The 72,089-nt window shown below is 33.2% G+C and overlaps 6 protein-coding genes and 1 pseudogene across 7 annotated transcripts; 5 read left to right on the forward strand and 2 right to left on the reverse strand.

The window, feature by feature from the left end:
• Positions 1 to 14,673: 14,673 nt before the first annotated feature.
• On the reverse strand, positions 14,674 to 16,454 carry LOC132936453 (uncharacterized). The gene is made up of 4 exons (XM_061003185.1): positions 15,568 to 16,454; positions 15,206 to 15,328; positions 14,952 to 15,148; positions 14,674 to 14,845 (listed from the first exon to the last, which is right to left on the reverse strand). The coding sequence occupies exons 1-4, from the start codon at positions 15,601 to 15,603 to the stop codon at positions 14,689 to 14,691; spliced, it is 513 nt and encodes a 170-aa protein (XP_060859168.1). The 5' UTR covers positions 15,604 to 16,454; the 3' UTR covers positions 14,674 to 14,688.
• LOC132936452 (uncharacterized) lies at positions 16,397 to 23,402 on the forward strand. 2 transcript variants are annotated; one of them, XM_061003183.1, is made up of 2 exons: positions 16,397 to 16,528; positions 18,785 to 23,402. In XM_061003183.1, exon 2 carries the CDS (start codon positions 19,829 to 19,831, stop codon positions 23,393 to 23,395), a length of 3,567 nt encoding a protein of 1,188 aa, XP_060859166.1. In that variant the 5' UTR covers positions 16,397 to 16,528; positions 18,785 to 19,828; the 3' UTR covers positions 23,396 to 23,402. The 2 variants fall into 2 exon arrangements, with proteins under 2 accessions (XP_060859166.1, XP_060859167.1); XM_061003184.1 differs by lacking the exon at positions 16,397 to 16,528 and adding an exon at positions 18,081 to 18,669.
• Positions 23,403 to 27,397: 3,995 nt separating this feature from the next.
• On the forward strand, positions 27,398 to 29,191 carry LOC132935983 (uncharacterized). Its single transcript, XM_061002631.1, has one exon. The coding sequence runs from the start codon at positions 27,407 to 27,409 to the stop codon at positions 28,145 to 28,147; it is 741 nt and encodes a 246-aa protein (XP_060858614.1). The 5' UTR covers positions 27,398 to 27,406; the 3' UTR covers positions 28,148 to 29,191.
• A 6,907-nt stretch (positions 29,192 to 36,098) lies between these two features.
• LOC132937476 (zinc finger BED domain-containing protein 5-like) lies at positions 36,099 to 37,623 on the forward strand (annotated as a pseudogene).
• A 9,252-nt stretch (positions 37,624 to 46,875) lies between these two features.
• LOC132933294 (activity-regulated cytoskeleton-associated protein-like) lies at positions 46,876 to 48,132 on the reverse strand. The gene has a single exon (XM_060999602.1). The coding sequence runs from the start codon at positions 48,130 to 48,132 to the stop codon at positions 46,876 to 46,878; it is 1,257 nt and encodes a 418-aa protein (XP_060855585.1).
• Positions 48,133 to 61,766: 13,634 nt separating this feature from the next.
• On the forward strand, positions 61,767 to 62,360 carry LOC132933295 (uncharacterized). Its single transcript, XM_060999603.1, has one exon. It carries the CDS (start codon positions 61,767 to 61,769, stop codon positions 62,358 to 62,360), a length of 594 nt encoding a protein of 197 aa, XP_060855586.1.
• A 1,563-nt stretch (positions 62,361 to 63,923) lies between these two features.
• On the forward strand, positions 63,924 to 64,703 carry LOC132933851 (E3 ubiquitin-protein ligase MARCHF2-like). The gene is made up of 4 exons (XM_061000124.1): positions 63,924 to 63,957; positions 64,022 to 64,135; positions 64,204 to 64,393; positions 64,505 to 64,703. The coding sequence occupies exons 1-4, from the start codon at positions 63,924 to 63,926 to the stop codon at positions 64,701 to 64,703; spliced, it is 537 nt and encodes a 178-aa protein (XP_060856107.1).
• Positions 64,704 to 72,089: the final 7,386 nt, after the last annotated feature.

Below are 72,089 nucleotides of genomic sequence, written 5' to 3' on the forward strand. Positions count from 1 at the left end.
TTGCAGATATTTTTTACTTGAGGCACATATAGTATCTTTAGTTAATTGTTTATTTGATATTAAAATATGACCATCGTATTGACTCAAAGCTACATTAAAAATAGCTTTGAGTATTTTATTGGCTTCTTCAATTGAATTACAGTATATTAATAGTGCCATGGATCTAACAAACAGTGGTTTTGTTCGAGCAAACTTAACATTTTTCAAAGGAGTCCATTTGGTTATTAAATGAATAAAATGGTTGACATCATTTCTAATATATCATGTGGATACAGAGCAAGTTCTATCATTTGGATTAAAAATTAATTTGTAACATGATTCTAAGTATGCCTGTAGTGACTTGTATTGTGTGAATGATTGAACGATGGCTGACATTAGAGCTAATGATTGATCACAAACAATCATTTTTGGTGGTTTAATGCCACATCTAAGCCAACGGTCCAACCAAGAGTATATGGATAATGTATCATGTTGTTCTGAAATCATTGATAGTGCAGTAAATGTTTTACCTTCTATTTCCATAACACCTTCATACAAAAACAGATGACTACTTTGATCGCCATTCGACCTCTTAATTTTCTTACAACATCCACCTGTTGCATCAAACGACATAGTTGGTATTTTGACTCTAGAATAGCATTCTTTGTATATCTGTAATTGCAGGTTGCTCCAAAAATGAACAAAAAACCCATCATATCCAACATTTCGAATAATTGAGCAATAAGTTTCACAATGTTTCATAATATTTACAGCAACTATTGGATTGGAATGATACCGTTCGGCATTTATTGCTCTACTCTTAGCTGTTCTTAGAGTTTGATTGTTTGGTATTTGAGCTGGGGTAAAATCTCCTAAAAATATATTTTATTTATTGTTTATTAAATGTATAACATTATATTATTATAATGGTTCATAATACTATAAAGTAACTATGAGAAAATATTTTTATTGAAATGCAAATATTTTTATTCAAAGCAGCTATGAATTGCACAGTAGAAATATTCTTTTCAAAATGTTGAAGAATAAAAACTTATCTAAGGGTACTGAAATTATTTCTTAATCTTGTTTTGAAAATATTGTATTTTATGAATGTAAATGGACAAGGTTTTAAAGAAATTACAATGTGTGCAATAATTAGAACAATTAACCCAAAATAATTATAACAAAAGTAATTAATAAATAAAAGATTATGTGACTTGATTAAAGCATTGGCGTAGCAAGGGGGATGTTGTAAGGGTATAATATTGCCCACCTTAACCATGTTAATTTATTCTTCATATTAGAAGTATAAGCATCGTTTAAAACCAAACACTTCAACAAAATTAAAATTTTTTTTTACTTCAAGCATTATTTTATCAATACAATCGGTAGCCTAAAATATTGGGGGGGAAATGTGATATCATTTTAATTACCCTCTTTCATCAAACGTTTTGCTTCCTTGCGGTTGAAAACTGAAGGATCAATATGTTTATCAAGCATTGCTGATACAGCACGGATTTTTTGAGTGCCCATTAACTTGCGTTTTTTGGAATGTGAGATATTATAGGAACCAGAATATCTACATTCCATTATTACTCTGTAAAAAAAATAACAAATTAATGTGTTTAATATTTAAATTACATTAGTACCACAATGGTCAATCTAATAGATTATTTATCAATGGCACACTCCAGAATGGTATTAAGTAGGGGTAAGTACAAAACATGTATATGCCTCCCTATATTTTTTTATAATATATTTTTCATAAGTTAACTTATACTTGTTTTTAAACTTTTATCAGCTCGCACCATTGATATCAAATTATTGAATATACAAACATAATATTGTATATTATCTTACCTAGAATCATTGTCAGGAATTTGCTTTATAGATCCTTCAAAAACTGAACCACAATCAGAACAACGACCACGTACTGATATGTATGTCCCATAATTTACATTAATGTAAGACTTTTTAAACACTAGACAACATGGAAGTCTTGTGTGCATAAAGAAATGTTCTTGTACGATATTAGTCCATTCATATGGAGACATTATTTGATACGTTCTTGGACCTTGTTTTTCCTCATATATTTTAGTTTTAGGCTTAATAGCTTGACATTCGTTATCAGAAAATGTAATAGAAAATTCAAGATCATTAAATACAACCGTCTCATCATCATCTGTGCAAGGAGAACAAACTAAAAACCAATATAACATAATAATTTAATAAATATTTACCTAAATGAAGACATTATGAAACTTAGGAAGTCTGATAACTAAGTGTAATTAACTAGGGGTAGGTACTCTAGAGTTAATTATTTATGAAAACAATTTTATCAAATTAACATTTACCTGTACTAAAATCATCTTTATTTTCCTTTGATGATATCAGTCCCAATTTGTTTTTAATTCCACCACGATTTAGAGCAACTCGAACTCTAAGAGCTGCAGGGGTGATGTTCTCATTATATTTACTACTGATATTGAATGAAATGTCTTTCCATACATCAGATTTTATACCAACTATTTCTATTGAAAAATAAAATGTTGTGAAGTAATAAAACCACTAATAAATGAATTAAATTTAAATATTTGTAATGTGTATACAAATACATTTAATTATGCAAAGGAACCATTCTACAGCTGTACTCTTTTTTAAGAATTTGTAAAACAATTAGAACATGTTTTTGGACCACATAACTAATTTTATTTCATATTTCAGATGTTTAAGTGTACAACTATTTATTAGTTATGAATGTGTTCTATTATTACTCAATATGATAAGTACTTACAAATTACTAAAAACATTGTAAGAATCATAATTTTTTTGGCACTTATTCTGCAAACTATGTCTTATTCTTTGGAAGGTTATAACAAAGTTATCTAGTTTAATAAGAAAATAATTTATCACATTAACAATACAAGGTAAACTATTGATTAAACATTATTCTCATCTATTGGATAGGTTTTAATTCAATCACATAATATATTAATTTATTATTTTTATCAATAAAGTTATTTTTGACAATAGGTACCTACTACTATAATAATAATTGTCGTTGATAAATGATTTTCCATGTACTATGGTGGTAAGTAGTTAATAGTTTGTAATATTATTTTATTTAAATGTAATTAAACATTTTTTCAGGTAGGTATATTATAAATATTATATAGGTTTGAAGTGATAGGTACCTATATAGTATATACTATATAGTTGAGATGTTATGTGAAGATAAATATTATTTACTCACTTTACTCTTAGGTGTTTAATTAACAATAATATTATTGATAAAATTTGGGAAAAAATAAATCTAAAATCTAAAATCAAAAATCTAAAATAAACATATTATATTTTTTGGGAATTACAAATTATACCTAATAAAAGGTAATACTATCATAGATACCTACAACGGCTACAACTATATACTAGATATAACTATATATATTTAATTTTATATTGTTATTTTCTACAAGTCATTTATTGACTATTTTTTAATCAATAGAATAAATCTTTTCCTTGTGTACATAAAATTAATATAATTAATTTAATTGTAGTACCTATTATAGGTAATTGATAAGTTTAAAATGTAGAGCCTACACATTTAAAATGGTTGAATAGGTAATTGAATGTACCTATTAAAGCTGTATGTATGTTGAATCATACATTGCATTGTTTATATTATTTAGATACCTATACTAATACAATAATACTTACTATAGCCATCAAAAATAATTTGATCTTTCAAATTGAAAATTTCATCATCAATATTTTTAATTAAATTATTTGGTTTTCTTCCTCTATTATTGTTTGCCATCACTTATTACTTATTAGAGTAATATACAAACGTTCTAACTTCTACTTATATTTTAATATAAAACAAAATAAATTCAAGTAAATAATTATACCTAATACACGTCACACGACATAAATGTAACTTACTTACACAATGATCACAATTTTGAAAAACAGAAATAGGTACATAAAGACATTTATAACTATTTTTAGATAAACAATATTATATTTTTAACAATAACAATCTCGTTATCGCGACCGCGGCCCGTAGCCGTTATCACACGTCGTTTTTTTTTCAAAACATTTTAATAAAAATCGGTTTTTTTCTCACTTTTTCCAATTTTCTTTGGTTTTTTTACGCTTTTTCGACCCCGTTCTGGTACCGGACGCTCGGGAAGAGGCATACGCTTCCGGTTTTCGTTTGCGTTCAGTTCTCGGTGGTCCGCGTCTCGCCCGATTCGATGGCAAATAGTGCCGCCTCGAGTCGTTTCGTCGCTATTATTTCTCTCTTTTTACCGTCGTTCTCGATCCGTTCCGTCTTTTTAATCGCCGTCTGTGTACTATTCGCTCGGCAGACGTCTTTTCAAAGCCACCGGTATGCGGTTCGTACGCCAATTCGGTCCGTAACCTATGCGTTCGCGTTTACAAAATTACAAACCGAGGTAGCACAAATGTAAACATATTATATACGTATTATAATATATTTTTTTTTATTCATTCAAAATAAATTATATTTACCTATTATAAGTTCAGAGTTTTTTTTCTCCACCTAATATTTTTAAACTCAGGTCAAAGTTGCGGTAACGTTTAAAAGTTTGATATAAAAAGGGTGTATGAGTCGAGTTTGTTCCGCAGCACCCGTAAGATGAATTTGGATTTTGGGGGTATTTGAGTGTTGTACAAACTTGTACAAAATAAAGTACATAATACTGCGTGATTGAAATTCATGATTTTTAAAGTACGGGTGCTGGGGTAACGCACCTTGATTTTTCGTATCCTTGGTGATATGACAACTTCTAAAATATTCTCAATCTGCTTGAGTAGCGTACATAAGCCTTTTTTATGGGTGGGGGGTTACAAAAATATTTTCATATCTACATTATATGGGATTTGACCATGTTATAAATAGTATAGTTAATACCTACATCACTTTCACGAACTTCATGCCTGTGTATTATTTGGCTGTAATAATATTATATACTAATTAGTGACATAAAGCAAATAAACGTGTTGTGTTATTTTACCACCTCAATCCAAACTAACACTACGACCGGACCATGATCAACCAGTTCAATCATCGTGTATGCATCCCACTCTGTAGTCTGTGTTTTTTTTGATTAATGTCTTCTGGTATCATCACATATCGTGGTTACTGCTAATAAGATGAACACGACAAATGTAAATCTATTAACGGACTAAGATATTAATATTAAACAGGATTATGGAACACAAATAATATTTGTTGGGGACTTCAGCACTTCACCACTAGTTTGGATTGAGGTGGTAAAATAACACAACACGTTTACTCATACTCATACTCACTCATACACGTATCTATTTTATAAAACACTAACAATTACACCTAATAAGTAATAACTAATATCGTATATGAGTATATGAGTTTTATTATGGATACTATCGTAATTCATAATCTAAAAATAATAATATAAAAGAGTAATGCAAAAAAAATAATTAATAATTTGCTATTATTTCGCTAACTATTATAAAATCGGCCAAAAATAGAATTTTGATTTGCTAACTTCAAAAATTGATTTGCTATTATTTGCTAACGGTTTGCTAACTAACGGCGTTTGTTTGGAGACGATCAGACAAAGTGGGTGGGCTGGAATTTTTTTTTCTAAAATCTGCCAAAAATAGAATTTTGATTTGCTAACTTCAAAAATTGATTTGCTATTATTTGCTAACTGTTTGCTAACTAACGGCGTTTGTTTGGAGACGATCGGACAAAGTGGGGGGGCTGGAATTTTTTTTTCTAAAATCGGCCAAAAATAGAATCTTGATTTGCTAACTTCAAAAAATGATTTGCTATTATTTGCTAACTGTTTGCTAACTACCGGCGTTTGTTTGGAGACGATCGGACAAAGTGGGTGGGCTGGAATTTTTTTTCTAAAATCGGCCAAAAATAGAATTTTGATTTGCTAACTTCAAAAATTGATTTACTATTATTTGCTAACTGTTTGCTAACTACCGGCGTTTGTTTGGAGACGATCGGACAAAGTGGGTGGGTTACCTGAACTTGGCCCACCCAAATAAATAATGCTTATAACTACCTCAATAATGATTTGCTAACTTCTATAGTAAATTTGCTATTATTTGCTAACTATTTGCTAACTTTTGGTATTGGTTTGGGTCTTATCATAGAATGTGGGTGGGTCAAATTCATGGACATTTTATCATAGGTACCCGTCAAAATACGATTATTAGTGTTTTTAGATTAAGTAAAATAAGAATTTGGGAAAAGTGATCCTCTTAATATTAGTATTGGTATATGTTTAGATACTAGATAGGTAAGGTAGGTAATACATTCGGCATTAACATCAATATTTTTAATAATTTTAACAGTTACAATAAATATATTAGTATAAAAATGAAATAATGCCTATATTGTGATATTATCTTACAACCAGCAGTTACTATTAGACATTTTTAAAATTAAATAAATTTGTATTATTTATTAATATTATATAATATATGTAATTATTGTGTATTGAATTTATTATCAATTTGATCTTTTGGATTCTGAGCAAATCGATGTATGTATTGACAATGATGTATGTGTTTTTATTTTCTGGGTCTGTCACCTGTGTGTGTACACTAAGGTATTTTTTAAAAACCTGAAGATAGATTTTTTTTAAAAAATAGGTATATTTTATTTTCAAATTTGGACATAATTATATATTTAATCAAAGAATGTTTTTTTATTTTTTTCGTTAAATATTATTCGTGGGTACTGGGTGCTTATTTGAAACATCTAAAGTACCTTTATCGGCTATATCAAATTTAATGTATTCGCCAAAAATGAATTCAACCTATAGTATATACTGTTTTACTAATAGTAAAATAAATTAATATAGTAAAATATATACTTTAATAGGTGCCTACTAAGTAATATAGGCTGACAAGCTTTCGCTCAAAATTTGTTTTTCGTATATATAAAAATATGAAATGATTTATCATCGAATTAAAAATTAACATGTGTAATTTTTTTCTGGTTAGGGTACAGGTTATATAGATATATCATTTTTTCAATGTGTAGGAGTAGGAACTAACATACGCAATAATTTTTTTACCGTCTAAAAACTTGCATGTTGGGTATAGCATTTTTTCCACAATCTAAGAACTATCATTTTTTTTTACCTTCTGTTATAGAAAAATATTATATTATAGGGGGGGGGGGGGGGCAACCTGGCTATATATATATATATGAATACATGAATACAATTAATTAATAGGAATAGTGAGGCATAGGAATTGTCTAATTATTAGTAGACATTAGTTGTGTACAGAAATCAGTCATACTGGTGATTATGATGGAACTTACTGTTTTATAATACACTTACTTTTAATTTTAATTTTTAACTAGCTAGGTACCTAATGTACTTACATACATTTAAATATATAAAACATTCAGTATATATGAAAAAAGTTTATTTTATATATTTATACAAATGAATAAAATGTTTTAAATGTTTTAAAATATTTCGTCAATATCATTTGGATTGTTTATTGAATTATTACTTTTTTTGAAGTAAGATAGTAATGAAGAGCCGGAAGAACTCGATTTTCTTTTTTCACTCATTATTAATTTCTAGAAAAAAAAAAATTTTTAAAACAGTGGTCGTGGTGGAAAATTACGCACTATTTCGATCGATATTCCATATGTACTTCGATAAAGATGCATTTGTGATTTGCACTGATAATTATAAATTATTTATTTAAAAAAAAATTAAAACCTAATATTACGAACAAAAACGTATTTTAAAAGAGATTTTTATTACTTACAGCAATAAAATTCCAGACCGTACTAACCCGAAGGCAGGACAACTACAACCGCCGAACTAGCCCGCCGGCGGCCAGAGGGTGTAGGGCTACCAGGGGCAGCCCCCCTAATAACCTATACTAACATGAACACAAAACCAAACAAACTTGATGATACTGGTACAGAGGCGTCGGAAACCTCAGACCCGGCAGGTGTGGGTGAGCTCGCCACATCGGTCGTTATCATTAGCTCGGATAATGCGCACTTGAAATGGAAACGGAAACATATGGATTATGAAGACACGGCCTATAACGGAAACTGCTACACTGTCCCCCTTAGACTGAGGGGCGGGGGTGATAATGACGACGATAAAGACGACGTCGAAATGACAGACAATCCTGGTACGAGTGGTGACATGGGCACTGCTAGCCACAGCCAAAAGCGCGGCCCACCCTCTCCGGGTTCGCCAAGCGGCTTGGAGGCAAAGCTGGTTAAGACGACCGCCAGGCATCCGGAAGAACTCGACGAGGTCATCGGATGGCTTGAGCACACAATTATACTAGAGAAAGACAAGAAAAAGCTTGGCGTTTTGACCGCAGAAACAATGTTGAATAAGCTCAGTCGGCTTAGAGCCATCACACGGGCCATCACCCACGAAAATAGCAGGCTTGAGGGCGAAATTAAGGGTAAGGAGGAAGCCCAGAGAGAAAGCCTCACAGTGTTCATCAATAAACTTGATTCCAAAAATTTGGAAGTAAATCACCTAACAAATGAGCTCAAGACTCTTAAGAACGCTGATGTGGTACCTAGGCCAGTTCCAGCACCGATTCCAACCTATGCCGCAAAAACGGCAGCTGCCCCGCCCAAAGCGGCTAATAAGCCTAAAAAGATAAATGACAAGGATCAGCTTACTAAAAGTAGGAAGGTCAAAGCCTCGTCACGGTTTATAATTGAGATACCGCAAGACATGTCAGTAACCCGGGCCAAGGCCAGCATATGGGATGCAGTCAAGACAAAAACGAAACTTCCGAAGGCGAAAACTATCGTCAGCGGTAAGTCGTTGTTAATCATCCCTGATGATGATAACACGTTGGAGGTGATGAGAGGCATGAAAGAAGCAATAGAGATAGGTCCTAGGAGACCACGTGTGATTCTATATGATGTAGATGTCAACATCGACAAGGCAGAGTTGATTGAATGTCTCTCAATGCAAAACAGTGGGCTCGGCCTAACGCAAGATGAAATCACGTGCATAAAGCCACTCCATAAGTTAGGCCCCAAGGATGGGGACGTGGTTCATTGGGTGCTTGAAACGTCACCGGAAGTCATCTCTAAGATCGAGAATAAGGCAATTTACATTGGCATGACGCGGTGTAGATGCAAAGTGCATAGTTCCCTCCCGCAGTGTTTCAACTGCCAACAGTACGGCCATACTGCTACCAGATGCGAGCAGAGGACTCCGACTTGTAAAAACTGCGCAGGGGCGCATGATTCGCGCACCTGCAAGGAGGCCACGATTAAATGCGTTAACTGTAAGGGTCCGCATAAGGCGTCCAGTGTGACCTGTAAGGCCAAGAGGCAGGCGACTCGAAACCTCCTCAGGCGGATGGACTTTGGTACCCAATGACCAGGTCCCTGAATATAGTACAGCATAACGTCAATAGACAACAAGCTGCTAGCCTCCAGCTTAGGGACTACTGCGACAGGACGAAGGCTGACATAGTCCTGATCCAGGAGCCTATCACCAAGAACGGCCGCACCTTTGCCTTTGAAAACTGCAGGCAAACGGGCTTCAGTGAAAACCCAGGCGCAGTTATAGTGGTGTTAGCTCCCTGGTTAAAGGTCATTGAGCTCACAGCCCTCTCCAGTCAGTATATAACAGCGGTTAAAATCACAGAAGGCCAAACATCAAACGTAACGATAGTGTCGGCATATTTTAAGTACAATATGCCGACAACAACCTTCACGGAAAAAATCAGGTCAATTCTTGACCGTGAAACACGCACCATCATTGGCGCAGATGTAAACGGCCACTCCACGCTATGGCATTGTCCCACGGGTAATAATAGAGGCCGCTTTGTGGAGGAACTGATCGAGGATTTCGACCTCATTGTAGAAAACAGACCGACTGCATTATACACATACGACCGAGAGGGAATGGGTAGATCAAATATTGACGTTACCATATCAACACCTGCAATGGAGACCTTAGTCAGCAACTGGACGGTCAGCGATATAACCGACAGCGACCATAATGTCCTGAGTTATAAGTTAAGCCTACAAGGCACTGGAACGACCAGCTTAGAACCCCAACGTTTTAACGTTAGAAAGGCCAACTGGGACAAATTCACACGGAGCCTTCTCGCACGGAAAAGCGAAATTGACCACACGTCAATAAGTACGAGAGCCAGTACTATAATAACGGCATTACAGAAAGCGGCGAAAGACTCTATGCCCTCCAAGACACGATACCGCCGTGCAGGAAATCAACCATGGTGGACACAAGAATTGACGGACAAAAGAAAGGAGCTTGCCAGAGCAAAGAGATCGGGAATTAACCGTACGAATAGGATAGTGTACAATGAAATAAGGAACAACTACCTTGCGGAAATCAGACGCGCCAAGGCTAATGCATGGCGAAGTTTCGCGAACGACATTAATATAAATTAATGGGGCAAGGCCTTCAGGTTGGCTAAAAACGGCCGCAAAACGCGATCAATGCCCTCTACCTTACAAAAAGAAAATGGCGCTCACACGGAAAATTTAGATGAGACAGCAGATTTGCTGCTTGGCACGTTCTTCCCTAGAGACAATTCGAATAACGACTATAGTCCAGAAGGACCAACAACCTTGTACGGAAAACTTGACTCAGAAAGGGTGAAGTCGGTCATCTGGAGGATGAGTCCGACCAAAGCCCCAGGTGCTGACGGTATTACAGCGGGGATGCTGAGGAAGGCCTGGCCGATCATGGGCGATGAGATTACGGACCTCTTTGATGGGTGTCTAGAGGAGGCCACTTTCCCGCAACCGTGGAAACAGGCCGAACTAGTGGTAATACCGAAAACAGGTAAAAAAGACACGTCAAGCCCCAAATCATATAGACCGATCAGCCTCTTGCCAACGCTGGCTAAGGCCCTGGAAACCTTGGTTATCCAGGACCTCGAACAGGAAACACGTCTCAACGAACATGAACAGCAACACGGTTTCGTCCCCGGACGATCAACAGTCACAGCCATGAGAGCTATGTACGACTGGACATCAAACAGCAGGTCGAGACATGTAATTGGGGCTATTTCTGGACATTACTGGGGCTTTTGACCACGTCAGATGGTCTCCGGTGTTGTCCAAACTAAATACGCTCGGGGCCTCGCTAAGGTCAATTAAAATGATAAAGAGCTACCTCGACCACAGGACAGTAAGCCTCACACTGGAAGGTAAACAATACCAAAAACAAATTGAAAGAGGATGTCCCCATGGGTCGCAGTTGGGCCCTACGTTATGGAAAGTCGCGATGACAGGTATTGGCGACATTCATCTCGACAACCAATCGAGAACAATATGGTACGCGGATGACATAGCCCTATTGGTCGGTGCTGCCAGACCGGATATGGCATTTAAAAATATCGAGAAGCACTTGGATCAACTAATAGCGTGGGCACAAGTATACGGACTAAATTTCTCACCAGCAAAAAGTCAAATGATGTCGGTTAAGGGCGGATTAAAACCTAATTATAAAGTTAACTTCGGGACTAGTCAAGATGCAGCAAGCATAGAGGCAACCAGCACGACTAAGTATCTGGGCGTAGTACTGGACCCCAGAATGAGTTTCTGGGATCACATCAAGTCACTCAGTAATAAATCAAAAGACCTCTACACCAGGCTCAGAAGGATGACCTCGGCAAACTGGGGCATGGGTCGGAGTGCGGCCAGAACAATATACCGGGCAGTCTTCCTCCCACGCATCACGTATGCGTCAGAGATCTGGGAAAAGGCTTGCCTCATGAAAAAAGCTATCAAAACGCTGGGAAGCATCCAGAGAGACCCACTCCTAGCCATAACGAGCGGCTACAAAACGGCATCGACCAACTGCCTGTCTGCCGTGGCGGGCGTCCTCCCGCTTGATCTCGAGGTTAGAAGGGCAGCGCTAACCCGTAGACTCAAGGCAAATGAAATCCAAGAAAAAGAACACAACGATAGAGTAAACGAACTCATGCACGAATGGCAAGCCCGGTACGACGCCGCCGACAAAGGCGAGTGGACGAAGTACATGATACCAAACTTGACACAGAGATGCGCCCTCCCATTAGAGTTGGATCATTACACCACTCAGTTCCTGACAGGCCACGGGGACTTCAAAAGCAAACTATTCAGCTTCAAACTGGTCGATAGCCCAAACTGCGAGTGCGGCAATGGTGCTGAGACGGTGCGACACGTATTGCTGGCGTGCAAAAGGAATAAAAATCACCGTGAAACCCTAAAGAGGATCATGGTCGAAGAGGGCGAAGCATGGCCACCTGGAAGCGGAGCGTTCCTGTCAACAAGGAAAACATATGAAGCCTTACGCATGTTCAGCAAAAACAGCCTACGCAATAGGAGTGATAGGTAAGACCTATTGAGGTCAGGACGCAGCCACACCAGGCGGTGTAAGTGCAAAAGACTCGGGGCGGCCCGGGTGAGCACGCACGGTGTAAGCGGCACAAGCGTCGGGCCACGCTCGAGCGCGTCCTGACCAGGGGCGTGCTCACGCGTCAGGGACGTGGTGTTACGGCCCTGTTGCTGGGGCCGGTCAGAATTCAGCGACAGTATTCCCTGCTTAGTAGTATATATTTGTATGTTCACAGCCAGCTTTTCCACGGTAAAAATTTTTTTTCAAGGGGGAATGTCCCCCTTGGAGCACTCAGATTTACCGTGTAACACATTTCACACTGATTGTTAGTAAATTTTACCTCAAAAAAATGTACTGTATTTCATTTTTACTCATGTTGGTTACACTGATTTTTTTAATAATGATAAAAACATTATTTATTATTTACAATAATTTTAAGCTGATTGCTGATTATTTTTTTCATATTCAGTTACTAATGATCCATCGTTCACTCAAGTCGTGTCTCATTTTTCTTTATTTTCTCAAAGTTTTATTAAATTGTATAAGTTATTTAATTTCTTCAAAAATGAATTTTCAAAAATGCGCAAACGATGTCCAGTCATTGGTCGATCAAATACGATTCAATTCAACGCCAGCGTATCCAGAATTCTCTGCATTTGTATCTAGGTTACGATCTTTTAAAAGTTTTCCTCCAAATACCGGTCAGAATAAGTACAAGCTCTCGGAATGCGGATTTTACTATATCAATCTCGATGACGCAGTTCAATGTCATTGGTGTGGAGTAATTCTACATAGTTTTGAAATCGATGATAATTGTTTTATAGAACATACCCGATTCTCACCAAAATGTTTATATGTATTATTAATGAAAGGTAATCAGTTTGTTCAAAAAGTCTTAAGTAAATATTGTAAAACCGAAGTTATTTGTAATTGTGAAACCGGTTCGTACGACACCATTTGTTAAATCATGTTTTTTTTATATAATATACTGTTTATAATATTTGCTCTATTGAATAAAAAAAAAAAATAAAAAAAAAATTGAATGTTTTATCTTAAATGTTTTATTATTCGATTTAATATCTTGTGGACGTATAGCCTAGCGGGTTAGTGCGTATATAATAATTTAAAATGTTTTTCAGGTATCAGGTTAGTAAGTATATGTAAATTCCCTCTCTAGTATGCACTAATTCGCTAACTGTACGTTCACATTTTTTGCATTTTTTTTTTATCTGAGTTTTTAGTATATAATATGACTGCAAAGGAAAAAACTAACAGTCCAATGTATAACTCCTAACAGTTATATCCTACTTTTTATTGTGTACTTTTTTAGCAAAAAAAAACTTCATTATGAGTCCGCCAATAATTGTCTGTAAGTCTACATTCGACATCCGAGCTTTTAACAAGAAAAGTATTACAGTTGGATTACTAATTAATAAGCAGATTTCAATTATTTTATTATTAGAATGTAAACTTTCAAAGAAAATTATTACATTAAGTTTAGAAGAATGGTTCACACTGATGTCTGAATCTAATTACAATTCAATTATTAATAACCTAAATACCAGGGTGAGGCGTGTAAAGATTACCGATTCCTTTTCATATTCAATTAATGTTAAACAGAGTTCAATTACCCTACATCTAAACGAGGAATATATTACCTTGACACACGTAGATTTGTACCGGCTTCGTCAATTACAGAATTTGATTGATTTGTATGTGGTAGACAAGCAAAAACGTTTAGCAAATTATCAAATTACTTTCAACACTGCATATGACCTAATTAAAAATGATGTCCGTGGTCTGCCATCCACTTGCCAAAGGAACGAATTTACCAACCAATATATTCAAAACTATGATTTTAATTATTATAATCATTTACAGAACGATGACACATCATTTTTATATGAAATATTACAATTTCATTTTAACACATTGTCCGATATGATTTTACAAGATCTAATAATATAAAATATATAAATATGTTTAATAATTATTTATTTAAAAAATAAAAACTTTTTTATTCAATAATAAACTTGCTTTTTTTTCTTAAATTATATGTCACCTTTAATCATAAAGAATAGTTTTAATGCGTTTTAGTTTCAAATTTTATGTTTTCAGTAAATAAGTAGATTAAATTTTGATAGTACAGAATTGATAGCAATGTTTCAATTAGAAATTTTTTTCTCAGACATACTATATAGTTTATAGGTTTATGTTTTCCAAGACCTTTGAGTATTGAACAAATAAAAACATACATGTATAATAATATTTTGTTTTATTAAATGAAACTCATTTTTCCGTATAATAATCAAACAACCGTCTTGCTTTTAATAGTTTGACGCTTTGGATCAGTTAGTAATTTATCAAATATAATTTGCATTGTCTCATTAAGACCAGTATGAAGTGTTTGATCTTTTGATTCGTCGGTCGTGTACAATCTAACAGTAGCTTCACTGAACTTCCATCTATTACAACAAATTATTTTATTTAAAAACAAAAGAAGTAAATAAAATCAGTAAAAAAAAAAAACAGATTCAGCAATAGTTATTAAATTTAAACCAATGTATTTACCTGTCCTTTACTGGTACATTCTCGATGTTAGTAACCTTATAATGACTTAGCACCCAAAGATCCTTTCCTTTTTCTTCAAAAGGCGTCTTTATTGTCACAACGCCATCTCCTTGTCTGAATGTTAGCGAATTAAATACTTCAACATCAAAATCTTCTGATCTCAAGCGTTCGCTGATATTATCTCTGTATGATGCATTCTATAAAAAAAATAAATTATTTATGCTATCATTAGGAAAAAATATTATTTTTATTACCATTTTATTCTGCTTCTTTTTCATAGGTTTTTTAACACTTGTTTTTTCTGCAGAACGTTTTAATCCAGGTTTTGTTTTTGAAAAAGACGGTCTTATATCAATTGATTCGCTAAAATGTTCATTCTGTGAAACATAAAACATAGTATATTATTTTTTACTGTTTTTTTTTCCATTATATATTTTTTCTATGTCCCAAGAATTATACCCAAAGCGTTGAGTAATGTTACGACGCACTTCCAATATACTATGTTATAATCAGTCATTTAATATTATTTTAAGAATTATAACCATAGCGTTGAGTGGTGTTACGACCGGCCTCCAATTTTCTATGGTTATAAGATATTTACTAAGTAGTTACTAACCTCTGAATCAGTTGAAGCAATTGTACGGTACGACATTTTATTTTGGTAGTATTTCTGTTGAACTGAGCTTCTTGTCCTGGGATGAAATCTTGAAGACTGGTGAATATTAGAGAATTCCCTCTGTCTTTTATACACAGATTTTTACCACTACTTCAATAATTAAGTATACAAATGGTCATAGCCTTACATTATAGAAACCTGCTAAAACATGAACATACAGGTACAACAGCAAAATCACATTACATGACTTTAAATTGACGCTAACATAACCTATCCCAGCCAAATGTTTATGACATTCACCTTTTACCATGGTCAATACCCTCCTTGAATAAATTTCTACAATAACCTTACCTTAGATGGGTGCTGAAACATGTTCATATACAACAGCAAATTACATTACATGAATTTAAATTATTACAAACAGGATTTAAAATAAATTAGAATGTATACATTCATTCTCAAAAACCAATTACATTATATGAATTTTAATTGTTGCTAACATAACCTGTCCAGCCAAATGTTTTCACATTTACTAAATGTCAATGCTTAGAATGTATACATTCATTCTCAAAAACCAATTATATTATATGAATCTAAATTGCTGCTAATATAACCTGCTCAGTCAAATGTTTTCACATTTACTTAATGTCAATGCCATTATAATATTAAAACAGGATGTAAAATAAGTTGAAATGTTTAAATCCATCACAAAAAATTCTAATGAGAGAAGAGAGGGTTATTTTCGGGTATAAAACCCAGAATTTCTTAGCTTATCGTCATCAGTTCAAGCAACAGCAGTTCCAAGAGCAGCCAGCAGCAGAACAGTCTTCTTCGCCAAAACAACAGCCAGCCAGCAGTTTACCAAACATCTTCAACGGGCAGTCAAAAGATTGCCAAAACAACTCTAACAAATAGACCAGCCATCATACTTCGAAAAAGTACCTCAATTTCTACAAGCTATGTAAGTACTATTTTTTTTTTTTATTGTTATTATTTAATTTAACATCATACTTCTTTTTTTTTAAAAAATAAAATAGAATAATAACAATTTATTGTTGTAATGATAATACAGTTTTATAATATTACTATGGGTATTGAGTGTTTAGACTTAAAGATTTTTTTTCATAGATTATTTAAAATAAAAACATTAAAATAGAAGTAGTTGAAAGACGGTTTCTCAACTCTCACTTTTAGTCACTACTATAATATAAGCTGTTTTCTTTTTTTTTTGTTAAGTTATGATCAAGTAACAATAATACGTTATAATTACACCATAGAGTAATAATACTAAAATGAATTACACCACGTACACAGTATAGAAGATGACTGATGTACCATACTATCATAGATTTACATAGATAAGATAGAACATCGGGCTTATTATTCATCAATAATATTGATAATTATTACCTAACCTCAAAAATCTTTAATAGTCAATCTCTTTCATGATAATTACTATAGATACCGTTATCTAGTAGTTGTTGCACGATACCTTGTTTTTATCAATGTTAAAATACTATAGCTGATTATAAATATTTTTTATAGATAACGTGATTGTTGTATTACACGTGTAATATTATCTTACGTAAAATGTTTTAATATAAAAAATTTTTTTTATTATATTAAAATATTCAATAATGTTTAATGACTGTATAAAATATATCCTAAAACGTATATTATACACATATATAAATTTAAATTATTTTTTCTATAATGTTTTTTTTATTGCTTTTACGTTAAGATTATTCGAAAGCTGCTGTCGCACGTTGATAGTAAACACGTAGTTGCTTTCGTGACAACGTAATGTTACCGTACGAACTCTACGATAGTTACAATCGCCCTATCTACTATTAACTAACATATAAACTATCACGTTTTTTTCTATTATCGTGTGACGTAGCTTCACTAGCAACTAAAATTTTATTTTTTATGATATAAATGCTATATTGTCTAATTTTTAAAGGTTTTTTATTTAGCTTTGAATAATATAATTAGTTATTATTATATATACGTATATACGTACATTCGTTGTTTTATAAATAATCGCTTTAAATAATTAGATTTATATAATATTTTATATTTTATACTAATGTATTTAGTCAAAAATTACAGATAATGAATTTTTGGTATTCATATGATTTTTGTAATGAACAAATTCAATATTATGGACAACAAATTGTAACCTTAACGAAGATGATTGATGAAAATAAGATTAAAGAAAGATATGAATATAAAGATCTCAAAAAAAAAATTAAAAACCTGAAATTCATTATTTATTTAAGTAGAACAAACTCTAACCCAAATTTTTCTTATATAAAAGATTTAAACGCAAAATTAGTTTTATTAAGAGAAGAAAAAATGGATATATGTAAAAAATATAGTGATTTATATGTTACAAATTTTCGTAAGCGAGAACACTGTTTCGGTAAAAGGTTAGATTTTATTACAACAGCAGAATCTAAGCGCGAAAGATTTAGATCAGGTTAAAATTTTTTTTTTAAATTTGTTATGAATAATTAGTAATAATATTATAAGTTTATATTTATGTATATAGGTATTCAATGTAATTTTCTTTTTTATAGTTTATAATATAGTATTGTTTTTTTCATTTACGTTATTATTAAATTATTCGTTAGTTTCTGCAAACTAAATATAATCATTGAAAACTATAATTTATACACGATCTACCATCATAGTTAATTTTTATTTTGATATAAATGCTTATATTATACTTGGTTTCATAAAATAATATAAGCATTTATATGTGAACTAACCTAATAAAGAAACATTTATATAAATATATATATATATATATATAGGTCAGTCAGAGTGATTAATCATTACGCCAGAAAAATCGTAAGAGCTGATGAGGCCTGTGACAACGAACAAATATATGAATGTGTATACAAACTTTCGAAACTACCGATGACTATAGAACTTTTAGAAGCCACTGGAATTGGTCTAGTGGTCAACAAATTAAGAAGTAGAGGCGGAGTCGTAGGGAAATTAGCAGAAAGAGTAGTCCTTACTTGGAAATATGTTGTAAAAACAGAAATATTATTATTTTCCCAAGGAGAACCATAGCTTTTAAGTGTTAAACATGTTAGTAAATTATGATTAACACAATTTTTTCTTATATAAAAGAGTTAAATATAAAATAAAATAATAAATTATTATTATTATTGTACATTATTTTATTTCTATTCAATTTTTCTAGAATAAAAAAAACAAAAAAACAAAAAAAAAAAAATGGAGTCGTCACTTATCTTAGAAAAAATCAACTCCATATTACAACAACGTGACGAAAACAACCTCGGCATGGATGAAATTAAAGTCACTTTCAGAAAAAACTTGAGAGAAATAAATATAAAGATTCTGAAAGCGAGATTGAAAACGACACGAGCAATATTAGAAGAAGAAAAACAAACGATGATAAATAATTATAAAAATTCAAATTATATAGCGTTTCTTTGTGAAAAAAATATACAGAAAGGTCTTAGTGAGTTGTATGAACAATTAGACAAATATTGATAATATTCAGTTTTTCCAAAAAATAAAATTTGTTTTTACAAATAAATTATTTTGTTATTATTTATTATTTTATATTATAAAAATATATCGAATGATATTGTCATAAATTATAAAATATATCATCCCTGTGTATATAATATCTGTTGAAGAATAATAAATGTTTTATATCATCAATTCTGGATAAGTTTGATAATCGTTCAAATAAAACTAATGCAATAAAAATGTTAGGAAAAGTGGTTTAGATTTAAAAAAACGTATCAATTAACAGTTAGTTTTGAAATTCTATGTAATTTTCAGAATCATGAACTCAGAAATAAACGTAGTTAAAAGCAGAATTCTAGAAGTAGAACAGCAGGTGCGTGACAATAAACGCTATTGTATCGAGAAACGGAAAGCATTTCAAAAAGTATTTACAAAAATTAATGATTGTATTAAGAAAAAAACAGTTTTTAAAAATAAATTGATAAATGAACATAATAGTTTCGAAAAATATTCAAGTGAATGTAAAGCAGATCTTCAGTGCCGGTTAACAGAACTAAACAATCGGTTAAGAGAATTAGAATCTGAGTAATTTCTTATTATATTAACCAATTCTTTTTTTCTTTGTAATAATTTAGAATTAATACTTTTATTATATTTTGAAAACAATATTCTGAATTGCTTGCATAAGAATTAAAAAAAAAGAAGTTGATGTTATAATAAATTTACAATATTATGATTGCTTTTACCTATGTTTTTTTTTTATTTAATCTATTTTTTCAGTTTCATAATGAAAAGAAAAACGGTTACAAAACACGAGCGGATGTCATCTTCTGACGAAGGTTTATTTGAAATCGAGAGATTTAAGAAATGTTCAAAAACATTTTTGATTAAGAATACTTTAAATTTTATAGATTACACGCTTTTTTTTAACTATGTTAGAGATAAATTAATTTTAAAGTTAAAAGAATCATGTTTACAATCATCTATAAAATTTAATTTACATGTGGATAGCGTATACGAAAGAATACTCACTCAAGAAGTTCGGGACATAGCTTTCAAAACTTCTAATACACTTGCATGTAATTCATCCAATTTCAATAAATTACTAAATGGAATGTTCAATAAATTATTATCTGAACAAGACCAGTTTTTAGCGAAAGGATCTGGGTGGTCCCTTAAAACTATAGATGTATTACAATTGAGAATTAATACAGTGAATCCTCTCAGAGGAGGAACGTATCTAGATCTACCTGAATATATAAAAGATAAAAGAGCAATTATAAATGTAAAAAATAACGATGCTAAATGTTTTAAATATTCAATACTATCTAAGTTTGATAATCGATCGAATAAAACTTATTTGAATAAGAAATATTTTAAAATGTTAGAAACAAAAAGTGGTTTAGATTTTAAATGTATTGATTTTCCAACACCAATCAGTCAGATGAAAAAATTTGAACGTACAAACGATGTATCAATTAATATTTATAGTTTAAATGATAAAAAACATATTTTTCCTTTGTATATTTGTAATACTGAAAGAAAAAAACATTTCGATCTTTTTCTGTTCAATAATGATGAAACATCACATTACTGTTATATAAAAAATTTTTCAAGATTCGTTAGAAGTCAGAAAACTAAAAATTGTACTAAGCTAATTATATGTAAAAGATGTTTTACTACTTTTGGGAACAAACCGTGTAAAAGCAAACTTTGGGGTATGAAAGGATTGATTGAACATCAACATAATTGTAGAAAGAACCAATTAGGGAAACCTATAATGTTTGAAGAGGGAGATGATGATTTTATTTATTTTAAAAGTTATAAAAAAACTCAAAGGATACCAATTGTTATTTATGCAGACTTCGAATGTATTTTAACTCCTAAAAAACCTGATGAATTCATTCAGAGTTGTAAAAAAAAAAAAACATATATTACACATTTACATGAAATTATGAGTTATGGGTTTTATGTAAAAGTCGACTATGATATTATACCAAAAGAGTTAGTAAAACAGTTGAAGATTCCTAGAAAGGTGGTTATTTATAGAGGTGAAAATGCAGCAAAAAAATTTATGGAAAATATGATTGATATCGGAAATAATATCAAAACAATTTACGAAACTGCTACACCAATGGGTAAATTAACTGAAAAAGAAGAAAAACGTTTTCAAAGAATTAAAAGATGTGAAAAATGTTCAAAACATTTTAAAAAAAATAATTTAATTAAAGTTCGAGATCACTGTCATTTTACTGGTAAATATAGACAATGTCTTTGTCTCGAATGTAATTTTCAAATAACTAATCCATCATTCATTCCAATTTTCTTTCATAATTTATCGTACGATAGCCATTTCATAATTCGAGAGCTCGGTTGCGATGATCAAAATATTCACGTTATTCCTAATTCATCAGAAAAATATATATCCTTCAGCAAGGAAATCGCACCTAAATTTAGTATAAAATTTGTTGATACATTCCGTTTTATGAGCGAGTCATTAAGTAAACTTGCGGAAAATTTATCTGAAGATAAGTCGAGATTTAGAGAAACTCTTAAAATATTTTCTGCGGAAGCACTAGATTTAGTTACACGAAAAGGAGTCTTCCCTTATGAATATGTCGATAATTGGAGTAAATTAGATGATACTTTTCTACCATCAAAGCTAGAATTTTATAACTCTTTAACAGACGAGAAAATTAGTGATGAAGATTATATACATGCTAAAAATGTATGGCATACATTTGATATAAAGACTTTAGGTGAATATAGCGATCTTTATTTAAAAACTGATGTTAGCATACTAGCCGATGTGTTCGAAAATTTTAGAGACTTATGTTTATCTACGCTCGAACTAGATCCTGCTCATTATATGACTGCTCCCGGGTTTGCTTTTGACTGTATGCTGAAGTATACCAAGGTCAAATTATCAAGGTTAAAGGAGTATAACATGTTGCTTTTCTTCGAAAAATCGATTAGAGGCGGGATATGCCAATCAACCAAAAGATATGTTAAGGCAAACATACCAAATATCGAAGGATTGGACTATAATGCAAATGAACCGATCACATGGATTACATATCTCGATTGTGTGAATTTGTATGGGAAGTCTATGTTAACAGAATTACCTTTTAAAGATTTTGAATGGGTTGACGATCTCAACATAGATGTAACTAAAATCGCTGATGATTCAGAAGTCGGATATATATTAGAAGTTGATATTGAGTATCCTAAACATCTACATAAATATCATAATGATTTCCCATTTTTACCGTTTAACGAATGTCCACCAAATTCGAAAGTTGAGAAATTGTTAACTACTTTATCACCGAAAAAAAACTATATTGTACATTACAAAAATTTAAAACAAGCAATTTCTCACGGTCTTAAAGTAGTAAAAATTCATCGAGCTATCCGTTTTTCCCAAAGTAAATGGATGGCATCATACATAAAATTATGTACATCTATGAGAGTACAAGCTAAAAACGAGTTTGAGAAGGATTTCTGGAAGTTGCTAATTAATAGCGTTTTTGGTAAATGTATGGAGAATGTTCGAGCAAGAACTTCTATAAAACTGGTTTCTTCAGAACAAAAAGCAAGGAAATTAATGGCGAAAACTAGTTTTAAAGACAGAACTATATATTCTAAGAATCTCATGGCCATTCATCAGCATAAGGAAACAATTAAATTCGACAAGGCAATTTATGTAGGATTTGCAATTTTAGACGTTTCGAAAACATTTATGTATGACTTCCATTATAATGTAATGAAGAAAAGGTATGGTACTAAAATTAGTTCTTTATATTCGGATACTGATTCCCTGATATATGCTATCCAAACAACAAATTTTTTTGACGATTTAAAAAATAGTTTATTACCATATTTTGACACATCTAATTATCCTAAAGACCATTGTTGTTTTAGTGAAATTCATAAAAATCAACCAGGGTTCTTTAAAGATGAAATGAAAGGAATTATAATTAAAGAATTCGTTTCATTAAGACCGAAATTATATGCTTATAAAACTATAGATGGCGCTGAGAAAAAAAAAGCAAAAGGCGTAAAGAAATATATAATTAAAAATCACATGCAATTTAACAATTATATGAATATACTAAACGCTTTTATAAACCATAAAACTCTCAAGGATGAACAAACTCATAGAAAAATGAATTTTATCCAATCAAATAAACATGTTGTTCATTCGAAAACAATGAACAAACTTGTTCTAAGTGCAAACGATGATAAACGTTATATAATGGATGACGGGATAAATACTTTAGCTTATGGTCACTATAAACTTAATGACTCAGTTTAAAAGCGTTATCTAGCGGAACAAAATACAGCAATATTATTATTTTCATTGATTTATTTACCACTAGATGACGCTTTTTGTTTTTATCGATTGTATATATTTATATATAGTTTTCAAAACAGACTAATGAGGATCAGGAGATCATGTGAAATAATTAATTCGACTTAATAAAAAAAACTGATATTTTATTTTATTAAAAAAAATAAATAAATAAATAAATAAATAAATATAATACATAAAAAAACATTATTTTAAAATATCTGATGATGTTATCCATGAATTTTGACTTGAATCAAAACCTAACCATTTAACAAACATTTTATTCCCAACTTTTTTTACAATACGTTCAATGAGAAAGGTGTTTGGAAAATCAGTTAATTTAATTTCCTGTTCATAAAAACCACCTAAAATTATACTGCCTGATTCATCCTTTAGTTGATAAGTTACTGGATTTGTCTGTAAAACTTTTGAAACTGTAAATATTTCCGTTGTCCAATTTGGTGTATATCCTTTAGTAAATATATGTTTATACTTAGATATTCGTACTTTATCGTTAACTTTAAATTTTGGTTTATACAATGTTTCAGAATTTATATATGTGTTAAATTTAATTCTGTTTGTACCCATTCGAGCTTCACTAGGTGTACATTTGATTGTTCTGTGTTTTGTGTTATTATAGTTATGTATAATTTTTGATATTGTATTGTGCCAATTCCATGTGCCTGTTGCAGTAAAATGTCTATATATATTATTTTTAAGAGTTCGAATCACACGTTCCGCGATTGAACATTTGATAACACTGTATGAACTGTAATGCTTAATTTTATATTTTTTCATTAAATCTTGGAATTGGACATTGTAAAATTCTGTACCATTATCTGTCTGTAAAAATTTTGGTTTAGCTTTTTTCAATATATTAAACATTCCTTTTGTACATTCTTTACCTGATTTATTTTTCAGCGGTTCCACAAATACATATTTGCTATATGTGTCTATAACAATTAATATGAATTTAAAACCATAATTTTTTTTAGAATGAGATTGCATATCCATTAAATCAGCTTGCCAGAGGTCGTCAATAAACCGTGTTACCACACTACGTCTAGGAAATATTTTTCTCGCTGGTCGATGTAGCTCATTAGCTATACTCTCTAAGGTTGACATTATACTATAATATTTCTCTCACGCAGTTCTTCTAAAATAGATATAATTTCATTATTGACACCAGTATTACCAACACTTTGTGATGATGTCAGAAGATTTAATCTAGTTACTAGCTCATTCGGATCGTCATAATAAACTAATTGTGTTTGAGGTAATACATCTTTATATAAACCTCTGCCTGTCTTAGGATCAGGTGATGAAGTAAAATTAATCATATCTGTAGACATGTGATCTGCAGGTGAAAAACTGCTTGCTGATTGATTAAAATCAAATGGTTCAATTTCTTGTGTTATTTTTCTACGTTTAGCGTTAAATAACCCAAAAGGAGTAGAAGGTAAAGTATTGTTAAATGATTTTAAGCTAATTCGAGGAGTTGTATTCTCATTAATTTTAGCTATCTCTTCGTTAAACTGTTTTTCCTCCATTTTCATTCGATCATACAACGGTTTTACAACAGTCATCCATTTATGGTACCTCGAGGTTCTAGGTTTTCCATCTGCTTTTAAATGGACTCCAGAAGTTTTCAAAATATTGTAATAAGATTCTATATCTTCTATAGTTGTTTTTTTTGGTTCCTTCTCACATAATAAAGACCATAGTCCTGGTGTAAATTTATAATATTTATTAAGCAGCAATAATTTACCGTGACTAAAAGTTGCAGAGTGTTTTCCTATTTTATACGAATCACTATCTTTATCATAATGCAAACCATAGGATTTATCATAACGTGTTGATTTAGGACGGTTATTTAAAAAATTTTCAAATGGTGAATTTAATTCGTTATCATCATCATCTTCACTAGTACATGAGGTTTCTGATTTATTTTCTAGCTCAGTTGACTGTGTGTTCCATATTTCATTTTGTTTTGTATGTGTACTCAATGGTTCAATTATTGGCTTAAATGCTTCACGGAAATAGTTTTCAGAATCTATAACACCGCGTTTCATTTCCATTATTTTTCGTTTAATATTTTTTTTTGATGTTATTAAATTTTCCAACAAGACTTTTTCTTTGTTCATTGTAAATAATAAATGTAATATACCTGTATCGTGTGACTACCGATAACACTATGCAGATAATTACTTTGTGACGGTATATTTATATATGAGTATAAGCATATAAAATTATCTTATTTTAATGAACGTATGAAAACCACATCTATACCTTCCTTCATTCATTTCCCGAGTTTTATCGATGACCATAAACCCATAATCACTATGATTCCAACATAAATGAGAAATTTTGCGAAATTCTGAGAAATCCATATCTGTAGATGAATGATCGTTGAATATATGTCGTAAATTTGTATCATCTTGTTTCAGTATTATTAAGAAGTTTGCGTTATCTCTTACTAGCTGTTTGGTTATTTTAGAATATGTCTGTGCTAAATAAAATACAGAGCTAGCACCCGAATGTCTACCCATACTAAAGTATTCTCTAATTACGGACTGTGGACCACATATCACATCGTCAAAAATGATGATGGAATTTTTTTTGGTTAAGTTTGGTTTTATAACCTTATCAGCGCTTGTAAATATGAAAAAATTAGCACCCTTTATATCATCTATTATTTTTTTCAATAAAACATATTTTTCCTGATTAGAGGTTTTTGAGTATAAATAAATATTTTCAAATCTTAACCCGTTTGCATGTGTGATCAGATTATACATTATATTTGTTTTTCCTGAACCACTGGGGCCAACTAGTATAGCACGTATAGTATCGGGTAATAACGAACCATGCCTTGATGGTTTTTTTATTACCTGAACATCTACATTTATAACATCTAATTTATCTTTCTGCTCAATCAAATTCATATTATTTTCATATAAATACTCTAGATTTTTTAAATTTATAGCCAGTTATAGATGGCGTGTTCAACTCGCAAGTATAAGTCAGACAAGACTGGAAAAGGATTAGTAAACTCTCTTATAAATAGTCTCCCGTTCGAAGCCCATGTTTCAGGCTATCAGTATTGCGGCCCTGGTACAAAATTAAAAAAGAGACTAGATCGTGGTGATAAAGGAATAAACCCATTGGATGCTGCTTGTCGTGATCACGATATTGTGTATGCAACGAGTAAAAATTTAGACGATAGACATAAAGCTGATAAAGTGCTAGAAAATCGTGCTTGGGAGAGATTTAAAGCAAAAGATACACCTAGAAAAGAGAAATTAGTTGCGTACGCAGTAACAAACGCAATGAAAGCTAAAAGAAAAATAGGTATGGGTTGCAAACGGAAACGTGCTATAAAAACAAATTGTATACTAGCAGCGAAAAAAAAAAGAATCTCAAAAAAAAAGAATGGTGGTAAAAGGTTGATTTTAGTACCGAGACAATCAGGAGGTGCAATTCCCTTAATACCTATATTTGCAGGATTGTCAGCACTTGGTAGTTTGATGTCTGGAGGTGCTAGTGTGTATAATGCGGTTCAAAATTCAAAAAGAAAAAAAGGCAGTGGTTTGAAATCAAACAAGAATAGGTTAAGGAAAAAAAACTGATGATCACGCTACCTGATAGACCGCTTTCGTCTCAAGATATTATAAAATACATCGGAAAGTTGAAAATCAATCATTTCCGTGGTGTCTTTTCACGTGATAACTTACCTAAAAAACCACATACGATTGAATGTGGTATATTAAACTTGGATACATCTTCAGGCGACGGAAGCCATTGGGTAGCGTTTTATAAAAATAAGGACAAAGTTGTATATTTTGATAGCTTTGGTGATTTACCACCACCAATTGAATTACAACATTATTTCAGACAGTTCAAAATAGTATACAACTATTCCAACTATCAAGACTTCAATACATTTAACTGTGGTCATTTATGTCTTGAATTCTTGCAATGCATGAATCTATTACATTAAATCTAACTGGAAATTCAACTGTATTGTCGGTAAATTATTTTCCATCTCTAAACGTTTACGAGGATTCAGAAATAGCTTTGTTATCTTTGCAAACGTGCAATTCATTTCCAAATATTATAAATCCAACTAATAACCGGCTGAGAATAAAATCAATTCCTCCAGATAGAATAGCAAAAATTCAATTTTTTGTACCAGCCGAATGCCGTGACATAGAAGATATTAACAAATATATGGTAGAAGAGTTATCTCAAGTTAATAAAGTCTACGGAACAAAGCTGACATTCAGTGTACGTATTGATCCTGTCGATTTTAGAACGTATATAAAATGTAATGGAATACTAAACTTTGAGCATCCGTATAGTATAGCATCTGTTTTTGGGTATAGAAAGAAAGTTTGTGGACCGTTTCATGAAGAACATCGATCGGATAAAGCTGCAAATTTAAACACAATTAATTCTATAAAAGTAATGTGTAATATAGCACATGGGTCATTCAACAACCAACTTCAAAGCCATTCGATATATGAGTTTTTCCCAAGTGGGAGAAGAGGAACAAAGGTTGTTCAATCTCCGGTAAACCTTATATATTACAGATTAAACAAAACAGATATTAATTCAATTACTGTTCAGTTAGTTGACCAAAACAATAATCCAATTGACAATTTTAACGAAACGTTAACAGTTGTTCTGCATATTAAACGTCACGGATCTCATCATTAAATTTATATCTTAGATTTTGTAATGTATGAGTCAGTTACTTTAAGTTTAACTGGGAATGCTACCATATTATCTGTAAATTATTTTCCGTCTATAAACCTTTACGAGGACTCAGAAATAGCTTTGTTATGTTTACAGTCATTTAATTCGTTTCCAAATATTAATGATAATAATAATAAATTTTCTATACAAGTAGCTGAGAATGAAAACAATAATGATCCTATGATATGTTTTATTACATTGGAAGAGGGTTGTTATGAAATTGAAGATATTAAGCAACGAGTTAAGAAGCAAATAGATGACTATAATAGTAAAAACTTAACCAATTTAACATTCGACATTACAGTTGATCCTAACGATTTCAGATCGTATATAAAATGTAATGGGATACTACACTTTGAGCATCCGTATAGTATAGCACCTGTATTCGGTTTTGAAAAACGAGTATATAAGCCACACAATGAAATTCTTCGATCGGAAAAAGCTGTAAATTTAAACACAATTAATTCTATAAAAGTAATGTGTAATATAGCTCAAGGATCATTCAACAACCATCTTCAGAGTCATTCGATTTATGAGTTTTTCCCAAGTGAAAGGACAGGGTTGAAAGTAATTCAGTCACCACCAAATTTAATATATTACAAATTGAATAAAACAAATATTGATTCGATAACCGTTCAGTTAGTTGATCAAGATCATAATCCGATTGATAATTTTGGTGAGGCATTGACAATTGTGTTACATATTAAACGTTACGGATCTTGAGATGGGTTTAAAATTCAATATAAACCCACTACTTCGGATCAGTACAACTAGTCATAAGACTAAAGTGCTACCAGCAACATCAAATCAAATAAAAAAATTGACGGTGAAGAATAAAAAAATTTTACAAGCTTTGGGTTATCAATTAAAGCAGAATGCCTGAAAGTGATATTTTGGATATAACTTCACAGTACGAAACGGATTCTAAAATTACAAAAATTGAATATCATTCATACGCACCGTATACAACATCATTTAATAATAATGATGAAATACGTATATCGATCCAGCAAACGGATGTCTATCCATATCTACACGAAAGCTTTATTTTTTTGGAAGGAATAATTACTGATGCTACCAAAGTGAAACTAACTAATAACGGTTACTCTTACCTTTTTGAGCAAATACGGTTGGAAACCAATGGGATAGAAGTAGATAGCACGCGTGTTCTTGGAATCACTAGCTCGTTGAAAGGTTACTTATCCGGTACGCCAGACAACTACAATTGCTATGAAAATGCTGGCTGGAATTTTAAAAACGCAACGCAATCAGAAAATGATAAAGGCGAATTTAGTGCTTGCATTCCATTGAAATATTGGTTAGGTTTGTTTGAAGATTATAAAAGAATATTAGTGAATTCTAGATTGGAATTAATATTAACTCGAAGTCATAGCGATTTAAATGCTTTAAGTTTAAAAACTGGTGTAACTGCTTCTGAAGGTAAAGTCGTTTTAAATAAAATAGCCTGGATGGTTCCACATATAACTGTTGACGATGAAGAAAGGTTAAAATTATTGAAACTTATAGAAAAAGAAAAAAGTTTGTTTATTCCTTTTAGATCTTTTGAGACTTTTGAATATCCTGAACTCGGAACCGCTAAAAAAGTTGTATGGAATTTGAAAACTGCTTCAAAATTAGAAAAACCACGATTTATCATAATTGGATTGCAAAAAGGACGCAAAAATATGTTATCGAAAGATTGTAGTATATTTGACCATTGTAATTTAACAAACGTTAAAGTATTTCTGAACTCGATAGCTTATCCATACAATAATTTGAATTTAGATTTTACTAAAAATAATTTCACTTTATTATATAATATGTATACATCGTTTCAAGAATCGTACTATGAAAAAAGTATTCGTAACCCGATATTGAGTCCTTCTACTTTTCTGACAAACGCTCCAATTATAGTCATCGATACTTCGAAACAGAACGATTCAGCTACTGCCTCGGCAGTGGATGTTCAATTGGAAATTGAAGCTTCAGAATCGCTTGCAGGTGTAACTGCATACTGTTTATTAATTCATGATCGTATTGTAGAATATGTACCTTTTACTAGAGAAGTAAGGAAACTTGTGTAAATATAATTAAGAATTAATTTTTAACAATAAAAACTATTATTTAATAATTTGTGTTCTTTACTTGAAATAATTATTTTAGTTTTAAGATTTGCTAAAAAATTTGCTACACGAAGACAAAATTTGGTAGAAAATCTCTGTTTTGTGTTACACGGTAAATCTGAGTGCTCCAAGGGAGACATTCCCCCTTGAAAAAAATTTTTACCGTGGAAAAGCTGGCTGTGAACATACAAATATATACTACTCTGCTTGTCGTAAGAGGCGACTGAAAGGGAAATGGCCAGACGGGGCCGGCGTCTGGGACGTGGACACACCGAAACCTTCGGGGACTAGGATGTCGGGGGGTTTTGACTGCGACCCCGCGAAGAGCGAGTCGATCACCCAGGTGATGCCTCTGGGAGGCGTGGCATAGGCTACCGAGCCTTTAACTCGGGGGGTCGCGGCCACCGCGTCGGTGGTGAGCGCTGCCCGGTGAGGGCCAACCGTGAGCCCGTGGTACACAGCCCAAATCTCGGTAGGATCACAGCTGAGGCTCATAGCCGACGATGCTCGGTCCCCCCATCTCACCATTGATGTGCTGACCCTTCGTGGAGCGAGAATGGTACTTCGGGATGTGGGGGGGCCCCACGGCGCTGAGGGAATTGGCGTCGTGCCCTCACACGCCGGTCATGCACCGGCTTCGGCCGATGTGCGGTCGGTGGCGGATTGGTTTCGGAGTGGCTGTTAGCAGGAGCTAACCTTGTGGTTAAAAGACCAAGCTCGGTCTAGGGGAAAGCTGCCGAGTGAGATCACTCCTTAGCGCCCACCCAGCCAACCGGTGGAGCTATATGCACCGGAGGTTGCCCGTGACCAAGAACGGGAAGCAATGAGGATAGCTTGCGACCCGACCAGGGTGGCGAAGGGCACGTGCACGCCTCAGCCGACGGTACGGGCGCACTCTCTCCCGACTTCGGTGGGAACGGGTGTGCGCCCGGTGCTCGTGGTCCATAGACGACGCGCGGCCGGCGTACTGTGTGGGTAAAACCACCTTACGCCGTCCGTGAACCTCCGCGGCCCTCGACTAGCGCACAGCGCTAATGTGAGGTCCGCGGTTGTAGCCGTAAGGCACCAAAACCCGGGAGTCTTCGTGTGTCAATATATTTTGATGGTACTATTATAGAATTAATACAGATTGTTATCATAATATGGTTATTGGTTATATATAGTAATACATATAAAAACAAAATTATTTTATTATGACTTATGAACGTTACGACAGTCGACGACGCCGGACGCACTAACGGCAAGCAACGAGGCGGTAAAACCATTGTAGTACGGCATAATAATTTAAAAATAGATCGACTTGGTGACTGATGTTATTGAAAAATCGTAGAATAATATAGCAAGTAATATTATATAAATTTGTATGTGTATTGTGTCAAACCGGCTCAAACCCCATAAATAACTGTTTGTACATAAAATGTTGCGCCTCGGATGCCGTGATCACTATATTATAATAAAATAATAATTGACAATTTTCAATGGAAAAATAATTAAATGTTCATGGTAAATACAATTACGACCCTTTCTCAATAACTTACACGAACAAAATTTTAGTCACAATTACAAAATGGAATATTTAATACTTTTTTTTTTGTGAACGGGGGGGGGGGCAATTGCCCCTATTGCCCCCCCCTTGTATCCGCCCTTGACATTCAGACTTTAAGTACATAATAGATAATATTTCATATTTCTGTGGTTTCAGATTACACCATAGATTATATAATAACCTATTAAGTTTGTTCGTTTTGAAAAAAAGTGTGCACTAATTTTAGTGTAGTGTCTGGGGAAAGTGTAAGGGGTGTGATCAGAAATCTGTTTTCAAAACAAACGTTTTCCCTAGTATCCGGGCAAAGTGAATAAAATTCCACTTTTAAAAATTTTTCATTTTTTCATTAATTGAGTGCTTATTAAAATTTTTGAAGGAATAAATAATGAATTTGAGAAGTCAATTTTTGATTATATTAATAAATAGTTCTTAAAATAATAGTTTGGACCCCATTTTTTGACACATTAAGTTAACCTTTAGCGCTTTGCCCTGGTCTCCCCTATACATTTGTCATGTAACCATACGGATTTACGAGATATTCAGTGTTCGGATTAGTAAAGTATTTTTTTATCTAGATAAAGATTAAGATAACGCAACTCAAATGTATCTAGATAAATATAAAAGATAACTTAACTCATATTTATCTAGATAAAGATAAATACTTTTTTATCTAGATAAAAAAAGATACAATTTTTTTTAGATTCTGAGCAAAGCGATGAATGTATTGATTTTACAATGATGTGTGTTTTTTTTATTTTTGTGTTTGTCATCACCTTTTAGGACAGTAAAAGTGTACACTAGGAACATAATAATAATAATGTTATAAATAAAAATAATTACATTATTTATAAACCATAAACTTGGTTTGAGAATCTGTATAAATATTTTAAATGCGTTTGTACAATTTCGCGTATTTTATCAATAAAAAATGTATATAGATGAATTTATATAGATTAGTAAAAAAATTATCGAAGATAAACATTTAGATACCTTGTAACTATATTTATCTAGATAAGATAAAAGATGAACAAATAATTATCTAGATAAGTCCAAACACTGGAAATATTACGTGCCTATATTATATTTTCTATTCTTAAATTATGACATGCTATAGTTTCTACTTTCTTTGCGGCTCCTTTTAAGTCACCAAAGAATATAAAATAATATAATAATAATACATCAATGTATAAAAAATAATATTTCTGGAAATCTATTATTTGTGTAATATTTTATTTTTTAAATCCTGTAGTTTGTAGTAAATATGTAGGTACGTACATAGGTGATTTTTCCAATGCATTTTAAAATGCTATGAAAATCAAATTAAAACAAATAAATAGGTAACAAATACAATTATAGTATGAATTAATAGTATTCAATTTTTATTTGATATTATATTTAAAAAAAAATCTACTGTAATATTTATTAAATATATTGTATAAATATGTAATATTATGCTGTTGTTTTATACATAAAAGTAATTTTGAGTTTTTTAGTAGGTAACTTCCTACTTGCTAAACTCTGGAACTACTTATCCAAATTTGGGAGTGTTTAGATCATTTTTTTAACCTGAATATGTTGCTAATAATTACTATAGCGTAGCTCGAACACGAATTTCGTTTTAGATCACGAAAATCTAATACTATTTTGTTAATAAGGTATATTATATGTATTTATGTATAGGTTGCTACTTGCTATTGGTTAAGGTACAATATTTAATTTTTATCTATTAGAATACTAGGATAGGTATTGAAGCAACGAAAATATTTAAATTTTATGAATAACAATACAAAAAAGTGGACGCCACTCTGCTGTACAGTAAGTTACACGTGAGTAACTGTAATGGATGAAGTTAAATTTGGATGCAATGATATAAAACCATTGTACAGGAATAATGGTACAGAGGGAAGACGGTCTGTCAGCCTATAATATTACTAATTAATAAGTAGGTATATTTTATGATATTATTGCGATTAAAGTAATTAACTGTAGTAATAGGCATTAGTATATAGGTACTTCGGTAGGTTATATTAATTTTTGCCAAAAAAATTAGATTTGAAAATGTTATTTTGTGTATTAAATATAATAAGTCACTTTAAAAGTTTCATATATAAACGAGTAATATTTTTAAATTACAACAAAATAACTAAAATTAGTTTTAATATGTTATTTCACCCAAATTTGAATTTAAAATGTCAGGAAAAAATAACCGTGTTTTTATATCTTTTATATATCTTTGGTTACAGTTTGAACTATTTATTAGAATCTTTGTTTTATACTTTCAATACTTAGCTATAAAAATTGAATATTTTATATATTTTTAATTTGGTACAATAATGGATATTGTCAATATTTGAAGTTTAAATACTTATAAAAAAATATTGTGATTATGCATTAGCATTTTAAATATTTTTTTACTGCCATTGTAACAATATATCAGGAATCGTGTACTACATTTTCAAGCTTTTTAACCCAACGAATACAATTTTATGGACATAATATATAGAAAAAAAAACTAAAAAAATTGAAAACTGCCCAAAACAAGTCAAAATATTTTGAAAATGTATGGTGTATAGAAAATGATAAAATAAAAATTCAGTGAAAATGTCATGTATCTACATTCTGTGGTAATATGTTTTAGAGTTACAACAAAAAACAAGACTTATTTTTCCTTAAATTCTATTTTGTTTTTTCCTGCACTTTTTAAAACTGTTTGAAATTTTAAATTTTAATCCTCAAATTCACCAACTATTAATTTACTTTCTCATCAATCAAGATACTGTTGAAGAAAATCGAAGCAGTTTTACTGCCTAAGCCCCAGTGGCGCCAAACTCGAGTATCAACTCTTCTATTTATGGGTTGGCTAGGTGGGTGGGTGGTGATAATAAGTCATCAGTTATTAGTTTTATTTAATATTTAAAGGAAGTATATTGTGATTTTAATGCACTATTTGAGAGTAGCTAAACATTTTTTTAAGTAGGTGGGTCTAACATCATCATTTTTTCCCCATAACATGAAATATAGATCAGCGCCACTGCTCAGCCCCCAAACGGTGATGGCAGACACAAAAATTAAAAACTAAAAAATACATACATCATTGTAAAATCAAATGGTAAATAGTATTTCTATGACAAAAAATTATGTATGCTACTAGATAGCGCTCATGTCGCTTTAGCAAATTCCAGATTTTTAGGGTCCGTGATAATACGGAGCATGTATTTATGCTTTCCGGGCTTTTACGGTCCGGTAATTTAAAGTCCGGGACATTACAATCCGTGATATTATGGTTTAATGTTTATGAATTCCGTAAATGTACGGTCCGTGTATTTACCATCCGCGGGAATTTTTTTTCCGGATTTTTACGGTCCGTGACATTACGGAAAAATTCCGGATTTTTACGGTCCGCCTTATTATTTTCCGAACATTTACGGTGCCCCGCCTCACCGGTATTGCAGCCGGCATGCCGCGCCAGCTGCAACACCGGCAGTCGGCACGGATCATATGTTGAGGTACACTGGCTTTCATAGAAATCGCCACGTGGCGCGCAGCGGTCACCCGCACGTTTTCGTGGACCGTACTGTAGTAACAATTACGTGGGTAATAAATAATAATTCATGTTTTCAAATTATATAGATTCCAAGAAATTGGATGAATTGTGAGTAATAATGATTACTAATAATTTGTCATATATTTATTACGATGGATATTAAATTGTCGTCATCGGAAGAATTCCGCGATAAAATACGATTAAGTCGCAACTCGACAACAACGACTATCAGCCGTTAGTCACTAAGCTGGTTGTTATTTTATTTACCGTTTTTGCAAGTTTATAATACGTATAGTACTATAGTTTATAATACGGGTGTTTTGTGAGTTCGTATTGGTGCTATTTCTGCAACAAATTATCAACAAAAATTTGATGATGGATAAATGGTTGATGAATAAGCGAACTTCAACTTCGAATTTAAATATAAAACGAAAAAAAGTGTCGAGAAAGTATGATTCAGAATACCTGAAAATTGGTTTTTCTTGGAATGAAGATATTGATGATCCACGACCACAGTGTATTATTTGTTATGAAATGCTTGCAAACGAGAGTATGCGTCCTAATAAATTACGTCGACATATTGAGACCAAGCATTTTGATCTAAAAGATCAGCCACTCTCTTATTTTGAAACAAAGCTGAAAGAACTAAAAACGTCCAAAACAAAAATTAAGCAGTTTACCAAGGTCAATGAAAAAGCTATGCACGCTTCGTACCTGATAAGTTTACGAATCGCAAAAGCTGGTAAACCGCACACAATCGGAGAGAATTTAGTGTTGCCAGCGATAAAAGATGCAGTTGGAGTAATGTTTGGTGACAAGAGTTCAAAAGACATTGAAATGATACCACTATCAAATGATACAGTTGAACGTAGAATTAATGAAATGTCTCAGTGGACAGAAGATGAGTTAATTCAAAGAGTTCGTAAAAGTAGCTTTTTCTCGCTACAACTAGATGAATCTACCGATGTTCAAGGTTTATGCCAGCTGCTTGTATTCATACGTTATATATGGAACAATGGACCTCATGAAGATATGGTGTTTTGTGAACCAATTATTCGAGGTACTAGCGAAGAAATCTTCAACACCCTTGATTCTTATGTCAATAAAAAAGGTCTTGATTGGGTGAAATGTGTCGGACTATGCACGGACGGTGCTAGAGCTATGTGTGGTAAAAATAGTAGTGTTGTAACTCGAATGCTTGAAGTTAGTCCGAATGCATTGTGGACTCACTGCAATATACACAGAGAAGTTTTAGTATCAAAACACATGCCGAATAACTTAAAAAACGTTTTGAACACTTCTGTGAAAATAGTCAACTTCATTAAGACAAGGCCATTGCAATCACGCTTGTTTGAAAAGTTGTGCGAGGAGATGGAAATTCTCATAGATCACTTCTTTTACACACTGAGGTACGTTGGCTGTCAAGAGGGAAAGTATTAACACGACTTGTGGAACTCCGTGAAGAAGTTGCATTGTTTCTAAAAGAAAAAACTGATTTGGCATAATTTTTGTACAATGAAGAATTTATTCTGAAGCTCACGTATTTAGCTGATATATTTTCGAAACTTAACGAACTAAATTTATATTTACAAGGAACACAAGGAGCCGATATTTTTGCGGTTCATAACAAAATTAAAGGTTTTATGAAAAAACTTACTTTATGGCAAAGCAACATTGAAAAGCAAAATTATGATTGCTTTGAAACATTTCAAACTTTCATAACTGAAAATGATATAAAAGTAGCTGATGACATAATTAGCCATATCAGTTTGCATTTAATTTCGTTGAAAGATAATTTTAAATTTTACTTTCTTGAAGAAATGATAAAAAATAAGAACAAAATAGCTGGGTTGTGAATCCGTTTCAGAAATCTATATCCACTGGGATATCAACAAAAGCCGACGAAGAACTCATAGATTTATCAGAAAATTCATCTTTAAAACTTCAATTTAGCCGCAATAATGTGATTCAGTTTTGGCTGTCGTCTCAACAAATATTTCCAATTCTTTCAACTGAAGCTATAAAAATACTACTCCCTTTCTCATCTTCATACATGTGTGAAGTTGGATTTTCGGCAATGGTGGGCATCAAAAACAAACATCGAAACAAGCTAAAATTATCGAACTCCTTATGTTTGAAAATAACTAAAATTGACGTCGATGTCATTGCTGTTATTAACCATAATAGAAAACAAGCACACACTTCGCATACACCTCATTATTAAAAGTACATTTGTAAAAATATATTAATGTACTTTATAAAATTAACCTATAAAATACTAAATACCTAATAAAAATGTATACATATTTATATAATACAAATTTTGTTTTTTATTACCTACTTTTTGAAAAGTGAAACAATGTGGGTCACGAAAAATTTTTCGGGGGAAATTCGGGTCGCAGTACTAAAAAGATTGAGAAGCACTGGTCTATACCACAAGTGGTTTACGCGTTCATTCCACAACATATCAAAACACCGCGCACCCTCCAATATTTGCTGTTTTTTTTTTAATAGTATTTTGTAAATTATTTATCCAACATGGCAGACAGTTCTATTGAGGATAATGCTGAATATGGCCCATCACCAGTCAAAAAGGGAAAAAGTGGAAAAGTGAGTACTATATGATATAATACATAAATCTGTTATCATTCTCAATATCAAACACGCAGACTTTGGTAAGATACATTTAAAAAGTATTTGGAATAAATACTCAAATACTTATGAAAAATAGTATTAAGAACATATATTCAAATACTTATGAAAAATAGTATTAAGAACATATATTCAAATACTTCATAAAAATAGTATTCCGAATAAAGTATTTTAAATACTGCATTATAAAATATATAAAATATACACGACCAGTTAATAAATACCTACTAATATAGATCAAATTTTTAAATTGTATTAATAGTTGAATGAATGTAAATAAATTAATAATATAAATATATTTTTAGTGGTAAAGTATCCTTAGGATATAAAATACATTTTTAAATGGAATTGTCTGTTGTTGTTTTTTTTTTAAGAGAACCTTATACTAAACAGCAATTATAAATTATTGTGAATTGTAATTTTTGTGATATATCAGGAATAAAATAAGTATAAATGAATTTCTCATCGAAATTATTATGTTAAAATTTAAAAATTTGATTTATATTAGTATTTATTTACAGTCGTGTATTTATATTTTTTATTGCAGTACCTAGCTATACAACTAATTTGTTTTTTATTTATACAATTTAGTATAGATTAACAAAAATTAATTATGAACTCTATACTTGTCAGTAGTATATATATACCATTCCTGGCGCAGTCCATATTATATCAATAAAAGATCACAAAGAAAACAATGTGTAAAAAGATCAGAAAATCTAAATGCAATAATAATTAAAATATTTTTCGCAAAACTTATGAAATGCAATAATAATTAAAATATTTTCCGCAAAACTTAATTATTAAAAATAAAAATCGAAATGCAATAATAATTAAAATATTTTTCGCAAAACTTATGTTATTAATAATTAAAAATTGAAATGCCATGATCCCCCAAAATATTTTTAAGAAAATCTAAATGCAATAATAATTAAAATATTTTTCGCAAAACTTATGAAATGCAATAATAATTAAAATATTTTCCGCAAAACTTAATTATTAAAAATAAAAATCGAAATGCAATAATAATTAAAATATTTTTCGCAAAACTTATGATATTAATAATTAAAATCTAGATGCAATAATAATTAAAATATTTTTCACAAAACTTATGATATTAATAATTAAAATCTAAATGAAAAAATGTATTAAAAACTTATATATTTAAACATGGCCGGAATTTCCGGCCGTGTTAAATATCAAATATTTTTCACAAAATCTAAATGCAAAAAATGTCCTAAAAGGTGGGAGACATAGTGTCTCCCACCTTTTATAATTTCATTTCAATATTTTTCGCAAAACATATGAAATACAATAATAATTAAAATATTTTTTAATAGAATTGTTCTATTGAAAATGAAAATCTAAATGCAAAAAATTTTATATTTAACGCTCACCCAAATGGGGCACGCGTTCTTATTATCTATTTTTCACAAAATCTAAATGCAAAAAATGTCCTAATGAGGTGGGAGACACCGTGTCTCCCACTTTTTATAATCTCATCCAAATATTTTTCCCAAAACATATGAAATGTAATAATAATTAAAATATATTTTAATATAATTGTTCTATCAAAAATAAAAATCGAAATAGCATATTTAATTGCAAAAAAGAAATTGAAAAAATTAATTTAAGTAATTATTATTGCATTTAAACTATCCTAAACAATATTTTTTTTGTGTAAAATTTTGCTTTAGATTTTAAAAGTTATACAATTTTTTTTAAAAAAAAAAACAGAAATTTAAATTATGTGTTGAGGTGTTTCGAATGTTGAGTTGCTGAGCCAATGAAATAGATGTTGTGAGATGTCTTGAAAGTTGAGTTGTAGTGAATGTTGAACTGTTGATCTAATGCCATAGATTTTATGTTGAGGTGTTGAAAAGTGTTTGAGTTGTAGAAACATAGATTTTGCGATTTGATGTTAATATCTCAGAAGTTAGGATTGCTGGAAAACTTGAACATTGCTTGTAAAATATATTAGTGATAAATAATATTATTCATTAACATGTTCCTGCAAATATATTACATTATTGGATGTTATATTACAATTTGCTAGATACAAAAAAAAGAAATTGAGTTTGAATATTTTTTATATTTAAATGAATCTGTAATGCCTTCAATAAATAATAATTTGGAATCTAATCTAGTAAAAACTCCATCTAGCCAAGATTTGTGTGATGGATTAGTGAGTATATTAAATAAGATATTTACTTATGACAACAGAACTATAAAAATTGTAGGAACTGTAGATCAACCTTGGTTTAGAGCAAAGGATGTTTTAACAATTTTAGGATATGAAGATATATCTACTAAAAAAAAATTACAAAGAATATCATCTATTTTTAAAAAATATTTAAATGAAATCACAAAGGTGGGAGACACGGTGACTCCCACCTCTTTAGGATATAATGAAGGCAAGGAAATTTATATAAATGAGCCTGGACTGTATTCTTTAGTTATGAATTCAAGATTAAAATTAAAATCTGCTGAACATTTTCAAATGTATGTATATACTGAATTAATTCCAAGTATTCGTAAAATAAATCAAAGAAGATATGAAAACGAGATAAGCAGCAGAGACAATAAAATAGATACTTTAGTATTAAAAAACACAAATATAATACATCGTTTAGAGTCTATGGAAATAAGTCAATTTCAAACACAAACTAAATTAGATGATATACATTCCAAACTTAATGACACAAACTATAAACTTGACAAAGCTTTACCTGATCGAAATGTTGATCCAGTTGATAAAGAATTAAAACATCAATATATACTTTTTAAAAATAAATTAATAGATAACGAATACATGTTTTTGAGAGGTCAGGATAAATATATAAGAAATAAAATTAATTTTTACAAGAACAATTTTGATATTATTATAGAACCAAGAAAAAATCCTAACCCTATAGATTTAGTAAACAGACTTAAGGAAAAAATATCACTTATAAATAAAAGTAATTATTCTTATGTTGTAGGTAATTTTAAGTGTTCAGGCGAGTACAAAATATTATCTAATACCAAAAAATGCAAGAAGATTTTAAATTTAAAAAAAGAAAATTCTAAAATATTATATCGAATAAATAAAATAACATTATTAGATTATTCAGAAAAAATGTTTTTAAAATTAATAAATGAATTAGATAACGAAAAATATAATGTTTAAATTGATATTCCATATTTTATTTTATTGCCTTAAATATAACTATTTGATGATTCTAATAATGCCACATTATTAAAACCGATTTTATAGAATTAAAAGATGGAATGTTTTAAAATAAAAAATATAGAATTTTTAAAATGTTTGGAAAAAATCAACAGATTAAGAGACATAGATTTATATAAATTTATAGAGAAATTAATATATGGTGAACTAAGTCAAAATGAAATGGAAATGTATAAAGATTCTATTAGGAAATTAGGTGTTGATGAATTTTTAAAATATATAAAAAATTCCATCCAACCTAAGTGTACACATTCATCGTTGAAAGTTAAAAGATTCCATATTACATCCCTTATGTTGGAGAATTATGTATTATTTATTGAAGAAAGTCAACAGTTTTTAAATGATTTGAAGTTAAAAGTTTTATTAAAAATTATTCCAAATAAAAATATCATTGTTAAGAACGGAGAAATTGTGAATATTATTTTAAATGACTAACCAGTATTCTGTGACATTCGTTGTATTAATTATAATAATATTCATGAATAAAGAAAATTGAATAAAGAAATTGAGTTTGTAATTGGAAAATATTGTCGCGGTCCTGTGAGGAGTCGCGAGGATGAGGTGGTGAAGGGTCTACTGACCACGTGAAACACAAGAGAACAAAAATGAAGAACAAAAACACCGATTGTTTGTGGTTTGAACCGGCGTGTTTATTTTTGCAGTGTCAATTACGACGAGAGAAAAAAAAAACATGTAGCGGAGAATAACTGTCAAACTCTATATGAGAGAAAAACAAAAAAAAAACAACGGTCGATGGTTGGTGCACGATGTCGGGCCGCGGGTTGCACCTCTCGTATCGGTCGTCGAAAAACTAGTGACTTTATAATCCGGTTCACCCAACGGCCGGCCGACGGTTCACAGCGCGGGTGTCGCGCGCTGGCGTCGTCCGTCGTCGATTGGCGGTTTGTTTGAGAAGCGTAGCGCGGCTTTCCGCGTAAAAGGCTATTTGAATTCAAACAGCTATTACGCGGGACCGCGTCATACTCCCCCCCCAAACCGCCAACGGCGGTGCTGTTCCGGCCGTTGCCGGTGTCGTCAAAGGGTGTGTGTGAGGGGTGGTTGTGGTAGACACCTGTCCGTGGGTACGCTTTTCCAGCTGTGTTCAGCGGGCGTGGCCCTGGTGGTGTCTAGGCACGTTGGGGGGACGTGGGGGGACTGAAGTACATGAGGCTGACCTCCATGTCTTCAGTTCCAGCCATGCCTGCGTCCGTCTCACCTAACAGGTCCGCCTCCTCTTCCGGGGATATTTCCATATCCGCGGCTTGAGGGTTAGCGGCTGTTAGGTTTTCCGCGGTTCCGGTTGTTCCGGAAGTGTTTGTCACCTCCGGCACCGTGGCCACGGTGAGGTCTGGTGTCGCAGACTCTGGTTGTGACGGGGCGGGGGTTGCTGTTGACGCCGGTTTTTCCAGGCGGTGTTGTTGGGACGTCTATTTGGCCTTGTAGTCCCGCATCCGCTGCTTGTTCCGGCGCTGGCGGGCGTTGAGCGTGGCCGGTGTTGTTGTCTCGGTGGTGGTGTTTGGTGTTGGCAGCGGGTTGACGAGCGTTCCTGGCGGCGGGATGGTCGACGTCCTTGGCGCTGGTGTCGGTCTCTCCATTAATGGTCGGGGTGGCAGCCTCACGGGTGCCCGAGTTGTCGACGTTGGTGGCGCCGGTCGAGTTGTGGCCGCGGGTCGTGCCGTGGCTACCGGTCGTGTCGCCCGTCTGGGGCTGCGTGACCTGTTGTGCCTCACCATGGTTGTGGGTTCCCCGCTTGTCGCTTTCATGAACACGGCTGTGCGGTCGACCCACCCCCGCGTGTAGGCTGCCCACAGTACCGGGTCCCGCTGCAGCTGCGCCGTGGTCATCTGGCGGACCCGTGCCGCCGTGGTGGTGTTCGTGCCCTCCTCCAAGCTGGCTGACCTCGGCAGCTGCTGGCTGCGTTCCAGCAGTTCCGCCGCTTGTTGGAGGGTGCTGGGTGTCGTCGATGGTGTACGCTCCATTGGTGCTATTCCGACTGAAATTATGTACACCAAATGCTATTGTGGATTTATGGTTGGGATGGGGGTTGGGTGGGGGGGTGTTTTGGGCGCTGCGGTGGTCGCGCGTTTTAGGCAGGACACGTGAATTTTGCGTGCTGGCTCTTGGTCTGTGGTGAACACACCTTTGCCTACGCGTTTGTGTAGCTTTACCGGTCCCCACCATTTCGGTGCGAAGCCGGCGTGAAATTTTTTGTGCGCGTTTGACAGGTGGTGTGCCTTGTAGTACACCGTGTCACCTGTTTTGTACTTTGTGTCCGTCGGCCCACCTGTTACCGGTGGTGCGGTCAGTACATCGTTTTCGCGACTCACCCTAGCCATGTTTATTTGTTCGATCGGGTTGTCCGCTGTCCGCGACAGTATCCAGTCCCCCGGCCTTTTGCCCTCTCTCCCGAGGACGAGTACCGATGGTGGATATCCTGTCCGGTCGTTACGCCTGTTCCTGATCGAAAAAAGAATGGGGGCTAGCTTGGTGTCCCAGGTGTTGTGGTTGCCGTCGATGAGTAGCGCGCGTAGACCTTTTTTTAATTCCTGGTTACGGCGTTCGACTGGGTTGGCCCTCGGGTGATATACCGGAGTTGTCCAGCCCTCGGCCCCCCACTGTTCGATCGCTTTACGCATATCGTTTGCTACGAACTGTGGGCCGTTATCGCTTAAGCACACACAGGGGTATCCGAAACGTGAAAAGAATTCTCGTTCAAGCGTTTCGGTTATTGTTTTTGTAGTGGCTGTTCCGAGGGGGTATGCCTCGGTCCATCTACTAAACAGATCCGTGGCGACCAGTATGTATTGTTTTCCCCTCCTCGTACGCGATGAGGGGCCCATGAGGTCTATGCTAACCACCTCCCAGGGGTGTCGGGGTATTCTGGTGGTCGCGGGGTCATCTGCGCGCGTGTTCAGTGGTTTGGTACACGCGCATATGTGACACGACTTGACGTACAGTCGGATGTCGTTTTTTTGTCCTTTCCAAAAAAACCGTTGTTTTACCGCTCTGTACGTTTCTTTCCAGCCCGGGTGGTTTGCGAGTACGTGATCGTGGTATGTCCAGATCACGTTCTGCGTCTTGTCCTTTGGGATGACTACGGGTGTGTGTTCGCCCAAATTTATCCGCAGAAGACCGTCGGTAAAAATGTATTTATTTTTTTTATCCGTGGTACTTCCGGTATTGTGCGCTGGGTCGTCCGTTGTCATGTTGCGCGCCGTGTCTCGTGTGTTGGGGTCATTGGCCTGCCATGTCACGAGCATAGCGTGTGTGATTGTGGGACCACTAGTGGTGTTAGCCGGGTCCGTCGTGGCGAACAGATTGTCGGCCGGTGAGCTAGTAGCAGTGGTGAGTGGTGAGGTGGGTACTCCTACTAGTCGTTCCTCGAGGTGTTCCTCGTCTACCGGTGGCCCGGTGGTTGGGTTGCGGGATAGCATGTCCGGCGCCTCGTTCTGTACGCCGGGCACATGTGTGGTTTTGTAGTCCAGGTTAGCCAGCTGTAGTGCCCACCTGGTTAACTTGGAATTTGTGTTTTTGGCTCGGTGGAGCCATGTGAGTGCCGAGTTGTCGGTGAATAGGTCAAAGCGGCGGGCCTCTAGGTATGGTCTAAACTTGTCGGTTGCCCAGATTATCGCGAGGCACTCGCGTTCTACCGCGGCGTACCTTGTTTGCGTATCACTAAACTTTTTGCTTGCGTAGGCGATTATCCGCCTTTCGTCCGGGCTGTCACCCCGTTGGAAAAGGACGGCACCTGCTCCTATTTCGCTAGCATCGGTTTGTAGGCAAAACGGTTTTCCATAATCTGGTGTCGACAGTTTTGGCGAATCGTACAGGGCGCGTTTTATTTTGGTAAATGCGGCCTGTTCGGTTTCGGTCCACGACCATTTGGTCCCCTGTTTGAGTCTATTCGTTAGGGGTGCTATGGTGTCCGCGTAGTTGTCGACAAACTGGCTGTACCAGTTGCAAACGCCCAGGAACTTCCGTAGGTCCCTCAGTTTGGTTGGTGGGGGGTAGTTTATGATGCCCTCTAGTTTCTCCGGTTGTTTGTCTATTCCTTCGGAGGTGACTAGGTGTCCGAGAAATGAAATTTCGGTGGCTCCGAATTTGCACTTTTCGGGGTTGCATGTGAGCCCGTGTCTCTGTAGACGTTCTAGAACTTTGTCCAAGTGGCACTGGTGTTCGTCCACAGTGTTCGAAAACACCACTATATCGTCTAGATATACGCGGACGAACTGATCCAGGTATCCCCTCAGGACTTCGTCCATTAATCGCACGAAGGTCATGGGGCTGTTTTTGAGGCCGAAGGGGAGGACTCGGAATTGGTATAGGTTCCGACGCGTCCGGAATGCCGTGTATTTTCGCGCGTTTTGGTTAAGTGGGACCTGCCAGTAACCCGACTTAAGGTCCAGGACGCTGAATACTTTTGCGCCTCTCATCTGACGTATCAGCGTATTGAGGTCGGGCATTGGGTAAGCGTCAGACTCAGTGATATCATTGAGCCGCCTATAATCAATGCATAGTCGGGGTGAGCCGTCTTTCTTTTTTGCTAGAACGATGGGTGCGGCCCACGGGGATGTGCTCTGTTCTACCAGTCCCTGCTCTTCCATGTCCCGTATCATGGTGTCGATTGTGGCCTGTTTTACCGGTGGGTAGGGATATGGTTTGAGTGCTATGGGTGTTTGGTTTTTGAGGAGGATGTCGTGTTCAATTAACCTGGTGCGTCCTACCCTACCGTTGAATACGTCCGGATAGTTGCGTACTACTTCGGCGAGTTTCGCGCGTGTGTGGTGGTCACCGTTTATTGTTAATTTGTCGACATCTAGTGCTGGGGTTGGGGTGGGTGTCCGCCCTTTCCAGCACGCTGTTGTTCTCCTATCCGAACCTAAATGGATAGTGCTCGTTGTGTAGTCCCAGGTGACTTCGTTTTGTACGAGAAAGTCGTGACCTAGGAGCATGTCGCAGTACAAATTTTCCAGAATGGCTGCGTTGAAGGTGACCGTGAGGTCTCCGATTCTGGCTACGAATGTGGAGGTACCACTTGTCGTGGTGGTATGTCCGTCCGCCATTCGTACCTGAGTTGGTTGTCCGTGTGGGGGTGTGCCATATTTATGTGCTATGTTCGGGCTTACATACGATTTTTGTGCTTGTGAGTCGAGTAGAGCTGTTACGGGGCCTGACCTAAATTCGAGTTCGACCGCGGGGGTCGGAATTTTGTCGGGGCATACACGTTTAGCGTTATTCGACGGTGGTTGTGATGTATAGCTGGGTAACTGGTTCTTAACCGCGTTATCGGTACTATGGGGAGCGGTTTGCACCGCCATTACCAGAGCATCCGTTTCGGTTACCTCTGTGCTATGGGTGTGTACCGTATGAGTACGTGTTAATTCCGTAGTAGGGGTCGTTGTGTGTGGTGATGATGACCTGCTACTTAACGGAATTTTAATGTTTTTGATGGGTGATATATCTGATGACGCCGAGTTTATCGATGCGCGTTTGATAGTTATATCCCCGTCTGTATTGCCGAGCGTTGTGTGTGGTGGCGTGGTTGTGTGTGTGTGTGTGTGTTTGAGGCGGCGGCGTGGACAATTGTCCGTCGACTCATTTCCCGTTTCCCGAACGCGGCGTGTTCCCGGGGCAGTCACTGTTCCAGTGAGGACCTCCACAGTACCTGCACGGGTTGGGCGGTTGCGTTTTACCTGCAGTACCGTCCCGTGTACGCGGTTGCAGCTTCGGTTGGGGCGGGTGGGTTTGGGAATGTGATTTGTACGCCGGTTTCTGCTGCTGTTGTGTGGGCGTTTCGTCTGGTGTGTATTCCAGGATTCCAGCGACCCGGCGGAGGTCTCCGAAAGTCACTGGTCTCTGCAATCGGATATGCGTGCGGTATTCGTTGCGCGTTAGACCGGCTATCGTACCGACTAGCTGTGTTTCAGATAGCCCGGTATTGACGCGGCGCGCGAGTTGGTTTTTTTGTGTCACGAACTCCGTAAGCGATTGCGTTTGTGTTTGTCGGACGGATACTATCTCGGCCCGCAGTCGTGATTGTATTTCCACGTTGTCGAATTTTTCTAAAAATTCGGCGCGGAACTCATCCCAGGTGAGGTCCAGTAGTCTGATGGTGTTCCACCATGTACTGGCTGCACCCTTCAGCTGCTGCGTGACAATATTAGTCCAGGCCGACCTATCTATACGCGTTTGGTACAATATCGATTCCGCCTTGTGTATGAATCGTACCGGGTCCTCAGGCGTTGTTCCGAGGAACTCCGGCAGCGAATGTTTCGCTGCACATACGTCGTCGTATGGTATCAGCGTCGATTGTTGTGACGCATAGGTGTGTGTGGAGGAGGGGGCATGGTATAAATTTGGCGTGTCATCGAAACGTACCGAACGTTCGGCGTGCTGGTTACCCGCGGACGGCGGTTCGCGTGCCGCGGAGTACCTCGTACCGTATTCCGTGTTGTTCGATGACACATTGTGGTGGGGGCGGGTCGGTGCTGTCCCTTCCGGTTGGTGTTCCGGTGCTTGGCGTGCCATACCCATTTCTAGGCGTCGCATTGTTTCTGCAATGCGGCGTTGGTCGTCGCCAAAGCGGGCCATGCAGTCCTCGAGCATGGTCAGTCGCGATTCCAGACTGTGCCCATGCGCCGAGTTTTCCGCCGCTTGCCGTACCTCCTTAATTATGGAACGACTCGCTTGAATCATATCCATAGCCTGTTGGTGTGTGGGTGTGGGTGGTTTATTGGTGGTGATGTTTGGTGGCTGGGCGGGTGATGATTCGACCGGTTGGTTTTCCCTTTGTCCGGCGTCAAGTATTTGACCTGTTGTCAGGTTGTTTCCGGTATGTCCGGCGGGTTCCATAGGCGGAAACCGGACTTCATTGGCCTGTAGGTTCAGGTCCGTGAAGTGTTGTATCAACCGGATTTCAAGATCATCCTTCGCGCCCGTATCCGACAACTCGCGCTGCCTGCATTCGTAGCGCAACTCCGCGGCGGTCAACTCATTAATATATTACAATCCGGTTCCCTCAATGGCCGGCCGACGGTTCACGGCGCGGGTGTCGCGCGCCGGCGTCGTCCATCGTCGATTGGCGGTTTGTTTGAGAAGCGTTGCGCGGCTTTCCGCGTAAACGGCTATTTGAATTCAAACAGCTATTACGCGGGACCGCGTCAGCCCTTCAAATGAGACGGAAATTTGGGCAGGTGGACCAATTGCGAAAAGAACAAAAATCAGTTACTGATGTAGCCGTTATTCAGTCAGAACAACGAACAATATTTTATTTATTAACAAAAGAGCATCACTGGCAAAAGTCGACGTATCAAGCAATCTATAGTTGTTTACAGAAACTTAAAGAATTGTGTATGCAATTAAAAATAACCAGTCTAGCTTGTCCAAGGATTGGAAGTGAAGCAGATGGACTACAATGGGAAATCATCCAAAACATGTTTCGAAACACCTTTAGAAATTCGAACATCAAAGTCTGTATCTACACCAGAGATGAATTAACAGAAGATCAGAAAATACAGAAAATAAAAGAATTGCATGAAAACCCGCTAGGAGGACATCATGGATTAACTAGAACGTTCAATAAGATGTATGAAGAACATAACTGGAAGGGCATGAGAAAACAAATCAAACAATTCATAAAAAAATGTCCAGATTGTCAAAAGAATAAAACAGCGACAAGAACACCAAAAGAGCCTATGGTGATTACCAGCACAGCTACCAGAGCCTTCGAAAAGATATTCCTAGATGTCGTAGGACCACTACCTCGTTCACATAGTGGAAATTCTTTCATCTTAACTTTACAAGATGACCTCACTAAATTCGCATGGGCTTCCCCCATGGAGAATCATGAAGCGAATACGGTAGCACAACATTTTGTGACCAAATTCGTGTGCTTACACTGAATACCGCAAAGTCTGGTGACAGACTGTGGTACGGAATTTTTAAGCAACGTTTTTAAAGAGGTGTGTAAACTCCTTAAAATTCGACAGACGTCGACCACACCTTACCACCCTCAGAGCAATGGCAGTCTCGAAAGAAGTCATCGTTCTTTAGCAGAATATTTACGAAATTTTATCGGAAAAGATCAACTAAACTGGGATACTAAAATTCCATATGCGATGTTTTGCCATAACTCCACTGTTCATTCAGCCACGAAATTCCAGCCATACCATTTGGTTTATGGAAATTCTGTAAAAATCCCCACATCTTTCACTAACGAACCAGAACCTCAGTACAATTATAATGACTACCAATTCGAAGTCAAAAGACAAATGCAAGAAGCTCAGGCTTTTGCAAGAAGCAATTTGCTGGAAGCAAAGAGTAAATCAAAGGAACAGTACGACAAAACAGCAAAACATCAAATTTTTGAAGTTGGTCAGAAGGTTTTACTACAAGAAAAAGCCGCGAAAAACAAACTGGCCCCGAAGTGGTTGGGTCCGTATGAAATTTTAGATGTAAATCCGACAAATAAAAATGTAACCATAAAAAAAAGTAACAAGAAGAATCAGACCATACACCAAAATTTACTAAAGTTATTTCACGAAAAATGAAACAAGAAAAATTAATTTGTTCCAGGAAACTCATCATGGCATTCTTTGGAATTTCCAAGAAAAATCCGTCATTCCCGAAAATTGTAATCCTGATAATGTGGATATGGGATAGTACATCAGAAGCTCAAGAGAATTATAACATTACTAGCTTCCCGGATCACAAAGGATTCTATTATGAATCTCACGGAATGATCAAAACTTCTCACACTAAATGGAACTTGGTAACGTATGTGGATATTGGAATCTTGACCACAAAATATGAAAAGTTGATGACCCAGTATAGCAAAATGGAGACAATTTGTAAGCAAATGATAGCAAACTTATATATGATTTCTATGTTACATTGATGGAAAATCATAAAAATATAGTGGTCTTGACCGACGTGTTATAGATTTATGTATTTCGAGACAGGTATAGTGATGAAAATCAGTGAAGATTGTAATGAGAGTATAGGTGTATTATATTATATAGCTGACGAGTGAGGCTCTATGAATACAGTTTTTATGATGTTTAAATAAAAATAATAACTTTTAGCAAAAGTATCTATGAAAATACCGGTTTTTACAGGTAATGTAATAGTTATATATACCTATTTTTACAGTGAGAATATGATAATTGAACACATTTTTATTGAATTTATGAAATGTTTACATGTTTTAACATAATATAATGTATGAGTCATAAAACTTAAAATATATCTAATGCGACATGATTGATGGAATGATTTGCAGACTATAGTTATATGTAATTATTAAGATTTTCGATATTTTAGACATGTCCTTGACATAGAAATTATATTTGTATAAGATTTTATCGACATTAATATACCTAATATAATAATTTGGGAGAAATTAAGGTATTTTTATCAATTTTCACTAGAAAAAAAATATATATATATTTCGAAGCTTGTGAAGGTAATATACAAGCGATTTCATGATTATTTTACAAAGTAATCATATAGAATACCTAATACATGAAAAGTATCAGTGATAAGCATCCATGTAGTATAGATATAACTGTATAAATAATAATAAACTCCTATTATTTTGTATAAAATAAATGCTGGGCCATCTGTGTAAGATATGCGTTAAAAATAATTGAAATATATATGGTTTACTATATGATATCATAAGTGAAAGATTATCACAGCTTGACGTAGGTACATTTTATTTTGTTTTTGCTAATATGTGATGAAAATAACTATATAATATTATCTTTCTTATTATCGAATACCATGGAATTTAAATGTGATTTTGTAGGTATTATACTATTATATTGCATTTAATTGTAGTATTAGTATGCATAGCGACGTTGTGATATATTTCATGTATCTACTGTAAATATATAATAATTAATATATGTTTAAGAATTCAGGTATTAAATAAAATAGGTGTATATCGAAAGTATTTTATATAAATTATTATTTGAAATAATCAATCGCGTCTATATGTATGCACGAATGCTGTTTAAGTAAATATGTATGCAAATGTATGTACGTGTGCATGTGTGTGTGTATGTATGTATGTATGTATTAACTATTATATTATAGTGCAACGATATGTTTCGGATGTTGAGACTTGTAATAATGACTCGTTATAGTGATGGTCATGCATTTAGATAGATTTAATAACTAAACTGTATATATGCCTTTGATGGTAATAAACTAGACATGGGTATGATATTTTTAAATTTTTTATAATATTACATATTCTTTAATGAAATTATGATATTTTTGCCCGTTTTTTACTAAAATATTGTGATGTTTCCATAATATGCTTTATTCCAATTTTGATATTTTTACTTATTTTAGCAAGATTTCTGTATTTACACACAGACAGCTATGTTTTTTTTTTTATCAAAATCAGTACATTTTAATGTATATTCATATTGTTGAGTATATTTTTAGGTTCCTGCATAAATTCTACCTACGTATTTAACGAAAAAATGAGTAAATTATAATATATGATCCGGTACTATATTGCATTTAATTGTTGTATATTGGATATCGTTGTATCAGTGTGCACGGTGACGTTGTGATATATCTCATGTACTTATCTAATGTAAATATATAATAATGAATATACGTTAAAGAATCCAGGTATTGAATAAATTATATACCGAAAATATTTTATGTGAATTATTATTTGAAATAATCGAGTCTAATGTATGTATGTATATATGTATGCGTGCATGAATACTGTTTAAATATATAAGAATATCAAATATGTAAGGATATAGGTATACAAGTGTGTGCTTACTATGTGAGTAATATATGTGTATGCCTATATGTAGATGACTTATTGATGTGTACCTATATATATATGAATGTTTATATGTATATATAGTTATGTTAACTATAAAATATGTTTAGGCGTTTGTAATATCGAATATTTATATATGATTTAATGTGGGTTTTCATAATATCATACTAGGTATCGCGTATTCATGTAGGTAACTATAGAACTAAGTGATGGGTCGATAATAGTTTTTAGTATTATTTTTTTTTTTACTTATTATATATAAGTATATTATATTATATTAATATATATATATATATACATTATAATTCTCACTACACTTGACGAATAATAATAACAATAATGACATTTAAAGAGATTTATTTTTTCTCGTATATACCTATAATCCATGTATGTATATATAAGCTATGATTTTAGTCTAATATAATTCCATACAATATTTCAATGTATGTATAATTGATTAAAAATATAAGTATCTGCAATATTATTCAGGATAGGTTAGCCTGATAGTATTGTGTATATAAAGATACAATAACAAGAATGTTTCCACATGTATGCACATTGTAGCATGAGCCTGTATGGAAAATGACTAATAATATGAAAATTTTTAATTGTTAAATTGATAAAGATGTTGGTATGATAGGTACTACAGATGTGACGTTAATTATTGTATATTTCTAAATTTAGGCAATAAACCGCATAAAGTATCTGCTGAAATGAGAGATATTGTTAATAGTTCTTAATTTTCCGATATTATAACTTATACAATAATATATGGCGGTGGTGTTATATGCCTGTGTGTATGCACACGGTAAAATAAAAATATTATACAAGTGATATGACTGTTGTACGTATGTGCTGATAAAATATACGCATCGGTCACTTGAGTGATATGTAAGTTGTTGATGTGCAAGCACACATGCGTTTTCTCATATGTAAACGTGAAAAAATATGTTTTGCTCGAGTCGGGAGGGTTTCGTTTTTCCCGTGTACATGCATGAATTAATATATATATATGTCGGTCAGGTTATTGATAATATGTAAGTTGTTGTATGCGCGTTCGTGTATGTGTTTTCTCATGCACAGGTATGAAAAATATAGAACACGAGATCAGAGGATCAAGGGATCAAGAATAAGTGATAGGTAATGATTAAGGATTAGTGATCAAGAGGGGTATATGTGTAATAATAATGTGGTAGGTGTGATACATAATGTAAAAAAATAAATATTACACAAGTGATATGGCTTTTACATGTATGTTTTTCTCATTCGTTCTTAAAATATATCAATTGTTGATTAACAATAGTTAAGGTTTTATTAGCATACAAACATATCAATGCATGACTAGTCTTGATGAATGTTGTTTTTCTCAGATGTATTACATAACAATTGATCAAGACGTTGTTTGATACATAATGTATCCGTTGGTTCGAAAGTATAAAGGAGATATGAAAATTAATATACCGTTGGATATATAATATGGATGAGGCATCATATAAGTTTTTATATATTATTACCTAGAAGATGTTGAAATACCGAGAAATATATGTTACTCAGATAATGATACAATTTTATAATCCATTTAATGGATAAGTAAGAACCTTGTAAATATTTATTGTAAACCTTAATATTATTTTAATAATTGAAAATACTTTTTATATATCGTGTCTTTTTGTTTCATATAAATTATTTAATTTCCTATAAATATTAGAATAATCTACGTCTCACATTGCGTAGGTGCTGGTGCGGGGTGTTTGGCGAATGTTGATTGAGATGGCTGTGGTGTAACCTTATGTAGCATTATTACCAATAAATAAAAAAACTTTGTATCATGATCGGGGGACGAGCAGTTAAATATAATATAATATTCAGGGAGAATCGTAGGATCCTATAGATATAAATACCATAGGTTAGGGGCAGATATGTAGATATCAGAATCTTAAATAATATATTTAAATTACTAGGATTCCATTTCAGTTATAATTATGGTTTATTGTCTACTAAGCACTGGCAAATAATAATAATACTCGCAAATATAATATACCTAAGCTATGTTCTATTATAATATGTGACTGTATCGTAGTCATACATAGTCGTAGTGTGTATTGAGATATGAGGTGTATAGTGAACTGCTTTACTAATCCATGGTGTGTGTTGGTCATAGCCCTTGCAATTATGTGTGTGTGTTTTAATATTAATGTATCGATCAGCAGTTAATCGTACATAAGGTAGAGTTCGTATTATATACATAAGTGTTATGAAACATATAAATATGTTATATTATTATATTTATAATTGTTACAACTTGTTTTTAAATATCACGGTTGTTTTTATTTTACACAAAAATCAAAATATTAAAATGAAAAGTAAGTATAAGCATATTTGTGTTTAATTCAAATATATTAGATTAAATGTTGTATTATTTCAAACATTAAAATAAATGTAGTAGGTATATAAACGGTGAAGTCGAAATAGGATAGTATAATTTTTGCATTTAGTGACCAAACTACAAACTCAAAGACGATGTCTAAGACCCTCAGAGTCGATATCCTCTATTCTCCTTAGTCAGTATACCTACTAGTTACACAAATTCATAATATTGTGTGTCATAAATATATAATTTTGTGTATGTTGTCGAGTAATCCTTTGAGCTGTATAAAATAACTAGATCTATGTATTTTAATAGGAATTACAATTTTGTAGTAGTAATTGACGAGGGATGGCGGGGGTGAAAATACTTTCTAGGGTGGATGGATTGGTATGTTTAAATGCATCTACGTAATTGCGACTATGTTTTTTGAAAGTATGACTTTTGTGTCTTAATATATTGATATGTACCTAAGCTGTATAATATGTTTGGTTGTGTGTGTGTTTGTGATGTTGTATGTGTGAATATATGTACATAAACTAAATATATATGAATACTGCATATACTTTAATTTTATAATATGTTTGGGTGTTTGTGATACCTGATGAATGTGTGTATGTATGTATATAATATGCGACTATGTAAGTATCTAAATATGTATGAACTATCCTATGGGTATATGAGTGTATGTGTGTTGTGCTAGAGAAATGTGTGAATGAAACTCATCATAATCTGTAAACGATTAAACGATTGACCATATATACATATATATATATATTATAATTAATATTTCTGTATGTTGTCGAGGAGAGGAATGTGTGAATGCAAGCGAATGTACCTATATTCCGACGTGTATATTTTGAAAATAAATATTTTTACAAGTTTATGTGTGTGTGTGTGTGTGTGTGTGTGTGTGTTTGAGATTTATTCTCATGTATAACGTATGCTTAGCGAGATGTTATTCGAATTTGATTATATATAATATTTTTGTATATATGTATGTATGTATGTGTGTGTGTATGAGCGTTCATATGTAATTGAATGAATAAAGGACTGGGCTTGTTTGTATACTATATGGTATACTGGGATCGTGTGTGTGTGTGTATAAAGTAATAAAGTGTTTATATTTTAATTTGGTGTGTGTGATGTGATATGAAAGTATGTATCTATGCATGCATGCGTGTATGTATGATAAGGTATATAATATATATGTTGAGCTTGTGTGTGTGTTGTAAATATTATTATATAAGTTCAGAATGAAAACTGATAAGTACTGTATGGTGTTTATGTATTACTGTATGTGTATGGTTATATCATATTTATATGTATAAATATACCTATGCGTTTTATTGATATGTATAAGTAATAAGTATATAATATTATGGTATAATATTTGTATATAGGTATGTGTGATGTTGTAGGTACCTTATATTATATTATGAGCATAATGTATGTTCGTATGTATGTATGTATGTATGTATGTATGTGTATGTGTGTTTGTGTATGTTTGTGTTGTAAATAATATTATATAAGTTCAGAATGAAAACTGATGAGTACTGCATGGTGTTTAATAGTATATTATAGTTTGTATGTGTATGGTTATATCATATTTATATGTATAAATATACCTATGCGTTTTATTGATATGTAAGTATATATTATATAAATTGTATGATATGTTCAGGGGTTTGTGATAATGATGTGTGTATAATTGTTTGGATATAATATGTAAGTATATGTATATATGTAAACTATATTATAATATATTATTTGAATGTGTGTGTGATACATTCCGATGTATAGCGTGTGCTTTAGCGGGGTGTTTATTCGAATGGGATTATAATCTGAAAATTGTATAATATTTTTAAATATGTATGTATGTACGTATGTAAATGAATATATGTGTGTGTGTGTGTATGTATGTATGTGTGTGTATGTATAGGTATGTATGTGTGTTGTGTGTATGTATGTGTATGTATGATACAAATGTAGGTACATCAGAATATTTTATACATATTTTTTTTAAAGGGAAAATAAAAGGGGCTGTCTTGTATTTGATTGGGAAGGGGTAAAATATATGTCGGATAAGTGTTCGATATAGTCGATACAAATGTACATCTGAATATTATACATTTTTTTTTTAAGGGGAGGTAATGTATTTGAAGGGGAAGGGGTAAAATATATGTCGGATAAGTGTTCGATATAGTCGATACAAATGTACATCTGAATATTATACATTTTTTTTTTTTTAAGGGGAGGTAATGTATTTGAAGGGGAAGGGGTAAAATATATGTCGGTCACGTGTCGGATCGGGTGGTATGTGACGAGTGTATGTGTGTTGCGGGTTACCTATATCTAGTAATTAATACAAGTTTCGGAGGTGCGTGTACTTCGAATTGCCTATACAGAGGTGCCTATGCTTTTACATGTAAAATTTAAGGGGGAGGTGCTGCTGAACATACATATTTATACTACTTATAGTAATGAGAATTTCTTGTTTACTAATAAAATATAAGATATAAGTAAGTTTAAAAGACTTTTGTAGAGTTTTTGGTGATTTTAAAACTTTAACTTCTACAACATAATGTATGCTAATAAAATATATCAATACATTTAGTCTCATGTCTCATATAGGTATAAGTTAAAATGTTAGATACTTAGATAATTAGAATAAATACATTTAACAAAGTTATAATTCTTATTTTATTTAAATAATTAAAAAACAACATTTACTTGTACAGTCTTGTACTCTTGTTAATCTCAATTCTCAAATTCTCCACTTTGGAGTAGGTATTTAACAAATTATATAAATAGTTAAAAATATAAAATAAAAATGTAAATTACAATAAAACAATTTGAATTTAAATGTAAAAAACATAACCTTCTAGTCAAGTAGTCAACTGAAGTGTAAAAAAATTTAAAATTACTTTTTGGCATAAACTAAAAACATAAATTTACAATAGTAAAATAATTGTATTTTTTAAATAGGAATTGGAACATGGCCTTATTCGCAGATAGGAAAACAAGTTGGCTAGCATGATCATTAGTAAGTGTATCTCTATGATCTGTGACTATAAGACCTCCTTTGCTAAAAACCCTCTCAGACGCCACACTAGTAGCTTGAATGGTGAACAATTTTCTTGCAAGAATGGTTACAAAAGGGTACATTGATAAATTTAAATTCCACCACTTTAGAGGATTTTGACAAAATGATACTGTAGGTAATTCTGTATAAAACTCAATTTCTTTCTCTATTTTATGCGGTGTAGTATCATCTTCCTAAATAAAACAAAATACGAATAATATGTAATAGCTAGTAGTGCTGAATGCTGATCAGAATGGTTTAACTAGGTTTTATAGTCTTACTTGATTTAAAGATCGATCATTAGGAACATTTGGCTCTCCGAATATTGCAAGCAAGCCAGATTGTTTAACTTTTTTAGACGGAGAAATATAATTGTCCATTGATAAATTATCAGTTCCATCTTCTTTACCATTATGCATTTCATTCCAAACCATCCAAGCACTAAGACATTCAGTTTTCATGGCATATTTGACAGATATTTGATCAGTATCATTTATATATTTCATCTTAAATCGAGGATCCAGTACCATAGTAATTTTTAGTGCATTGTTGTCATTATAACGATTATCGAGCAAATCCGAAATTGTGTTATACATTTCGTTTTTTAATTCAGCTGTATTTTCATTTGTGGATACCTCATTAATTTTATTTTTTATATTATTAATTACTGGGTATATAGCAGAAGCAGTTACATAGGTTTCCCCTCTTAAATTATCTGCAATTTCTCTAACAGGACTTAAAACCATTTCAATACATTTTAAGACTTCAAACTCTTCAACATCTATTATACATTTTTTATACTCTCCTTTTTTGTAGGTACGTAAAAAACTTGATAAAGCTAATTCTTGGGTAATAACAACTTTAATTAAATCGAGAAGAGACCACCATCTGGTTTTTGAATATGACGGAAATTGTATACATTTTAAACCAAATCGTTCTTGTTCAGTTTTTAAATGTTTAACTGCCTGCCAGCTATGTGCAAAAATATTTTGAACTATTTTTTACTTTTACTACAATTACATTTACTTGTTGAAGAAGAAATATCCTTCCGACAGCTATGTTAAAAGCATGCCCAAAACATGTTGTATGAGTACGGCAGGTGAATTTTGATTTGCAAAACGCTGTACTGTGGTTCGATAATAAACAGTTAAGACATAGACGATGTTCTTTTACCATTTGATACCGTTCGCTAGACGTTTTAGCGATGAATGTTGGACATTGTTTGATTTTGTGTGTTTCCTTGCAAACTGGACATGGTTCAGGACTTATTACCGTAGTAAAGACTCGTGGAGTAGTAGAGGCACGTGTATTTGATTTTTTGGTCTCTGGTTTTCCGTGTCTAGTTTTTGATGTTGAACTACTTTCTGCACGGACTCCAGCTGACCTGATGTGATTTCGGAGAAAGTCAATAAATTCGTTTAGAGTTGGTGATACAGTATCTCCGACGTGTAACTCCCAACGGGAACGAAGCTCGTAATCCATTTGTTTTTCAAAAATGTGTACCAGGATTGGACTCCATTGCCGGGTAACAAAACTTAAGTTGTTCAGTGCTGATGTGTGTTCGAGAATAACGTTAATGAGGGTTTTGATTGAAGAGGCGTCGTCAATCTTTACCGGGTGCGATGTTAATAACGCGTCGAGGTGGATACGAGCGAGGTCTCGTTTGTTACCATATCTAGCACGTAATATATCCCACGCACTTGCATAGTTGTCGGTTGTTAACGAAAGATGAGCGATCAATGACAATGGTTCGCCCTGAAGTGCAGTTTTCAAGTTTTCAAACCGTTCAACGTCTGTTAAGTCAGGAGCATGTGATAATATGGAGTTGAATAAATCATCGAAACTTTGCCACTCCGTTATAGCACCGGAAAAGGTTGGAAACTTTCGTTTGGGCATTTAAAATGCCGATATGTTCCCGAAGCATGATTTATTTATCATACTAGATTCATTGTGCGTATTTGTTTTTGATATCGATATCTGATGCACTTCGGCGAAGGCCGCGAGATCGTAATATAACTTATCGAATGAAGCACTGAGTGTCTCCGTACCTGTGTGGTATGTGACGTCTGTGGGAGCTGTGTTGTTGGCTACAGCTGCTTCCATGAGTTGTATGACGGTTTCCACATTTTCGCGAAGAGTATTTAGTTCCGAAAACATCTGGGAAAGCTTTGCGCGTTTGCCCACACTGGATCGGTCGTTGTTATAGTCGGCTGAAGCTTGCAGGAAGGTGGTCATCCGTTTGGTAATGCGATTTATTCGTGCCTTGGCTTCGACGTAGGCCATAGAGGTTGGTGGTGCCATTGCTACACAAGTGGTACTGTCGTTATGGTTGAAAGGAAGAATATATTACTCGGGGAACGAGTAATGGAGGTAACGACAGTACGTCTTTTTTTAATGGACTGTATTGGCTGCGGTTTTCTTTCTATGTGATCCGGCCCGAAGGACCATAAATGGTGACACCTGGGGTTCGTAGAACGATTGGTTTCGATGGTTTGGGTGTGAAATAACTAAAAAACGCGGTTGATATCGAAAAAAAGTATATTATTTTTATTTATTGTTTGAAAAGAATTATTTTGGAAAATTGACATACTAGCATATATATAACACGATAGGAAAGTACTAGTAACTAACGGGACTCGAACGTGTGGTATAAGACAATACAATGCCAGAATTACTCCGACTATTGTACTATGGAGGTCTTTTACATATCAATCGGGTACAATGCCGGAATAACTCTGACTATTGCACCATGGATTGGATATATACCGCACGTTGAGTCCGGGAGGGAGACTGCCTTTCGAGCCGTGCAAGTCTGGCTGTGTAGGTCTTGCTCCAGCGCCGAGAAGGCATTAAATGATATCGGTTCGACCTGTGCTTTGCCCTTTTATACTCATCGCGAGGTGGCAACGGCGTACTGCCAGGCGATGGATAAAGCAGTCGTTGCGACCGGTCGAACGATGTACAAAGCTGGACAAAAATAAGAGGGACAATTAATAACAATTTTAATGAGGTTGATAAATATTTGGGTTGTACAGATAATGATAATTAAAATATTGATAAAAATAATTTAAGTGATATATATATATATTCGTGGAAACAGTACTATAGACAATATTTTTTACAAATAATACACATAAATAAAACTTACTCATCATCACATTCATCAACGTTAACTAACAACGAGGATGGCGATGGCGATCCTGAAAATCCTTTGCGCTGATCATCCAACTCTTTAAATTTTGACTTGTGCTTGGACTGAAGGTGATTCCATAAATTTGTTATATTTGTACCTGAATTGGCGTATGTCTTTTTACAGATTTGACATTGGGCACGTAAACCACAGTCAGTTTTAATAAAAACTTGCCACACTTCACTCATAATATAAATTGAGGTAATAGGTAATTGTAAATAAGTATATCGTAAATCGTAATTCGTATACAGAAGATATAAATAGATCAATAGTCAACGTTTTCCAATGTTTTATTATGATATTTTTATCGTATTTCATTAATCTGTGATACTACACACAATAATCGATTTTTTAATTGTTAATCGATTGGATGATTAATCGATTAATAGAACTAATTAATCGATTAATCGATTATTTTTACGATTAATCGATCTTCCGATTAATCGATTATCTAAAAATTTTAAAAATAATCGATTAAGATCGATTAATCAATTGTCATAATCGCGCACCCCTAATATTAACCTATGACTTATAAATCTAATAAACTTTTTTAAAAATATGTGACTATGATGACTTATTATATACAAAATTATGTTTTCACAGCTTTAATTTTTTTTTTTTAATAATATGTGAATATGACCATTTATACCTATGATATTATGATTTTACAATTTAAATTTGTTAAAAATATGTGAATATGACAATTTATTATATACGATATTATGTTTTCACAAACATATCTTTATTATTTCAATGTCATTTTAAGAACCACTCAACTGTAGATAAAAAGGTAACATGAATTGCGTCCGGGACGCAATTCGTTCAAAAAGGTTCGTTTACCTGTTTTGGAAATTCGTGTGCGCCCATCAAATCTCACCGGGACCTATTCCTAAAAGGTTTATCGACAGGTGCTGTCAATCCCTCGGGCAAAGGGAAACGGCTCATTGTACTCGACATCGGCTCAGAAGACGGTTTTCTACCCCGGGGTTTGCTATGTTTCGAATCAAAAAAAAATACAAGTGACTACCATGATGAAATGAATGGGGACACATTTCGTGAGTGGATGGAGGGCATTCTACCTCACCTAAAACCAAACCCCGTTATTGTCATGGACAACGCTTCCTACCTTCAGTTAAACTCGACAAAGCCCCAACATCAAATACAAAAAAAGGCGGATATAATAAAGTGGTTAGAGGATAAGGGAGAAGTCGTAGACCGGTCTATGGTTATCCCTCAACTATTGCACATTGTGAAACGATTGAAGCCACTACATACTAAGTATGTTATTGACGAGCTTGTTAAAGCTAATAATCATACAGTGTTACGACTCCCGCCATACCACTGCGAGCTTAACCCCATTGAGCTCGCTTGGTCATCGGTGAAGAACCACGTCCGGATGAATAATACTACTTACAAGCTTCCGGACGTCAACAATTTACTAACAGAGGGCATCAATCGAGTTGACGCAGAAATGTGGAAAAATTTTATAAGCCACACCAAAAAGGAGGAGGACAAGTTCTATGAAGTTGATAATATTATAGACGAGGTCTTGTCGGCGGAAAAAACGGATTTGTTGATGACCATTACGGGACACACGTCATCATCTGAAACGGATTCAGATTCTGATTAAAAACGTAAAATGTAACTTAATTTTTGTAAATAATTGTTTAAAAAATATCAGTCAATTTTGTAATTATGAATTTGTATTTATTTATTAGTTTTAATTTCCTATTTAAATTACATGTGTTGGTATATTTGGTTTGATAATAATTGTATGCTACTTAGGCATTGTGTTAGGTTTTAACAATAAGGTAAAAGTACAAGAAACATAGTAAAGAAAAATAATATACATTATAACATAATAATAAGTAATAATTATTACAATTTTGTTAATTGTAATGATGATCAACTGTATGCACGGCGGCGGCTGTCGATAGCGATGGGTGACGGCAGCCGTCGACAACTGGCGACCAGTCACAGCATGGCACGCCATGGGGGTCTGACGGCTGTCTGCGGCTCAGTTGCATGCGCAAAAGTGGGAATTCTTATTCTGAATAGAGTATAGTGGCGCTACTCACGAGTCTCCAAATACGGTTAAAATATTAAAAATTAACTGTATAAAAGTTGAGTGTAATTTAATTACTGGCTCATTTTGTGACAGAGCGCAGAGTCAGATTATACACGATTTTTTTCCGTCCGTACCAGCAGGATATAAATTTATAAAAATACCTATACACCCTGTTTTCTATGCTCTTAATTCTACTTCAATAAGCAAAGTAAATATAGTTCTGAGAGATCAGGAGGATTGTTAATAAATTTGCGTGGTGAACCGATTACGATTCGTCTCCAAATAACTCATGAATATGGCTCTCAAATTTAGCAAAGGTATAAATAGAGCTACTGTTGAAAAAGCTGACAGTATTGTCACACACGTTAAGAAGTCAACATCTATAGCAAAAAAAATCAAACACAATAACTTTCTGAAAAAAATCGCAATTTTTTAAGTTCCTTACAAGTATAAATCATGGATGAATCGTATTTAAATATAACAGACGGGTATGCCAACAATTGTAAAATTACACAAAAAAACTATCACTCATTTACTCCGTATTCAAACACTGCTTCTTCTAATAATGATGAAATTAGAATAAATATTCAGAATATGGATTCATACACATTACCGTGTGAGAGTTATATTTATATCGAAGGCAAGGTAAACAAACCAAGCGATGCTATTGGAGAGATACGCACAGGGGTCAGCTAAGAGTATGTTTTAGTATGTTAATTGGGAAGGTACATTTTAAGTGTGTACCAAAATTCAGTTGAGGCGAATTTTTTCCGATCTTTTTCCTAATTTGACTGGACTATACGTGAATAATAATAATCACGCACTCGTACATATTATCACATACATATTAATAATATAACTGGAATAATATTCGTTTGTTTGGGAGGTATTATAATACAAGGTTCATTAAAAAAAAAATAAAAAAAAAAATATTAATTATACATGTAGGTGTTAATTTTTCCGTCCCATATTTTAAACACCTGTTCATAGTTCAAAATAAAATATAACATTTATAAAGTTACTATGACAAAAATCGGTTTTAAGTTAAATTAAATAAATAAATCGTGATTAAATTAATCATAGATAAAATTTGAAAAAAATATTATTAAAAATTTGAACAGAAAAATGACAGAAGCCGTAGTACATAATTTAATCCTAGGTATTAATCATGTTTTGTTTTGTAAGTGGAATTATATATATTAATATACTTCAGAAATTTGCAGATACTCTCGATATAATAAATCAAGATAAACTACCTAGTGCAGCTCAGGAAAATAAAATAACACAAGATATGTCGGTATCAACATCATCTGAATTCAACGACTCTGATATTCCAAGTAAATTTAGCCCTAAATATAAAGTAATCATTTACTTAAATAAGTGGTACTTTTTCCTACGTATTTAGTGGCATCCAGTGTTTGTAGAATATGTTTACAGTCCGATTTTGACGAAACAAATAAATGCATTTCTCCTTGCTTTTGTCGTGGAAGTATGTCCAAGGTACATAGAACATGTTTGGAAAAATGGCTCCTACAAGCCAGTTCTAGTGTTTGTGAAATTTGTACATTTGAATATAAAACCAGGCGGGTCACAAAGTAATGATAATTTAAGTATAAGATTAATAATAATAATAAAATTAATAATACCTAAGGATCTATTATGATGAACAATTATTAGATATTTGATATACGTATATTAAATTATAGATATTCATTACTGGGATCAATTAAAGCATGGTTTTTTAGTAGTGAAACCAAAGAAGAAGTAAGAGAATTCTTCTATGATGGATGTGTGTTGCTTATTATGTTACCGTTTATAGCCATATTTTCATATGCTGGATTTTCTCTAACTGAGCATATTTTCAACACAGATGGACAGGTAATAAAAAGAGAATATACAATTTAATATTTTTATGGTAGCATTACATTTTCAACACCACATTTTTATTACAACACCATATTATATTATTATATTTCCCATAGTGCTATTTTTAACTTTTTTACTTATAAGTCTTTTATTGACATTTAACGTTTTATAACTAAACTTGTTCGTTGGGAAATTGGGTTGGTGATAAATTTATCAAAAAATATTGAATGAAGTAGGTACATATTTAATAGGTACAACGTGTTATGGCATTATAACTCATTGAAATTATGTGAAGAGTTTACATTACAGCAGTTGACCAGTAACATATTTAAACCATGGGGGGGGGATACCTAGGCCTAGGCCTCTTTATTATATACTAATTTAGTAAATTAATTGTGATATTGAACTTACAAGTTACTTGACTTCCATTATCGACTACTAAACTCTAGTCAGCATAATGTATATTGCGCGACTACATTTGCCATTACTAACACTCAGCATATTAGCCGTGCTCAACGTAGGAAGTAATGTACGATGCCGATGACGATAATCGTTTAGCACCCTTCTCCATTTAAATCTGGACCCCCAGATTTGGGAAGTCAAGCAACGGTAGCTGTGTTAGTGGTAGTGTTGTATTTTCTGATATGTTCATCCAGTAGCAAAGAATTACGGTACTCCAACCTCCTCAGACTGTATTTTTCAGGTATACATCCACCAAGACAATGGTCATGCGTGTATAATAATATCAACTATTATATATAATAGCATTAAAACTTCTGGTTAGTGGCGTGGATTGTCGTTGACTCTCCCGTCCATAAATACCGACATCCACGGTTGTCTTCACAGCAGAGCGACATCCACTTACCTGCTTTTTATTTTTATTCGTTTCTGTGGTGATAAACAAAGCGTTAAAAATGACAATCCCGTTTTTAGCGGTTTTTTTGTGATTTATCGGTGGTTTTTCCAGTGGCATTAAATAACTATTGAGAAAATCGAAAAATGATCTATCTAAAGTACCATCTTGATCCAATTTGCAAAAAGATAAGATTCCATATGTTGAAATCGAAGCACAACTTCTGGTATGGATGAAAAACATAAATAAACCACATTGTATAACCACTAGATCACTCCGTTCAGAATCTAAAATTACATTTGCATAATTTCAAAATGACATTATTTTTGGTACATTAATTATATTATATTATCTCCGTGTAGCTTTCTACCTCTGGTTCTCACCATTTTCCTTGGCTCTCTTTCTACTCTACAATACAATTTAATTTTAGTAATAATTGTAGGAATTACTAAATATCCTACAATACCCCCTATTAAATACAATCCATACATGTGTAAATCCTGATAGTTGTTGGTTACGACGTTTCCAATTTTATGCCTACTTACGATTTCGTCTGATTTTTGGGCGGAAACATTTAATAAGAATATGTCTGAATTTATGTTAACTGATGAATTTATATTTTTAATTTCCTCTCCCGATGACATCACTGTTGGTATATAATATTATATAACGTGCATGAATTTGGTAACCTAATAGTCCTGTCCCTTTTTTAGATAGAATTATTATTGTTACTAATTGTAGTAATCTAAAAAAGAATATTTTATAAATATAAAATTATTTATTAATATAAACTATGATATTGTACTTACCTTTTTTCCTCTATATTGGCCTGACTAATAGGGTTTTCAAAAGATATTTTTAAATTACACAAACTTAAAAGTTTATTAACTCTACCACAAGAAGTCATATTACTTATTAAATCAGTACAAAATTAATAATTATACACAATGTAAATACTATTAATAATGACTAGAGTAAGAGTAAAATAATATTTAATATTATATTATGATTTTATAATATTATAATTGTTATCAATGTTATTATCTCAATATGTGGCGTAATTGCTCTAGAAGTTTGATTGTTTTAAATTAAAAAATCGCTATATATATGGCCTTATTGTTCTGACCCAAAAATCTTGTTTTAGTAAACGAGCTACATTTCGTTTTACGGCCAAATTGTACTTAGAAATTTAACATATACACTCAATGCAATAAAGGTTTTCGTAAAATATTATCAGTACTAATATAAAGAGGTAGATAGAGCCACTATAAAAAAAAAGAGAAGAAATTACGAATTCATAGATATCAAAAACACAATAATCATAAATTACTAGTTGTGGCCTTATTGTGTTGACGTGCGAATTTTCTCCTAACATTAATTTTATCTACCAAATCATTATATTCTCGTTGTATTTTTATGAAATTTTGTGAAATTGTTGACGATACATTCGATATCTGATTTAACGATGATTGAACTAATTTTACTTGCAACTTCATTGTAGCTAAATTTTATTTATTACTAGCTGATCCCGTGCACTTCGTTACCCGTTAAATGTACAAACTATTCAATGCGTTATTTAATATTCGGTGTATGATGTTCTAAATTTATCTTAACTTTTCTGTTGCCTGGAATAAAAATTCTAATTCGCAGCAGTATATTATCAGGTAGGCAATCTACCTGCGGTAGATCGCGTACCCTGTGCTGTTTGTACATAAGTGTATGATTTAACTCTAAAGTATCAAAGTTATACCAAGTTTGTCGTTTTTACTTAATTCCACCTACGGTGGATTAATATAATCAATTAATACAAAATCCTAACCTAACCTAACCGTACTAAAATCCGATGAATAAAAAAAAAACCAAATTTAATCCTTTTTAAATTAGCCTATCTTCTTCCTAGAGGTCTTATCTACACACAAACATTCTTTTTTATGTATATATTTTGACAAAAAATAATAATACAAATCAACAAACATGCCTATTAACTCATAGCAACCAATATATAATACACTATTATTATTTTTATTTTTATTTTTTTCTGGACAACCCTTATCACTTAGGGGTATGAAAAATAAATAGTAGCTGATTCTCAGACCTACTGAATATGCATATAAAATTTCATAAAAATCGTTGAATTAAATTGTTGACCATTTGCAGCATTATTTTTAACTATTCCTGTTGCTCCAAACGATGTAATTTTGAAACATGAATTGAATGTTCGAATTGACTTCAGGAACATGTTAGAATCTGGATCCGTACCGATAAGTAAACCGTGGGTGGTATTTCAGTTGTTTCAGGTGGTGTTTCAATTTCCGGTAGTTGCACTTTTCCTGACGCGCAACACATACCGGCTGGCTCATTTTTGAACTTAAGCGCATTACAATGCGGACATTCCTTGTCCATAGCACCAATCTCTACTTTCGAATGAGCGTAATATTTAATATCGTGCCCATACTCGAATGCTAGACGAAGGAATGAATTGGATGTAAATGCTCTATGTACTTGATACCAATGGTATCAATTTCACTTTACCATTTGCGCAACACAATCCATTGGCTTCGTTTTTGTATTTCAAAGCCTTACAATATGAGCAAACCGGGTTCATAGAACCAATAACAATACAGTGGTAGTTACTGTAGTCAATTGACACATCGTAACTGAAAGCAGCTCGATTCAAACTTGCGCGATTATTATTTGAATGTCGCGCTCGCCCTTCACACGTTTGTGATATCCAAATTTAATTTCGGTCGTCACGTTCTATTTAATTTAATTTAATTCGCATGGTAAATTGTTCATCTACAAAATCATTATAATTTTAATCGTTCATTAACGAAGAGCTCACAAATAATCGACCACTATAGATGATGTTCTTGACCAGTGGTTACATTGCCATGGAGACGATAAATATTATATTATCTATATTATAGTAAGGGCTGTTTTAAAGAGAAAAAAGCTGTTTTTAGGGTCTTCCCAGCAATTATTTGAATTTTTCTCGCTGTAAAAACCATCCTTGTACTTCAACGAACATTAAAAAAAAATAATTGGCCAAATTGGTCCAGGCGTTGTTGAGTTATGCGCTTACCAACACATTATGCGATTCATTTTTATATTATAGATTATTTTCATTCGTATTTAATTCTTGTTGTATTCGTTGATAGTCTTTGTCTCCTTCAACTCAGAAAGCTCAGTTTTCAATTTTTCCTATTGCATTTATTAAACCCCTCTTTATTCTTACCCCATCTTGTAAAAGATATAAGTGTTGTATGTCGTTTTAATAGTCCTGTTTTAGTTATTTTGAACGTTGAATTAAAGTTACTGCATGTATTTGAAACATTATGTTTGTTGACTGAACACAATCTATCATTGAAGTTTATTAAATTATTTATTTCATCAAATTTCTCGCCAAAAACAGAAATTTTTACATGTGTTTTGTAAGTTAAATTCACTTGAATACTCTCATTTTATAAATTGGTTCATAATACAAACTCGATCCCTCCCTTGGTAGTTGTCAACAATTGTCTACACTATTTGCAACGTATCAGTTAGTATCACGCATAATGCTAGAATAACTGGAATTATTGCGAACATTTTATTAAATTACCAAAGTTAAAACAAAATAATTAAAGTAATTTTTTATAATCTTTCTTCATATATAAAAATGGTGTCAAAAATGTATCTTAATTCGTTAATTGAGAACGGCTGGCCGATTTGGCTGATTTTTTTTTTGTTGTGATCGTAATTGCCAGGACAAGATTCTTATGAAAGAAAATTTTAGAAAAATCCACCAGAAAAGTAGGAAATCTGGATGTCAAAAATACAAAAGTATCTGCCCAGACAAAAATAAACTAAATAATAAAAAAGCGGGTAAGTGGATGTCGTTCTTCTGTACAGTAGGTTACAAGTGAGTCAATGTATAATGGGTTGTATTAAACTTGAATTCAGTGATATAATATAATTGTATAAGAAAAACGATTCTGAGCGGAGACGGTTTATCAGTCTTGATTTTTTAAATTTTTATTATTTATTATAGCCTATAAGTTAAATTAATATTATAATATTATAATTTTTAATTCGTTGCTATGGTGATAAACAAAGCGTTAGAAATTGAAATCCCATTTTAAGTGGTTTTTCGTCAGTAGTTTTTCCCGTGGCATTAATTAACTATTGAGAAAATCGAAAAATTACCTGTCTAAAGTACCATCTTGATCCAGTTTGCTAAAAGATAAGGTACTATATGTTGAAATCAAAACACTCCTGGTAGAAATTTTGTATAGGTACAGAATATAAAAAAATAATAATAATAAAAAAAAATAAAAACCATTGTAAAACTACTAGCTTCCTCGCTCCGCCCAGAATCTAAAATGTAGTTTATTGTTGCAGATTAAAATAATAATAGTGTATTATATATTGGTTGCTATTGGTTAATTGGACATGTTTGTTGATTTATAATATTATTTTTTGTACATATTATATAAATGAATGTTTGTATGTAGATTTTTTATTCATCGGATTTTAGTACGGTTAGATTAGGTAAGGATTTTGTTTTAATTGATTATATTAATTCACAGTAGGTGGAATTAAATAAAAACAACAAACTTGGTATAACTTTGATACTCTAGAATAAAATCATACACTTGCGTACAAACAGCAGGGCTCTGCGATCTACCGCTGGATTTCCTACCTGATAATATACTGCTCCGTCAAACTCCGTCTTCAGGGACATAAGTCAACTTACGACTACATATAACTATTACACGTAACCTCGGTTGGATTAATAATACATTTCTCATTTCTTCGTACTACTTACGAATTTTACGCGTACCTACCACAGGTTGAGAAACGCTGTTCAATTACTTTTCCTCTTAGTCAACTTTCCTCATAGATTATATTATATTGTAATATATTTTACAGTGCTTTACCGTTGATAAGGTTTTTTGGTAATCGGTTATCGGCTACCGGTTACCGGCAGATCGAGAATTCTACACTAGCCTACGGTAGACACGATATAATAACTATGTAAATCTCATTTTGATTAAATTGAGAAAACATAAAAATAACTAGTTTTTCTGAAAAATAATTTTGATAAAAAAACTTTTGTCATTTTGTATTTAAATATTGAAAGGAGTGGCAAAAGCACTTTTTGTTGTTTCGGGAAACGTAGATCTAAAGTCTTTGACCGTCTGAAACAATATAAACAAAAACTTGGTTTATTTTGAAGTACAATATAATATGTTTTTAGAATTTTTAAATTACTTACTTGTAATAAAAATTGTTTTCAAGTTTCATCTCTCGTAAATAACGTAATACTGGTATTTTAATTTTCTACAAGTTTTACGCCTCTTTCAGCTAAATCGTTGACAATTCTTAGTTGTTCAATAATATTTTTTACTTTTCCATAAGCATTTGAGTTTAACTATTCAGACAGATGAATATGTAAAAAGTTTTCAATTAAAAAAAAAAAAAATTCTTTGTCTGGTTTGCTTAAAAAAGTTGTGATTTCGCTAATTTTGAAGTTCAATATCGCATGAACTTCAGGCTCATCGATATTGATTTGTTCATTTATATGCTTTTCTATCATTACTTTAGTGTTAATATCTATGCTTTCATCAAATAATGCAAATGCAGCTCACTCTCCGGTTAAATAGTACAGGTGATTAATAAATTAACTAATGGCCACTTGTGATACAATTTTGTCTATTTCGTATTTTACTTAGTTTATCCATTTAGTGTATTATTGCTAAGTGTTTTCCTGTTCATCATCATAGTATTGGGTTTTAAATATATATATTTTATATATTATTATAATGCTCCAGTGTCAACCTCTCATACATTTTAAATTGTAGTCAGCTAATCATTTCTTAGGTTAATTAAATTAGTAAATGTAATTAGTAAATATCAGGTTATGTGTGGCAAAGACCTTAAAAAACACTTACATACTATTAAAATGTTAATTGTTAGTTAAGTATATTATTGATAAACTATTTTGGATGTATGTGTATATTATGATCAATAAATACTACAGCATTTCTTAAATTTGGATCTATAACTGCACTTTTCAGTTATTTTTTTAGTTTGGTATAATCCACCCTAAAATTGTTTTTCTCCCATTTTTTAAATTGAGTTTTCTTCTTTATTATTATTATCTGTACCCCCACCATCTCACCACCATGTGTCTTTATCCAACGGCATACTCTCATTAATCACACTAAATTAATTAATCACACAATATCAAATTCCTCGGTTTTAATAATATTTGCGTTCATTCTATTCCAAAATTATTTTATATTTGCCTCCATTTTTCACACTGTTTTTTATTTATACCAATGAAATAAATTTGTATTTTAACCTGTTAGGCTAATCACTCAATTATTATTGGCTAACTCGTTTCCTCCCATTATGTCTCTTTCCTTAACACCATAACCCTAAGATCATGAACATTTTCTGTTTTACTACAATTTCCCAAGAAATTACTTTTCAATGTCCACACGTATTTAAACTGTCCTCTTAAAAATAATAAAATGCTACTCTCTTTTTATTAAAAATAATACTTATAATTGACAACTCGTAACCTC

Source organism: Metopolophium dirhodum, chromosome 1 (genome assembly GCF_019925205.1).
Source record: "Metopolophium dirhodum isolate CAU chromosome 1, ASM1992520v1, whole genome shotgun sequence".
Taxonomy (NCBI): Eukaryota; Metazoa; Arthropoda; class Insecta; order Hemiptera; family Aphididae; genus Metopolophium; species Metopolophium dirhodum.

Excerpts from the sequence above, each read along its gene's own strand:
- LOC132936453 (XM_061003185.1), bottom strand. The coding sequence starts at position 15,603 with ATGTCGTACCGTACAATTGCTTCAACTGATTCAGAG. Across the intron at positions 15,329-15,567 it reads TTGCTTCAACTGATTCAGAG|AATGAACATTTTAGCGAATC; the intron begins GTTAGTAACTAC and ends TATGTTTCACAG. Across the intron at positions 15,149-15,205 it reads AAAAGAAGCAGAATAAAATG|AATGCATCATACAGAGATAA; the intron begins GTAATAAAAATA and ends TTTTTTTTATAG.
- LOC132936452 (XM_061003183.1), top strand. The coding sequence starts at position 19,829 with ATGTTTTTTTTTTATTTAATCTATTTTTTCAGTTTCATAATGAAAAGA.
- LOC132935983 (XM_061002631.1), top strand. The coding sequence starts at position 27,407 with ATGCATGAATCTATTACATTAAATCTAACTGGAAATTCAACTGTATTG.
- LOC132933294 (XM_060999602.1), bottom strand. The coding sequence starts at position 48,132 with ATGGAACCCGCCGGACATACCGGAAACAACCTGACAACAGGTCAAATA.
- LOC132933295 (XM_060999603.1), top strand. The coding sequence starts at position 61,767 with ATGAATGGGGACACATTTCGTGAGTGGATGGAGGGCATTCTACCTCAC.
- LOC132933851 (XM_061000124.1), top strand. The coding sequence starts at position 63,924 with ATGACAGAAGCCGTAGTACATAATTTAATCCTAG. Across the intron at positions 63,958-64,021 it reads AGTACATAATTTAATCCTAG|ATACTCTCGATATAATAAAT; the intron begins GTATTAATCATG and ends AGAAATTTGCAG. Across the intron at positions 64,394-64,504 it reads AAAACCAGGCGGGTCACAAA|ATATTCATTACTGGGATCAA; the intron begins GTAATGATAATT and ends ATTAAATTATAG.